We start from the raw sequence: 60,948 nt of genomic DNA on the forward strand, positions 1-60,948 counted from the left end.
CGTGAACTAAGCATAAGATTAAACTAGTGTTGAATATAGCAGCTCATAACCACTTCTCACAATTAGTAGTGTTAGTCAGGAAAAAAGAAGAGAAGGTACAAAGAGAAGAATCAGCTGAAGATACATAATAGGACAACTGGACCATAAGTTAATTGCCTAAGGGTCACCTAGGAACCTTGATTAAAAACATCTTGATGTAACAAATCTACAAGACTTCTTCATCTTTCTCCCCGAGGCTTTTGGGGGCCTTCTGGTTGCCTTGGTCACAGAAGGTTTTTTTTCTTTAATCAAATTCCTCCTCCCCCAACTCCTGGTCTCCTTCTTTTTTAAAAAAAAAAGAAAAAAGAAAGAAAAAAAAAAGGAGCCTTTGCTCAGCAGACCAATTCCAACTTTTATTACTCTTTTCTTTTGCCTCCAGCGGCAGCGCAGAGCTGATGGTTTGATGGCACCTGATTCTGGTGTCATGCAAGGATTACCAGGAGAGCTACCTGAAACAGGAACAAGAAGACAAAGGCCACTGGCTGAGACTTTACTAGGGAATCTGCTTAGAAGACTGTGACTACATATCACGAATATCTGATTAGTATTTGTCTCCCATTCTCAAATGTTCTGCAGGTTGAGTTCTTAGTTCTTAAGTTAAAAATAAGAGGTACGGAGTCTCCTGTGATGGACACATCAGGAGCTCAGTTTACCTTTAGGGTCCAGCTTCTCTTGGCATTTTCAGACTTCTCTTTTTACCGCCCTTTTCTGTATATTATCTTTGTTCTGTCCTCCTCCACAAAATTGAACATTTCTAAAGCATTAGAGCTCGGTCTTCCATTCCTCTTACAACCACACTGGGGCCCACTCTTCTGTGACTCTCATGCTCCAGGAAAGCACTGCACTATCCCTCCCCTTCTACCCTCGAACCCACCCTCGTGGATGAAGCCTATGATCTTGACAGCTGGACCCATGCCTGAAACTCACTATTAGAGCTTTTGCTTTGTTAGCCCAATAATTCTTTACTAGGCAGAAGATGACTTATACCAAATCACCCGGACAGTTTTTTGTGTTGTTTTTATTTAAACCACAGAGAATCCCTTCCCCTGGGAGATGTATCAGAATGGTTTGGGTGAGTACAGTGATTTCTGTCATTTGAAAAAAAAGACCAAGAGGTTCTAATCCCGCTCCCCACCCCCTCCCTTCACTGCAAACCCCCTACTAGAAACACCTAAGACTATATTGAGAGTGACTGTTTTAAATTAAAACTGTGATTATCAAAAGAAGGTTAATTAAGTCGTATATCTCTCACTGATAATGTCTTTCCTTCTTATTACCAGTAAAACTCAGGCAGCTTTCTGAATAGAACAGTTATCTTCTAAAATGCAGATCTGATTAATACTCTATGGCAGCGATTTTCAACCCTTTTCATCTCATGGCACATATAAACTAATTACTAAAATCCTGTGGCACACCAACATATATATTATAATTTTTTCCAATCTGACAAAAAATTAGGTATAATTTTGATTCATTCATACCAGACAGCTATTGTGTTGGCTGTCGTCATTTTTTAATTTGACACTCTAAGGGGAAAGAGATCAGTGCCCCTGACTAAATAGTCAAGTATTACATGTTGTGTGTGTTTTTTTTAATATGTTTTTAGATTTCATAGAGAAGAAGGGAGAAAGTGAGAGTGATACAAACATCAATGATTAGAGAGAATCATTGATTGCCTCCTGCACGCCCCCTACTGGGGATCAAGCCTGCAACCCTGTGCACGTGCCCTGACTGGAATCAAACCATGACCTCCTGATTGGCTCATAGGTCAACGTTCCACCAGTGAGCCACACCGGCCCGGCCAGGAAATGCATGTTCTAAAAATTCTTGTGGCACACTGGTTGAAAATCTCTGTTCTACAGTGATTCTCCTTCATCCTTAGAATGGAGCTTTAACCTCATACTCTCCAGGACCTCTTACTGCTGTGTCTTTACATGTTCCCTAACATCTAAATTTACTCCAAGTTTGGGGACTATGTATTTTTACCCCTCGTTGCTTCAAGCATGATACCCTTCTGCCTTGAGTTGATCTTCATGACTAGCATTCTCTCACTCCTCATCCTTTATGATTCACTCAAGAGCACATTTCTCCAGGAACTTTTGAACCTTCAGCTTCACCTGGGTTAAATGCTCACCTGAGATTAGCACCCCTTGCAAACCTCCCATGTAGCACTTTTCATCACACTGTATTGGAAATGTAGAGTTTGGCCCCATTTTTTTTACGTTTGATTGTGGGTAGCTTTTAAGCCTCACTGTTTCCTCTCAGCTTGTGTTCCACATGTGGACAAGCTGATAAAAAAGCCTGGGTGCCCCTGCTTGGCACTGGCAGGAGATTCAAACCACACAAGCCCCATCCATGTGTGGGAACCCTCACCCTGGCCTCATCCCCTGACCTCAATAAAAACCTGAGCCAGTCTTCTTTCCTTGTCCTCTCAAGCTATTTCAGATCTGCTTGAGAGACCTGCTCTGCTTGCCTCAGAAACCTCTGTTTCATAAGCAGTAAACCTCTTCATACCCTCTAGGTGTGTGTGTGGTGTCATAAGTCTCAGCAACCGAACCCAACTTTGAGTGGAGGGTCCATCTGCCATTGAAGGTGAGCATAACAGTACTGTAATCACTGCTTTTCTTGTCCATATTCTCCACTAAATTATGAATTCTTGGAGGATAAGGACTGTGTGTGGTTTATTTGTGGAACCCCAGTGCCTGGTACAGTATCTGGCACAATAGTGAATATTCACTAATTGTTTGCTTGCTGAATAATGTACCTGTCTTTAGCTGAGGCCCTGCTTCCACTAAATAAAATGTAAATAAATTAGACTTTTAAGGTTTTAAGGGAACTTGGATATTATCAAATATAATCATACATATATAGATAGATGATAGATAGATAGATAGATAGATAGATAGATAGATAGATAGATAGATAGTATCATCGCCTTTTATGGCAAAACAAATCCACAGAAGGGTTTTTGTTGTTGTTGTTGTTGTTGTTGTTGTTGTTGTTGTTGTTGTTGTTTATAGTAAGAAATTCAAGGAGAACTTGCAAAGATACAAAGCTATCCTTTGCGGACCAGGCTAAGAGGCAATGAGATCACAACCCTAGGAGGTATTCAAATAGGCATAACTTGGGGATGTCTATTCCAGTCTCCACAGCTTCAATATGGTATGTTAGGATTACCATTGATTTGGATAGTTTGAAGAACCTGGAAGTAATCATGAACACAGAGCCAGGTAGCAAATTATACACACATTTATTACACATTTCACAATTATTTCAAAAATGCTTTCAGATGGGTTGCTTATATTTCAAAGCAACGAGTATCAAAGTTAAATATCTACCAGTAGCCAACTTTCATAGCTGCCTGTGATACACATGGATCATCATCTGCATCAATTACAAGGATAATAGGTGAAAACCGGTGATTGGGCTTCACAGCATGGCAAAATGAGGCAATCATCTCCCACTCATCACTGATTTGCGGGGACATACCCCCAGTCCTACAACTAACGCTTCCATCATCCTCTGGCATACCTCTGTTGGAAGAATGTATTATATTGTAATATAACTTTCTATGTTCTTTTCCATCTCCTTCCCCTCTCGTGTACCATGAAAGAAGAGATTGCCTCTTGCTCCCTGCTGTGTCTTTAGCTCCTAGAACAGTGCTGGCCACCAGGGCTGCATTGTGATGTCCTTGGGCTCTGAGCACCATAGCCTTTATAGGCACCTTCCTCCATAAAAACATATATATATATATATATAATTTTTTTGTTACTGTTAGTATACAGATAAATATTATAAACTAAAATGCTGTCTTGGACCTAAAAGTGAATTTCTTTCTTGTAGTTGTAAATTCAATTAGAACATTTTTCTAAGCCCCCAAAGCATCATTGACCTTGGTGCCTAATGGATACATTGGCCCTGCTGGTCATATCAAAGGTACCCAGTCACTGTTTGACGAATGGATAATAAATGAGAGACAAAAAGAGAATGCAACTAGCCATTATATTGATTATATGTACATGCACTCATGTATTTTTAGTAGTAAAATACATGATGAGTTCATATACAAATAATCAGTATAATCATCTACTTACACATACAACCTCACATATGAGGTCCTTAGACCCAAAGGAGTGGGACTCTGCTATTTGGAGTATCACCTTAAGTATTTTCTTCCAAGTCTCTCCCTCTCTTTTGCCTAGGACCAATAGGGACCATAATATCATCTTGATTATGTGGCCTGATCAGGATCCACAGGGATTCCTATGTTTGTTCTTCCCCTTTGAGGTGCTCTCAACCCCTTTATCCCTCTTAATCTAACTCCCTCAAGCATGAGGTTGACCAAACGACCCAGGAGTCCCAGACTTGTGCCAATGCAGTGGGCCTGAGGTTCTGTAGCTGGGACAGGGTTCCAAGAAGGTGACCAGACAAACAAGTGAACGATTCTCATTGTCCAGTATGATAATGAGGTCACCAGAATAGTACTGCTGGTACACCGATCTGGATAAATTCTTATTCATATTAGGTAAAGAACAAATTCCAGAGTTGGGCTAACCTTTGGGTTTAAGCAATAAGTGTGCATCCTCTGCATATGCTGACCAAGTATAGTCTTTAGTCTATAGCACCTAAGGATGGCGAGGTGGTGCTGGCATCCTTTACTCCGTATATCCATCCGTACCCATGCTGGCACCCAAGATGGTCACCTATCCCCTTCACAGCTCTGCATCGTGTGGCCCGCAGTCCTCCAGGGTGGCCACATCTATCTCTTCCTGGGACAGTCATTGCTCCCCAATACCAATGAGTCCTTCCCATCCATATGGCAACCACGTGCTCTCTGGGTTGAGCTTATGCCATGCTGGATGGAACATACTTTCCTTGCAGGAATCATTCTTCTTACCTTCCCATGACCTCTTGTGTGTTCTTCTCACTGGCAATTGTGTGTGGAAGGCAGAGTGACTGTCAACATTACCAGATATCACAATCTAGGAATGCAGTAATTTTGACCTAAAGAATTCAAGTGATAACATGGTTGGAAGATGTATTTGTTGTATGTTTATGCTGCAAAGTTGCACACAATAAATTCGATGTGGCCAGAAAATGAATTATTGTTCATATTTTCTGTGTACTCTGAATAAGACTTGCATTTGTGGCTATCATCAGCCAAGCCCAATAACAAACAACCTTTGAGAGAGTCTTTGGAAGCCATTATATGTGGGCAGTGGGATGGGCAGTAGGATGTATGATATAAGTCATGAGTAATGAAGCAACCAGCATCAAATAAATGGTACTGGGGAATTTCAGAGGCAGAATGATTAACATGTTTTAATACTAATGGGATCTGAAAAGCCACAGCATTACAGTACCTTATTCTTATGGTGTGGTGATCACATTTAACAATTAAAACATGAAGAAATGGTGCCTGGGTCTAAGCAGAAAACGACAGTATGTAAACACTGCAAAGAATCCCCTGTGCTCTGATGAGACAATGAACAAATACCTAAGTACCTCTTTTGTACTTTTTACTCCAAAACATCATCAATAAGGTACTATACATGAGTTCAGAAGTTGTAATACTTTTTTTAAAAAAAAAAATAGTGTTTACATAGAGATAAGCCTTGCAAAAAATAAATGTTTGCCTGGGGCTCTGCACACCAGGAAAGGGGTGCAGGGGTGTCCTGATTAAGAAAAACAGTTGAAATGACCCTCCCTCCCTTCCGTATAATATATTCCTGCAAGGATGCCTATCATATGATATTCACCCTGATTTCACACAAAGTTTAAGGAAGAGGACTTCCAGGAGCAGGACTGCCCATGTAATTAACACATCAAAGCTTATACCTCCCCCCAGTGCCCACTCCCACCCCACCCCCCAGACACACATCTATACACACTATTAGTAATAGTCTCTCTTCAAGCCTCAGCAGTTTATCATTGTCATGGGAATTGCTAGAAGTAGTCCCAAATAACAGCAGCTCTGAAGAACTGTAGTGAAATCCAAGCCCTATTTCCTAGTAAAAGTTCTGAAAGTTGTTCTCACAGTAGAGAGAACACTTTCTTTTTCAGGTGTCACTAGAAGAAATTTAGTCACCACCACAGTTGCTACATTTCCCAAGAATCTTTTGAGGGGTGGATCCCTTCATTATCTTACTATTATTGGAAACAAATAGGCACTGAAATGGGAGATAGATAAATTTTGGATGAAGAAGCAATCTTCATCTTCTTTGTAAGTACCGAAACAAGGACCTGATAAAACACCATCATTTCTGACACTTCCAATCTCATCAGATCATTCACAGTGAAAAGAGCATTCTGTCAGCTAAGGCAACATCAGGAACACAAGTTGTTTTAATACTGAGGTACTCTCCGGATGAGAAGCGTCAGAACAAATAAAAGAAACATAGGTTGATGTTTATGAAATTCAATTTGATGATTTTATGGTAAGACAAAAAATGTGATAAGGAAGAGTAATGGGAAATGAGCTCTTATTATTGAGCAAATTCCAGAAGCCCTCTGCAAATGTCTTCAGAGCAGTGAAGATCTGCTATAATGTCTGAGAAGAATTGTAATTATGGCAGTGTTCATGCTACCTCGTATTTCTCATTCTAAAATCCAGTTGATTATTACAAATAAAATGTATATCTTTTATAATCTTTGAGTTTAACTAGGTTAAAGTGCCCTTACAGTATTGAGAAAGGAGGGCTAAGTACTTTTTCCCCATGATTTGTGAATAAGTAAGATTGAGAAGATAAAACATCAGCAGAGAATAATACTGGAACTACAAATAGTGGAGCAGGTTAAATAATTACAACTTAAACAAGAAAAGAGACTTAAAGAAATTGGAAGCTGGAGTTGTTTCTAATATAGGTTTTAAACAGAGAATTAAGGACCTAAATAGAGGAGGATAGTTATTAATTTATTGCTGTAAGAATAAAGAGAAGGTGATATAAGAATAAAGATGTAAGATAATGATGTAAGGACTTTGGGCATGGAGTAGGCTGTATTTTTTTTAAAAAAATGTATTTTTATTGATTTCAAAGAGGAAAATGTAAATATCAATGATGAGAGAGAATCATTGACCAGCTGCCTCCTGCACGCCCCACACTGGGGATGGAGCCCTCAACCCAGACATATGCCCTGACTGGGAATCCAACTGTGACCTCCTGGTTCATAGGTGGATGCTCAACCACTGAGCCATGCTGCCCGGGGTATAGTAGGCTGTATTTATGTGAGGAAGTGAGAGTATGAAAAGTAGTGAGTAAGAACTCCAAACCTAATTCATAATAGGAACATGTAAGGGTAGAAATAATTTAGAGATTATCTAGCCAAAATATTTGTGGTAGTCAGAACAATACCCACCCTCCTTCCCTCAAAAATGTCCACATCCTAATCCCCTGAGCTTTAAGTATGTGACTTTACATGGCACAAGGGACTTTGCAGATGTGGTTAAAAATCTTGAAATGGGATGATTGTCCTAGATGATCCAGGTGGTCCAAAGTAATCACAGGGTTCTTATAAGAGGGAAGCAAGAGAGCCAAAGTAAAAGTGAGATCTGAAGTTGCTATGCTGCTGGCTTTGAATATAGGGAAATGGTTCATGAGTCAAGGGATGTAGGCAATCTCTAGATGCTAGAAAAGGCAAGAAAGCAGACACTCCCTTGGAGCCTCATAAAAAAAAAAAAAAACACAAAAAAAAAAAACCACAGTCCTGCCCATACCTTGATTTTTTAGCCCAGTATAATGCATGAGGTGCTCAGAACTTTAAGCTAATAAATTTGTGTTGTTGTAAACCACTAAATTTGTGGTAGTCTGTTACAGCAGCTCTGGGAAGCTAATACACTGTCATTCTTACAGACAATCTAGAGAGTAAAATAATGTATCCAAGGTAACCGAGGTGGTAGATAACAGGAAGGAGACTACAACCCAGGGACTTGAGGGGCCAATTCATTAGATACCACTTTCTTTCAGATTTTGTTCTAATAGAGAAATAGCATGATTTGTTTGGATAACAAAACTGATAGTAAACTTGTATTAGAGAGCGCATTCTGGGCCTGAGACCTAATTGGGCCTTCTAGCCTTTCTCCACTAAACTGGTCCCAGACAGAGGAGCTGAATAGCTGCAAGTGCATCCCCTCTGCCCATCCTCTTTGAGGATGTAGCTTCCTTAGGGAGGCTCAGCGAAGAGAAAAATGCCAGCAGTCTACAAGCAGGAGCTCCCAAGAGAACAAACAGGTTATAGACCATGTCTGAGCCATGACCTTGATCATACAAACCCACCCACCATGAAAACATGGCTCATCTCAACCAGGAAGAAGGCATGAGGCAGAAGGAGCTTCTTCCCAGTCCTTCACTGAGAAAGTGGGCACGTTGGAGTTGCTCTTTTACAGGCATGAGAGTATGAGGAGAGGAATGGTGCCCTGCACACTACTTCCCCTTCAGTCCAGTCTTCAGGTGGTCGCCTGCTCTTATATAGCTCTGCTGGATGTAAGAGAATATAGATGAAGTAAATGAATCTCATGATGGAGATATATTTGTTTTCTCTAATTTTTTTTTTTTACAGAAAGAATATATGTACTAACAAAAATATAAACTGATGTTTCAGAATCATTTGTGGAGAATTGAAGACTACATGAAGAAAGTGAGTATAAATGCAAGAATGGCCCCTACTAAAAAACGAGTGTTTTTTTACTCTACAGAACATTCCTGTCTCCCCTAACCTGTTGGGGGCTCTTTCTCCAAGGCAGTAACTTCCAGCACCAGCACTTGGCACAATATCTGGCAAAGAGGAGGCTCACTAATATTTATGGCGGAGGATAATTATTTAATTCCTACGAAAATACAACCAGGTAAGTAGTATAATATAATTGCTCATATTTCAAAAAACGAAAAACTGAAGAACAGATAGATCTGGGAACACGCTGAAGGAACCACAACTGAGACTTGAACCCGGGCATCTGTGCACAGAAACCTCAGTTATGGACTGTTCTGTGCTAGTACTTTACACATTGGGCAGCTGGGATCTCTGGCTTGTGAATAGTGGAGGCGCTGAGGAGCTATTCACAGCTAGGAAGCCAACCACAAAGGGAGAAATTCTCCATTCACTCTGCCTCGTTTCCTTTCAAAGAATAACTGTGACAGGCCGGTAGTATGTGTGGAAAATAAATTCCTCCACTATCACGTGGTTTAAAATGGCAGATTTTTTGTTGGTTGTTTTTTTTGTTTTGTTTTTTTGGTTTTTTTTCAAAACAAGTCATTTAAAATACATGCAGTTTAAAATGTCAGTCTGTTGTTGTTTTTCTGGTACTTCAGGCCTGTAAGGTTTGAAAGGATTTCCCCACATAGGCAAGTTCCAGGTATATGCAAACCTCTGAGTCATGTGAGGAAGCAACTGGAAATTTATGTTGAATTGGCAAGACTGGTTATCTGATGCATGAGCAGTATGCCAACCCTGTGCTACAAGAACAGGTTTCTTTCCTCTGTGACTCTTATTTAGATGATTGTTTTCCTAATTTTTTTTTTATCAGAAATATTACCCTTCTGGGCTATAGAAACTCGACTTTAGCTGAAACTCGGAGATTTATCCCACTGAGGGATCGCTGAGACCAAGGTCACGCTGGGGTGAGGCCGCTGGCTTGTGGGGAGGGGCTCTAGCAGGAGCAGGCCTGTGGAGGTCGCCATGCCATCTGTGTGAGGAGGCCACTGAGGACACTATCTTTTCCCCCCCCAGTTATCCCCATTTTGAGAACCCTGGATAGAACTCTCTCCAGTTCTTCAATTACTAGTAAGAACATTTCTGCTTTTCGTAAACCTAAACTCTCATGTACTGTCAGGAGAATTGTGTTTGCATTTTCAAGAGAAATTAAATCTTAAGTCATGAGAATGAGGCTGGGGAGTGGGCAGGAGAGAAATCTGGGGACCTCTCCTTTTTATCTCTGAAATAAACTTAGCTGGGTCGTGTAGAACGCTGTACCTCAGAAAAGTGATATGCCATTACATAACATGGAATCTCGCCAAATAACCTAGCCACATTGCACAAAGTAAGACAGCTAGTAGAAGTGCAACAACGCATTCAGACATTTACTTTGTAAATTTTCTTCAAAAAACAACAACAGAGGATAATGGATTATGGGGGTTGGAATGTTCTAGTCTGTCTTAGCCTTACTCTGTAAAGTTAGCACTCAGTAGCCACAAACTCACACCCAGCTAGCCAGAGTGAATGAGAGTCTAAATTATTTAAACTTTCCTTGAGGAGTCCATACTACTCTATAAAATTTTAATAGAGTGGTGTTCTGGTATGCAGGAAGATTCAGACCTTGGAGTAATTTATACATGTGTATGAAAACATATGTACAGGAATATTCATTGCACTATTGAGTGCAAAAAATAAAAATAAAACTGAAAATAACCCAAATGCCCATGACTATGAAACAGTAAATCTATTGTAGTTTATCCAATGAATGGATTACTACATATCAGTCAAATGAATCATTTACAGTTACAAACATCAATATAAATAAATTTCAGAATCATAAAGATGAATGAAAAAAACTGTCATAAAGTACATATTATAGGATACTATTTGCACAAAGGCCAAAAATAACAAAAAATTAAAGCTTGGCTATAAATGTATGTCAAAAATAAATAAATGCACATATGTCATAAAAAATAATATTCAGGAAGCACAAATATAAAATAGTTCTTGTTTAAGAGCAATATACAAAAAGATGCAGAGATGGAGAGGCATACAGGAGATCTCAACTGCATGGGGAATATATTATTTCTTAAACTGTGTACCTGCAATATCATTCGTTTTCTCTTCCAATGCACCTATATAGTATATGAGAAATATTTCATAACTTAAAAAATTGGTGGAACCAACTAGCTTGATTTGGCAGAAACTACTTACTCACCACCATTCCCTTTGTCTTTCTAAGCATACAGCTTACTTCCATCTTCCAGCCTGCCTTGTGTTGCCCAGTGACACATTTTGGACCAGGGACTGTGTACAGAGCAATATTTGCTACTTCCAGGCCTGTCCCCCAAAGATTGCCATGCACACACCACACGGTTTGCTTCATGCACCTGAGCCCTGATGCAGCAGGCCCAGTGCAGAACTCGGTGGCCTGAGTGGATGACAGAGACACTGCAACAAAACCCTTGCTTCTGTCCTGCACCAAACAGTGTTGGAAGCCACTGAGATTTGGGGATTGCCACAGCAGCTAGCTTACCGTGTGCAATACACTGCTATGAAATGATGACCACTCAGCCTGAAATTAAGAAGTTTAACAAACTTAGAACACAAACTAAAGTCTATTACTGAGAAACTAGACCAATTTCCCTCTGGTGATAAAGAACACCAAGATTCAAACCCATCTAAGAAGCTGGGGCTAGAAGTTTCCTCCTTTGGAGAATAAACAAACAAGATTTGAAATAAGGTCACTCCTACTTTATCAAACAAGTAAGAGCAGTCACAGATCTTAATTCAAGCTTGCTCATTACTTCCAGTTTGGGTTTATTTGTGACTCAGGGAGAGAGCCACCATCTAAGTGTTTGTAATAGAGAAGCCAAGTGTTCAAACAGCAAAGAATGATGGGGCCAAGAGGAACATCCACAGAAAGATTCCAAGGAAAAGATAAGCGAGAAGTATCGCACCCACATAACTACGGCTGCAGAAAGTGCCATTTGGAGGAGAGAAATAGCAATGCTATGAAAGGCACACCGCCCGCCTCTCCGGGTGGTGTGGGAGGAGGAGTCCGGCAGCTGGGCTCTGGAACCCCTCCACGCCCACCGTAGGGCCTGGCCTCCCCGGAGCGGGTCTGAGTGTCCCGACTGGCTGCGCGGCCTGCGGCGGGCTGAGGGGTGGGGCCAAGCGGCGACCTACCGGGGAGGTCGTGGGAGCGGAAGGCCTCGCCGCCTGGCTCTTTCTTCCCTTCCCCCATGTTCAGCTCCCCGCTTGCCCGCACTGGGGCTGGGGGTCCATGGGGCCCTCGGGGCCCGGTCAGAGGGGGCCTGTGTGGGCTGGCCGCTGTGCCCCATGAGGCACGGCCTAGCCGCGCTGCTGGCGGCCTCGGGCATCGACTCCCTGGCCCACAGCGGGAGCCCGGCGCGGGCCGCCACCTGCCCACTGCCCCCCAGACCGGACCCACGCGGCAGCGGAGGCGGCGGAGCGGGGCGCGTGCCCTAGCCTGAGGAGACGGAGGAGGAGGCTATCGCCGGCACCCCCGGGGATGAGACGGAGGACGTGGACTTCCTGTCTGGGCTGGAACTGGTCGATCTGCTGGACCCCCGGCGATTGGACTGGCCCCTGGAGCCCGGGCGAGGACTGCGCCTTCCATCTTGCCTTGGGTCCTCCATTTTTGGACAGAGCCATGTGCTTCTTCCCGGAAGAAGCCTCTGCTAGCCACACCCAGGATTTCTCTGGACTAACCAATAATAATCAAGGGAAGTGCACGCCATCACTATGACCACATCCTGTGTAATGAGACACTGACTCGCACCTGGCCAATCGGTGGGGCCCACAGTCCCCTCTCCTTCCCTTACTCCACCCCCGTATAAAACCCCCTGTCCCATCAGGCCTCGCTCTCTCGGCCACTGGGCTTGCCGTTGTGTCGGTGAGTCTGGTGAACGGGGAGTGCATGCTAGCTTGAATTAAAAAGGACTCTTTGCTTTTGCATCGGACTGGGTGGCTCCCTGGGGGTCTTGGGAATCTTGAAATCTGGGCACAACAGCTACACTTGACGAGTGCTTGCATTGTGCCAGGCATTACTATCATTGGCGTACAGATATTTATTCTTCATACATGGGATAGTGCCGTGGTCACTATTTGACAGATGAAGAAATGGAGGCCCAGAAAGTGAAGTACAGGTTTAAGGCTCTCTCAACATTCTATCTTAGACTATGTTAAGGAGCAAAACTTCCCCCTTAAATATATTTGTTACAAAGAAGTCCCCATTCTCCTTGAATTTTCTCTTTAAAATTCAACAGGGCCAGCAATAAATTACTAACATCACTAACAGAAAACAGAAGTAGCAAACACTGGCATCTAGCTCCACCCTCTAGAAGCCCAATAATGGGGGGCAGAGGGAGAAGATTCCGCAGGGGGGGCTTAGGGCCACTTCTTATCCTCCACCATCCCTTTTACTGCTGCTATTGAAACCCATCAACATGATTTGGAGCATGCATTAGAATCCCTCATTTTAAAACAAGAAAAACTATTAACGAGCATGTCCTGAGTTCCTACTGAGTGTGTAATGTTTCATTAGACATAAAACAAGGCTGGCATTACTTGTGAAACAAGGTCTCCACGTCCAAGTTCCTGCAATGCAGAAGAAAACACCAGCACATCAACTACTCAGTTGGATCAAAGCAAGACAAATCAATATCCTGTTTGTCTGAGCCACAGAACTACTAATTGCCTTTAAGTGGACAGTATATTTCAGTAAATGAGATGAGCTAACTGCCTGCCTTCCCTTTTCAGAAGCCCATCACCAGGCAAGAATGGGGAGGAGCCTCTCCGTTTATGAAGATGGCTTTAGGGAGAGTATAAAATGTCTGTCCTGGAGGTAAAATAAACAGAAATGAGGAAAGGAAACAGACAAAAATACAAATTAAAAAAAAAAAAAAAAAAAAAAAAAACAGGGAAAGATCTAGCAATTCTGGAAATAACAGGAGTTAAAGATCATCAGAAAATGTCTCCATGGGTCCCTAGCTTCCCCAGTAATAAAGCTAACACCAGACAGTGGGTGGTTTTTCATGTACCGCTATAAATGCTTTACATTTATTGTCTCATTAAGCAACTAAGTTAGATGAGTACCATTAATATTTCTATGTTTTAGATGAGGAAGCAGAAGCACAGAGAGTTTGAGTAGTGCTACACAGTCACACAACTTCTAAGAGACATAATCAATATTTTTAAATGGATGAGAAAAGGTAACCCACTGAATGGGAGAGGATATGATATAGCAGATAAGGGGCTAACATCCAAAATATATTTAAAAAAAAAAAACTCATACTACTCACCATCAAGTTTTTTAAAATCTGATTAAAAAATGGACAGAGGATATGAATAGACATTTCTCCAAAGAAGACATCAGATGGCCAACAGATACATGAAAAGATGCTCAACATCATTAATCATCAAAGAAATGCAAATTAAAACCACAATGACATGTTACATCACACCTGTAAAAAAGGCTTTTATCAAAAAGACAACAAAGTACAAGTGTTGGGGAGGATGTGGAGGAAAGGGAACCTCATGCATTGTTGGTGGGATAGGAAATTGGTGCGGCTGCTGTGAAAAATTAAAAGCAGAACTACCGTACAACCCAGCAATTCCACTCCTGAGTGTTTATCTGGAGAAAATGAAAGCACTAATTTGAAAAAATATATATGCAATCACTATGTATTGCAGCATTATTTACAATAGCTAAGATACAGAAGTGACTTAAGTGTTCATGGAATATTACCCAACCATAAAACAGAATGAAATCTTGCCATTTGCAACAGCACTGATGGACTTAGAAAGACAGACAAATACTGTATGATTTCCCTTATATGTGGAATCTAAGGAACAAAACAAACGAACAAATAAAACAAAATAGAAATAGACTGATACAGAGAACAAACTGATGACTGCCTGAGTGGAGGGGAAAGGAATGGGTGAAAAAGGTGAATGGGACTAAGAAATACAAACTTCTAGTTATAAAATAAGTCGTGGGGATGTAATGCACGGCACAGGGAATATAGACAAGAATATTATAATAACTTTTTACAAAGACAGATGGGTACTAGACTTATTGAAGTGACTGATCACTTTGTAAGGTATATGAATGTCGAATTGCTATGCTGTATTCCTGAAACTAATGTAATATTGTATGTTAACTATAATTTTAAAATAACATTTAAAAAACACACATGAGTTCAAACACTGAACCACCTCTAAGCAACCATCCTCTGGTCTGTTCTAGCTCTTTTGCTTAAATTAAGCCTTCACATCTAATGGCCTAATGAATGCTGATGGCAAGGAACCCAGGTAAGCCTTTCCTGGTAATTCTGCAGGTGCTGACCTTGAGCATGTTCTCTGGGGTGAATCCCCCTGAATAGATCTGAAGAGAATTATAGCAACAGTGGAGTGAGCTGGAGAGGCTGCCGGAAATCCTAACAGATGGCAGAATATTCTTCAAACAGTGTTGATGGAGCTCTTGCGATCATACGCAGAGACAACGTATGAATGAGAGAGAAACTGAGGATGTCTGTGTGAGTGTGAGAGACAAGAGAGCGAACAGGGACGAGAAAGGAGAAAGAGCAGTACTGATGAGTTTGTAGTAGCTTCTAGAAGATTATGAAGCATATTGCAAACAGGTATATTATTGTATGAATTTATATGATTTTTACAGAATAATCACATTACAGGAGACCAAAGATAATGGCCACTCTAACTGCTGCAGTCCAGAAATGTAAAGTTACAGTCGGCTAGGCAAGATTTTTAAGTTATCCAGCTGGTTTAATGTCAGGGCCAAGAAGAGAAATCAGGTTTCCTAAGTCAGAGTTTATTTGCTCTTTCCATAACCCTGTGCTACAGTGTCTAATAAACAATTTCAAGTTTTTTTATTATCAACATCTAAATTTAATATGAGCAATAAGGCAGCAAAGGCTTCTATAGCGTCTGCATTACTTTTCCTCCATCTGTGTGAAGTTGCTAATTACCTGCTGTCAGTGAAAACAACCCTTGTAGGCAGCTGAAAAAATGAATTGGAAATTCGGGTTTGAAGTCAAGTAAAAAACACAGGTGTTGCTTTGTTCAGTTAAAGCCTAACAAGAAACTTAGTGGGATGAAAGGGTAGGAGGTGGGAAAAGGAAAAGGAGAGATGACGTCATCCTCATCCTCAGCTGAAATTGTCCGAAAAAGGATAAAAGTTAGAAAACACTTTCTGAGCACTTCCTAAAAGGGAATTTGGAGAGTTTGGATTTGCAGGACTAAATAAGTGTCCACAAAACAATCGACATTTTAGAAAAATAATTTGTGAAAAGATTTTTCATCTTCCTCTTCAAAAAATGCAAATAGAAAGAAACGGGCAAGAAATTATAAAGTTAAAAGATGTTTTTGTTTTGTCTTTTTGGAGTGGAGCGGGGGGGGGGGGGGCAGTCAATTCTATTTAATGTTAAAAGGTTAGTATTTGTGCACTGTAGAACAGTAGACTGTAATAGGCACTTCAGCTGTGCTACTGTCATTAGGACTAAAAACAAATTTTGGGTTGTTTTTCATAATGATAATTTACTTTTCAGAAGTCTTATAAACAGTAGGCAGTGTTCCCAAATTAAAATATATTGTAGACGATTGACTCTTCACTTAACACTTACTTTTCTTATTCCAGTTTGAAATTCTATTTAATACAGGAAAACAGCAGACTTTATTTTGATTACTTCTTTTGCATACTCCAAGGCAAGGAATTCTCAGGCTCTGAAGAATGTATTGCAAAGCCATGGAGAGGAGGATTACTTGAAACTTCAGGAAGCTCTTTGTCCCCCTTCTCATCTCCATCATTTTTAAATCCAGGTACATTTGTAGTAGGAATTTGTTCTGTGAAACCCTGCAGCAATATTTCTCTTCATTTCCATGACAACAGCTCCCTATCAACTTCTGAAGGAACTTGCCTGTATTGTAAACAAACCTCTCTTGGCAATTGGCCTGTTTTCTTTCTCTATCTCATCTTCCATCTGTTCAAAGGCTTTGCTTCAAAAAGAAGTAGGTTGCAGGTGTGTACTTTTTCTTTCCTCACCCCCCTCCCCTTTTGTTTCTGAAAGAGGTCGATCTTGGAGATTAAAATTCTCTCAACTTGTGACTTTAACAACCTCACAGAGCAAGGCTGAGTACCTGTGTGTACCTGTGTTTACCTGTGAACCAATTTTCAGAGCGTATCAACATAGAGCGTGCTGGGTTCCATTTTAGCACAAGTCCCTCGGAAATAGGAAGCTGATTAATACACTTTATGAAACAGAATAAAAGAAAGAAACTATTTAGGGCCAGCCAAAATGAATCAGAAATAAGCTTGTTGTTGTTTTTTTGTTTTGTTTTTTCAGGATCTTTTGTTAAAGACTAAAGTGCCTGTTATAGAAATTGTTTCATGACAGAACTAGAACCTTACCAATAATCAAGGTGAGAAAACTTTATTTTCTTTAGAAAAAAGAAAATGTCTCTTATGTGTTTAACTTGAGGTTTCATGACCTCAAAAAGGCATATAATTTTAATCCTCAGGACTTGAAATGTGGGTCAGTTATTTGTCCAATATAACAAATTTGACATTTTTGTTGTTGTTCATTTACTGACACTCTTAAGTCTTTTTTTAAATTCAATGTCCCAGCTATTGGATCATGTGACTACTAGAGTAAACACAATTGTCTGGCATTATGCCAGATATCAGGGCTGGAAAAAAGAGTCAAGCCAAAGAAAAAAGATACATTTCCTTCACTGAAACACCAAATTTGAAGAGAGATAACTGGATAGAGAGTATCTTGGCTAGAGTTTTAGAGGGGTTTGGGGCATATGAATCATAGTCTCCATTGAAAATGTTACTTTATTTACTTGTTTTGTTTGTTTTTAATTTTCCTTAAGGTTCCTGAGGAGACATCACCTCACTGAGGATATCAGCAGAAGGATATTTGATATCTCTGGAAAACCCCAGATTTGGTAAGTCAAATGGTCTTCTCGCAGATAAAAGTATTTTCATGTCTTTATCTCATTTTGCCATATGATCTAATTTGCACTTATGTTTACTAATCATTCAAAAAATATTTATTACCCTCAGCCAGGCACTGTGCTCACTGCTGGAAATGCAGTGGGATCATTTCTGTCCTCCTGCAGGTTCCTGGGTGGAAGCAGATACAGGCTTTAATCGAGTAATCACACAAACACATGTAAAATTATGATATGAGAACTTTTAATAGAGGAATTTGATATTTAGTTTTTAAGGAGGAGGTGAGGCTCAAGCTAAAATTTGAAGAAGACAGAAGTGAAGAGGACAAACAGTCCAACATATTTTTGTCTGTTCCTGTTATTGTTGTTAGTTAACTAGTTATTAATATTAACAATATAAAGAGAACAAGAGGGAGGGCAGACATTATAAGCATGGTCATCTGGGCAGCTTCACCAGAAGGTGCAGCTTCATGCTCCCCAGGGAACCACCTGTCCATTCCCTGCAGATCCCGGGGGGAAGGGGTCCAACAAAAGGGGAGATGAGCACATGCGCAGTGAAGTCGGGGTGCCATAGGGAAGGTGCTTGGCTGTCAGTCTAGCCTGGGAAAAACATAATTGGCTAGAAGGGTGGGGCCACTGCAAACTCGCAGAAATCTTGGAAGGGTAAAATGCCCAGACAAAGAACTTCCTCTCTCTTGCTTGTTCCCTCTCGCTTTCTCCCTCCGTGGCTTTCACCCATGCATGGGCCTGTTCTCTCCCACAGCCCTGTGGCCTTAAGCAGCTGCACAGCCCATGGCCATGCCCACATGCAATGGACTGCAGCTGGGAGCACAAACTAACCTATCCAGATGCTGGACTGGGCTGTATTATAATATGGAACAGAAATTCTGGACACTGACTTTCATTCTAGCCCTGCTGAAGACACAGTTGGATTTTTTTCCATGGTGAGGCGTACAGAGATGGGACCTTGGAGAGGAAACCGCCTTAATTTTACACCATCAGTAAAGCTTTCCACAAAACCCCGCTCTCCCATGGGGGCCTCAGAAAACCCCTTTCCTTGCAGCACCTCTAGAACTCCACTTCCACAGAGAGCACTCCTGCTTACTGGGATTTTAGTTCCGTAAGAGCAGACTAGACTGTCTAGTTTGCCACATTTTCCTTAGGGCCTAAAACTGTGCCTGGCACAAAATTCAACTCTCAATAAATATTTATTAAATAAATTAACTAAGCTGAGTTGAACTAAATAAAGAGGAAAGGGAAGACACATTCTGACAGGCTTTTGAAAAGATTCTTTTGCTGGAGGAATCATAGGATATGAAAAAGGCCATAAAACTCGGAAAACTGTCTATAGGTTTGGGGGCCTCCTGGGGCATTAAAGAGGTGCTTTGAATCCCTCCATGATGAGGCAGTGGGAACCACTGACTTCTTTCCTTCTTTCTCTCATTACTTTTTAGTGAGCAGCCAAGGTCCTAGGACTTACCTGAACTGTAATGCTTTCAAAGAAACAACTTATGTGTAAACCATACTCCTTTCTCAATGTAGACTTAGGACATCACCTAGGGAAACTGTGACCAGTTATTATTTCCATATTAAAATAAAAGCTGGCCTAGCATACCCACAGGGCAGTGCAGGGACAAACATATAAAGATAAAATCTCTCCTCCTCCTCCTATTCTTCTTGTCCTTCTCTGTTTCCCTCTCTCCTGAGCCCTCTCCCCCTCTCTCCCTCTCTCATTTTTTTCTTCCCTCTCTCCCTCCATCAATGACTATGAAGAGCATTCTTTACTCTGAAAAATCTTAGGTACACATGTATAAATTCTAAGGAGAAGGCAGAGAGCAGAATATGTATTGGCCTTGAGTTGAGCCATTCAACATGCATTGGGTATTCCCTGTGTGCCCAGGCCTCTCCTGGTCCCAACTGTGGGGATGGACTCTCCATCCTGAGAAAGCATCTGCTTAATTGGAGAAACTGAAACAATATCCTCAAAAGAAGTTACCAACAATAAGATTTCCACTCATGTGAATGAATTCTGTGTGGCGTTGTATATGCGTGCCCAGTGCATGAGTTAAATCGAGGAGGCTTCCTGAGATGTTTAAGTTTGATTTTGAAAGAGAAGTACCGTGATCATCAGAGAAGAGCAGAGAGGAAAAATAGAGAAATACTTTTCTTTGAATAATATAAATGTTTTCAACACCTAGGGCCATTTGGGGGGAAAACTATTCACCTCCGAAGCAGAATCCTAAATATTACCATAACTCAGTGGAAATTACAGCAAGCAAGTACATATTCAGCCGAAAGAATGATTCTCTTATTCTCTTTTTTAAAAAAATTATTTTATTTTTAAAATTTATCTTTATTGTTGAAAGTATTGCAGATCCTCCCCCCGCACCCCTCTTGACTTCCTTATTCCTTTGTACGGTCAAACAAGAGCCTGGTACACCAAAAAAATGGAAACACTTTCATTCAAAGTGTTTAGTTCATTCTCTTCTTGGGCTCAATAAGAGAAGACACCTTATTTATGAGCCACATAGCAGCATATCTCTTCAAAACTGAAATTCTCTCAACCTACACTATAAATTATTAATTTCGGTAGGCCTTTATGTCATCCTTCCTCTGCTGTAAGAAAGAATGCAGTGTTGTGGTGAATCATGAACTGTTTCTTCTAGCACACACACCTTAGACATTTAAAACATATCCCATAGGATTAAAAATGTAGATGATGTTCCATGTGTAAGGCATTTCCTACCTGAAGGCACAAAAATAAATTCATACTGGCTGTGAGTTTGTGCTGTGAGTGTTTTCACCTCATTTTGGATCAACACCTGCTAGTCTGGTCTTGTGTCTCTTTCACTCTCTCAGATACTATTTCACTGCTTAGAGGCCTTTGAAAGGCAACAGATAACAAACACTCTTTGGTCCCTTGCATTTCAATAGAATAACCTGAAACTTCTTATCATGAAGGCCCAGCCAGACCATGATATGAGGGAGGGGCTGGGGGGTTCCCAGGTCCTAGTTCCATGTATAAATTGATTTCTTTTAAACAAATAATGGGTTAAGTTGAATTCACACTCATGCCAAAAACAACTTTTTGCAGCAACACCAATGACCTGCCTAGGTCCTCCCATTTTCCTCATTTCAAAACTTAGCCCTCTGTTTACATCACATCTTATGCCTGCACATGAGTGACACAAACAGAAGAGGACTGGCTAGACATCAAGGCATCAAGGGCCCGGTTTCAGTGGGAGACTGCAGTGAAGTTATATAAATGCACATTGACAGAGCTGCTGATGAAGAGGCCTTTAAACAGCCCCTGAAGTGACTAGTCCAATAGCCAACTCAGGCCAGAGAGAACATGAAATGAGCGCACTGTGTGCACTCAAACTGTGTTAAGACATTTGCAAAGCCATTTTAGAATTAAATCACTAGTCCAGTTAAAAGAGCTTTGATTTTTAAATATTAATGAACAAGTGTGTGTATGTATTTAAATGATTCCTAAGAACAGAATATTTACTTAGTATGATTTGCAAGAAACTAGTGCTTAGAAAACTAGCTGCATTGGGAACTGTGACTTACATGCACACAGCAATCATTCACAATGCATCATAGTCCAGGAACTCCAGACACTCATTCTAGGTTGAATGAATGAATGAACAAACATTATCATCCATCCTATTCTAGCGGAATAACTCAGCAGCACAATTCTGAGATTGGCTAGTATGACTAAAGGGACAGATGCTAACCCTGTAGTTTTCTCCCTTCTGAGCACACATGCAACTTGTCATGGTCAATTATATTTCTGGCACAGAGGGCCAATGCCTCTCTGACTGGCCAGTGGAAAGTCAATTAGCTTCTCTTTAATTCTATTTCTATTTTTGTAGATTGAAAATGAGAATACAAACTGACCATCTCCCTCAGAACCAATGTGAAGCCAAAGGGGATGTTGCCAGACAGAACAGTATAAGCCAATAAAATTGGATCATCAGGTAAATCCTTAGAGTCAGAAAGGGAATTGGTGGTTGCCAGGGGCTGGGGCAGGGGGGTGGGGAGAGATGATTGAGGAGTGACTGCCTAATGGGCATAAAGCTCTTTTTGGGGTGATCAAATGTTTTGGAACTACAAAGAAGTAATGGTTGCATAATATGGTAAAGGTACTAAATGCCACTGAATTGCACACATTAAAATGGCTAATTTTATATTGTGAATTTCAACTCAACAAAATAATTGTATTATAACATTTACAGTTCTAAAGCATGTTTTTGCTAAGTCTGTGAAAAGAGTGGTGTGGTGAATGCTGTCTATCTATGTGTTTCTAAAGGATAACAATTGTTCCACAGTTTTTTAATAAACGTCTAGTGAGTTTACAAAGACCAAGAATAGATATCAATGATGAATGTGGTGATATCTTGATAAAGTCACACTGGTCTGAGTCAGAACCTGAAACCAGGACACATTTTGTCACTTGGTAAGACAGAATATTTCCTGCCAAGCAAGAAATTATTTATCTCCTTGAATATTAAAAAAAATAATAATAAAATAAAACAAACACCTCTTCAATAACCATTGTATAAATGCCATTAATGAGCAATATTAATTATGGGTTGTGTTCCATTTACACATATTCTCTGAAAGTAAAATTTCTTTAAAATAAGTTCTGTTGTCACAGTATATTTGAATTTCACAAATCTTGCTCATCAATAAATCAATCAGTATTTAGTGAGTTCTATTATGCATAGTGTGTGTCCAGCACTACTGTCAGACTCTAAAGGTTCAAAGAAAATGACAAAACAGGTTTTCCTCTCCACTATTGTTATTTACAAAGTTGGGTTTTATCAAACAGATAGTATTGAATTAAGCAAACAAAGGCAACATAACCCTGCACTTATGTAACTCTTGGCAAAATACTTTGGCATATAGTACCCTTACAGTCGACCTGGGAAGCAAGCAGAGTAGGGTCATTTATTGCCATACTGTAGGGTGAGAAAGCTGCAAGAGCACATAGTAAGTAGTTCAGCCAGGACTTGAATCCAGGCCTCACACACCTAGGCCAGCACTCATTTCATAATATACAAACTAGGGGTCAGAAGGTCTGAGTTCTAATTGTGGTTCTACCATTAACTTGCAAGGTGGCGTTAAGCAAGGCTCTCAGCCTCTTGGATTTCAATATCCTCCTCTCAAATGAGATAGTTGGGACACATTTTGTTAAATGTGCTCTTTTTGGAGCCTGCATATTCTGTTAGCAAGTACAGAAACTGCACATGCAGTAGCTAACTGTCCTTTTCTATCATGTTTTTAACCCAGGGGCACCTTTTATTCTCTATAATGAAGAGCTAATATGCTAATTAGACCAAACAGCAGAACGACCATCCGGACTACCTTCCGGACAAAGCCAGAGTTGCGAGGGCCGGCCGAGGCAGCCAGAGCTGTGAGGTCCAAGGCCCTTGCATGAATTTTGTGCATTGGGCCTGTAGTCTTAATATAACTTCGTTTTCAGATGCAATAGCCCATATTTTTTAAATGCTCACTATGTCCAGCTTGTGTTTGCAAAGCCACTTCAATCAAAGTAGCCTGACACAGAATTTATTCAAATTCCTTAGCTTCTCAAAGTCACACTGCTCCTATCTGCAGGTAGCATTCTTTCTTGTCTGCTGTATCCTTCACTGTATATAGCACTTTGGTTTGTGCAAAGTGCTTTTCCATCTCTTGTCTCACTTGGCATCACTGGTACCAGGCAAAGGCTCAGGCTAAACCACACTATCTCTCTCTAACTAACACGGCCCTACACCCAGTCCTGTTGTTAGTCTACAAGGATGTGACAGAGATAAGGCAGGATAGGAAACTTGACCCAGTGACAACCAATCAGAAGAGCTTTTGTCTGTGGATCTGACTAGGAGTGATTCATCAGCCACCAATCCCAGAGGCTTTCAATAAAAGAACAAAAGTCCACTATTGCCCCAAAGGCTGTGCTTGAGTTTACTCCCTTGTGGAAAAAAAAAATGTAAGGTTAACTGTCAAGAGCAACTTCAGAATTCCCACAAAACAAAACTCAAGGGAGAAGAGTCCAAAAGGACAAGCTAAGTGTATTCCTTCTATGTCTCTACAGTTTGAGAAAGAGGACAGTCAAGTGGTTGCATAATGCAGGATAAGCTGTTCCTAATGAATACCCCAATAAGCTAGTTTTTCTTAAATATCCACAAAATCATTAAGACTATACTTTCAGGGAACATTTCTATAGTTCGTTAAATATCCACAAAATCATTGTAAAAATATAAATTGTTGAATGGCTTCAATTTCCAATCGCAGATGGAGATTTGCCTGTGTGTCACTTCTTATTACTAGACATGAGCATACAAATTTTTTTAACTTGCCGAGTCCAAAGTTCATTTAAAATATAAAATCAAGCAAGCTCTTCTTTTCCCTTATTTAAATTGTTTTTAATTATTACCATGGAATATGGTTTTATTATACTCATAAGTTTTAGAATCCAGAAAAACTCCATCCATAATTTGTACCAGGGGACACAAAGGGCCCCAAAACTATGGCCAAGTGATGTGGGCAGGTAGGTGTTCCAGAAAGAGGTACATGGTGGGAAGATGACCTTCTCCTTCCAGAGAAAGCCTGACCCACACTTATCTATAAGGGACTTTCAGAGTTAGAAGGGAGTAATACTAAACAAGGGAAGCAAGGAAACAAAGCAAAAAGAAAACCAACTATTAAAAAAAAGTCTTCTACAATATGTTAACACTGTATTCAGAGTCTGCTTTCTCTACTTGTCAGCCTTGTAATTATTTCATTATTTTATCATTAGATGCAAAATGGTGTAGTCAAAAGAGTTATGGAAAGGTGATCAGGAGATAGGAGCTCTCATTATAGTCCAAGTTCTGACATTACTATTTAGATTCCCCTCAACCCAGTTATTTTTCATTTATTATACCATTCATTGTTCAATGATTACTTATTACATGTGTAATATTTTCCAAATGCTGTGCTGGGTGCTGGCTCTGAACGCCTGCCACGTGGAAGACTCCTTTCAACAAAGACGGTACAGGAAATCCCTTCCATATCGATTTCAGTGATTTGTACTCCATGACCCTTGTTACCTTGACCATGTCTGTTTGGATCAGAAATTGGCAGCTGACTGAAGCAAGGCCACGTATGGGCCTTCCTGCAGCTTGTAAAAAAGCTTGAAAGAAATGCCCCAGCCCTGGCTGGTTTGGCTCAGTGGATAGGGCGTTGGTCTGGCAGATTTAAGGGTCCTGGGTTCAATTCAAGTCAAGGGCACATGCCTGGGTTGCAGGCTTGATCCCCAGTAGGTGATCTCATCATTGATATTTCTCTCTCTCTCTCCCTCTCTCTCTTCCTCTCTAAAATCAATAAAAAATATTTTTTAAATGCCCCAAATGCTTCTCTATACTAGATAATAACCAATTGAACCATTAGAAGAATCCCTTAGGGGTTTAAGTGTCAAATATACAGAGAGGAGAGCAGACAGTAGAGTTTAGTAGATATAAGAAAAACAGAGATATAACCATATGTTCAAGCCATGAGGCAATAGAAGCCATACCTAAATATACACAGTGAGTGAAGGAGAGACTGCAGAATCGGTAGCAAAGGAAGTAGGGATCTTTTCCAAGAAGAGAAGATTCTTCAACACAATCAATAAATCTTTAATGTGCACTTCCTTTATGTGAAAATACAATTGAGAGTAAAGCAGAATCCCTGTCCTAATGGAGTCTACTGTGAGAGCCAGATATTAATCAAATAACCACACCAACTGTGATAAGTGCTTGGAAGATAAAATCACAGGGAGCTACAAGATGCAATGGGGAGGGGAAGATGACTTGGTATGTAGGAGGGGTGCTCAGTGAAGACAGCTTGGGGAAAGGAGATCTAAAAAAATGAATAGCAATTAAGTGAGCAAAAGTAATGTGGGAAGAACCATATCATGGAGACATTGGTAGAGTAAGCGTCAGAGAAGAGCAAGGTTAATCTAGAGAGTTAGAGAGAGGCCAGATCCCATCAGGCTTTGTAGGCCCTTTGAATGATTTGGGTCTTAATCCCAAGAGCTGCAGGAAGCCAGCAAAGGATCCCAAAAGGGAGAGACGAGTGGAGATGTACCTTTAAACCAGTGGTCGGCAAACTGCGGCTCGCGAGCCACAAGCGGCTCTTTGGCCCCTTGAGTGTGGCTCTTCCACAAAATACTGACTTCTGCGCATGGGCCACGAAGTTTCAATCGCACTGTATGTGCATGCCTGCATGTGGTATTTTGTGGAGGAGCCACATTCAAGGGTCCAAAGAGCCACGTGTGACTCGCGAGCTGCAGTTTGCCAACCACTGATTTAAATTGACAACTATGGGAATTAATGAGGGCTTAGAGTTGAAGGACCAGTTCAGAAGATCTGCAGGAGTCAGGGGAGAGATGGGAGCAGCCTGGACCAGGGGGGCTGGACAGTATCCTCAACATGCAGGGCTTCAGGTTGGAAAACACATTTAATTTATCTCTGCATCCCTAAGGTATGGCACCATTCTGGCACCTTAGTAAATACTCAGAAAATGGTTGTTGAATGAATGGAGATCGATTCTCCAAAGTCAGTGGTCAGTAATAATTAAACTTTCCTCTTTCACAATAAATCTACCCTAAATGACAGATGTCTAATGGCGGAATTATATGTACTACATGTTACTCAGAAGAGATATTTGAGGGTAACAGAAACTTTAAGCACCCTAAAATGACGCCATTAAATGTACCTATGCCCAAGATGCAGACTAGAATAGGAGTTAAGATCATAGATTCTGGAGTCAAAGTGCCCAAATTCATCTCCCAATTCACCCATTTCTCATTGTGTTAAACAAGATTCTCTTTCTACATTTGTTTATTTATATAAGGGAAATATTAGTAGTATTAACACCCATCTTCAAGAATTATTGTGACTATTAAATATGCTAATCATTTATCATGAGGCTTGACAAATAGGAAGCACTCTATAAACATTTATTATTATTATTATTATTATTATTATTATTATTATTTATTAAACTCACCTGAGCTTCTCAGAAAAAAAAAAGTACCCTTTATTGGAAGATAGGGCCTACAACATGTTAGGAACTCAATAAACTAATGTCTGCTGTTGACTTTGCATCCTAATCCATCATCCTGAATTTGAAGATTCCATTTCAGCATGTTTGTTTCAGAGCCATCTTCCACCTCCCCCCCCCCCCCGCAGCCCCCACTGCGCCCTGCCAGGTCTCCTAACATCTTTTGTATCCTGAAAGAAAACATTCTTCTCACCCTGTAATTATCGGCCTTTCCATCACCTCCCTCTTTTCCTGTTCCAAAAAAATTATTCAGTCTGCTTACTTCCCCCCCACAAATCCTGCCATTTCAAAGTTAATTGCTTCTCTTTCCATTACACACCTGCCTTCCTTTAGTTTGTCTATTAACTTCACTTTCTTGTAAGTAGATTATATCTATTCCACTTGCCCCCTTTCCCTTATTAATGAACTTCCTAGCCCTGGCATCGGTTGAGAGTTATCCTTCCTCCATCCAGGCTTCTTAAACCAGTCTCCAAATTCTTTGCTGCTTAGGTGATCACTTTTGGCATCTTCCTCACTAATTCACCTTTGTTAAGCAACTCTTGTCTCTGAAAACATCCCTTTCTTACAGAATGCAGGAGGCAATTATTGCTCCAAACAATTTTTAACTGATCTTTCTTTTGAATTGGTTTTATTTTCTCCTCCCTTTGAATGGCTAATAATATGCATCTTCTCAGCTAGAATTGCATATTGTCTCTATCTCTGGCAGGTAAAGGGAGAGAGAGAATAGCCACACCTCCAGGCACTCTTCCAAAAGGAATCAAATGAAAGTCCACCCAGCTCTATCCCTCTCGGTACCTCTGAGCATGGGCCAATTTCCTTCAGGAAGATTAAGTCTGCCTTTTCCAGTTTTTATGCTCCACCAGCATTCCTCGCCTTCCATATCTTACTACTGTATAAGTTAGTTGTTCTTCTCCTTATTTGTATTGTTAACACTGATTCTATCTACTTATTCTGGACCTAGTTTCATGGCTCATTGCAAACTATTCATCTCACTACCCACCCTCTTCACATCTCTTGGATTTCTTTACACAATTCTTAAACAAGATCTTTGGGATTTTGTCTGTTCTGAGTGTGTTTTCCTGTGGGAACCCCTTGTTTTGTTTTATTTTTAACTCTTACTGGTACTTCTCTAGGGGAGGTTACTGTGGAGGGCAGTATTGCCAGGGCTCTGTGTTTTGTTTGGCTGCATTTCTGCCTTCACTCCTAAGGGATCAGCTCAGTTAGTCACTCAATTTAGCATCATAGTCAAATTTGTCTCCTTATTCACAGCTGGTTCAGTAGAGAAGAAGGGCTACTGGGTTGAGAATTAAAGAATCTTAGGGCAGAGAGAATCTTAATCTGGTCCAATCTCCTCTCTAACAATGAGGTCTTTTTTACTGCATTCGAATATTTCAAGTGACAAGAAGCTCACTACTCTACAGGTGATTCCTTATACTTTTAGACATTCCTATGTTGAACAAAGTACTTCCTAATCATTAAATGCAATCCACTTTACAGTGATTTTGACACATATATACTACTTTTGCTCTTTGAGGTTCAATACAATACATTTACCCACTGTTTCCCATTAAGTTATTCAAGTAATTAACAATAGGTCTCCTAAATCCTTGACTACTGCTATTTTCCAGGCCAGTTATCCCAAATTTCTTCAACCTAATGGTACCTTCTAAGAGGTTTATATGCATTAATTCATTTAGTCTTTATAATAACTATGAATCAAGTGTCTTGACTTCCATCTTGCTTACACTCTCCTGTAGAGTTCTTACATGCCAATGTCTCTTCTAATCTCTTCTGACCTGAAACCAAGTATAGTGTTCCCCAAGGATTTGACCAGCTCGGAGCACAGTGCAAGGATGACCATTTTGTAATATTAATTAATCTAACATGGCACTAGCTTTTGAACACCCTTATGTTATAGTGACTCATAAAGTGTTTTATTCCTAATTTTGATATGAATTATTCCTGAATCCAATATTCTTACTCTAGAATAGCACAGCTAATTTTTGGAATCTCAGTATAAGGCTTTGCACTTAGGCTTATTAAACTACATTTTGTGAATTTGGGGTCATCTTTTTAACTCCCTCATTTCTTTTTAAATTTCAGCTCTAGTATTCAATATAGTTATTCTGCCTTCACTTTACTTCAGCTATAAGTTTGGTAAGTACTTCTCCTATATTATAATGAAAATCACTAGCAAAATGTCCACAGAGTTGGAGCCAAGAATACAAATGAGAGAGCCCCACTTGCAGTTGATATCAATGAAACAAGCAACTCTCTTTAGGCCCACCACTCATCAGGAGCTACGTGGAACACATGGTACTGCCCACATTTCTTCAATGGTATACAAAGGTACCATCCACAACATGATGATGATAACAGCTAACATGTATTATGAGTCTATTAATGCTAGGAGTTTTTCTAAGAGGTTTATATGCATTAATTCATTTAGTCTTTATAATAACTATGAAGTAAGTCATGTAGTGATTAAGATGATTGGTCAGACAGTGGTAACATGGGGATTTCAACTTAGCTCTCTCTCAAAGACTCCAGAGCCTGTACTCCTGAGCCTTCATTGAGATTGTCAAATGACATTCAGGAATACAAAATTTTTATGCATCTCCTGATCAACCAACTTAGTACTTTCCAAAATAAGAAATGCAGCTGGTGTAGTGTAGATTCTAAGTGAAAGTGCATTTTAGTGATCACAGCTTCTAAGTCCCCACAAACCATGGCCTCAGTAATCCAGAGCTATCATTTTAGCAGGAGTAGAACCCAAGTTCATATTATAACCTCAGGATATATATTTGTTCCACTCTATATGTTCCACAAGACATGTGCAGTCCAGCTATCCTCACCATGATTGACCGTGATTCAGAGATACTCTCAGAAATAATAGATGAATTTGAATATTTAACCTATCACTCTTTTAATCTGCCCATCTTTCTTGAGCTTTAGTTCTTTCTTAACTTTGACAGCTGTGATCATCAGCTGAAAATATACCCAAGTTTTTGTTTTTTAATATTTTTTGAGAAAAAACATAGAAGTTGAATATTTCTAGTCTCCTGCTTTTATCTAAAAAACCTTATAGCATCTGTTTTCTCATAGTGGGCCTTTCTCAATTTTCCTGGGGATTATAGTGAAGAACACCAAGGTCACAGGATATTAACCTTTCTGCTCAAAATATGGCTCAAGGGAAGATTGTGTCAAGATGTGTAGCATGCTAGGATGTTTCGGGAACAGAATATGGTTCTACCCAAATATCTGCTTTCACAAGCCCTGTAAGGAAAAAACAATGGTGTGTGTAGCCCAGCTGCACTGACACAGTTCACACCAAACAGGCTGACTAGAGTGGGCATGGCCAGAGCAATCAAAACCAATGGACAGTGATACGGAGCCCGAGGGAGTCCGGGAAGTTGAGGGTTCATAGTCACTGGCAAAGGAAACAACGGAAACTAAAGAAAGAAGGAAATATGAGAAGATAAGGACCAAAGAAAAGAGAAGAATTGGGGAGAAAGGGATCTCTGTGGGCTGGGGTAATTAGCATGGGTCATGGGTATCTTTTAACGGTCAGCTAGCTTACCTTTCCAGCTTCAGCATCTCACATTTTCCTCCCATGACCCAAGCGAACACCATACCCAAACGTTGCTCCCAGCTGAGCATCCTGGGCAGCAGCACATCATGACATCATGACCCCTTGCCCTTGTGCACAATGAAAGAAGATTAAGCAAGTAGAGTGCTTGGTGCTGTACCTAGAATATAGTATTTGCATGGCCTTTCGTATTAGTTGTTCTTTGTGGTTCAGTGACACTCAACAGAAAGAAAAACTCACTTTTGAGATGCAGACCAGCTTTTAGAGCCTTACAGAAAGTGGCTGGGATGTAAAAATCCAAGACTGACCTTGGAATGACCCTAAGCAGTGGTATGAGTACATAGACAAAGCTGAATTAGACAGGCTGGCTAAAGCTCTCTGACATTATTTCATGCTACGATGTATAGTCCAAAAATACACCTCTATGAACCATTAGCTATAAACATAAGTTCATTTTAAAAACCATACATTTGATCCAGAATAGATGCAAAGACGCCTTCCATTACCATGCTCCCCAACACATTTCCAAAGAAAATTTCCAGAAAAAATTTATAAAAATATACATATTTTTTTTTTTTAAAAAAAAAAAAGCAAACTCTTTTGAAAAAGAACTGGAGTGGTGGGACTTCAGCACTACAGGTTGTACCTTGGACTTAACCTCTTGGATATGGGTCAATGAGAGAATATGTAGCTCATGGCTTACAGAAAAGTATGAGCAGAGCGTTGTTCACACACTGCTACTAAAACAACAGAAGTCGTTTTTGTCTCTAGATGTTTCAGAACAAGTTGAATCCAAAGGAAATGAAAAAGGGGAATGTTTTTCTTGGCTACTTTTCTCGTGGCTCTCAGCATCCTGGCTTGGTGGGGGTAGCATCACGTGATGATCTTTTTGAGATGGAGAACATGGGAATAGCCCTTTCTCAGATTGTGCTTGCAATCTATAAATTCCAGCCAAGCCAGAATCCATTCTCCCTCTCCAAAACTGTTGCCAGGCATTAACACCAAAAGAATTATACTGCATAGACTTTTTAAAGAAATCAATTACAAACCTTTTTCATTAGCCAAAAAAGTTCAACCACTAGAAATATTTTTTGTGAAACATATATTAAGACCCAAAGTTGCTTTGCGTGGTGGTTACAGGTCAAGCTTCTTTATGCACCAAGGTAGAATATGATGAATGAAACACAAGTTTTCACAATACACCACATTTTTTCTCATGCTTCCTCTGTGAGGGATTGTGAATGCTAAAGATCAGCGATGGGGACCAGCAGCCAAAACAGAATTCAGGGCCATTCTTAATGACAGCATTGTGGAGTTACTAAGGGAACCGCAAGATGAAGCTTTCAGCTTTTTTTCAGGGGCTAGGAGAAAATATTTAGAAGTAGATTGTGCTTGGCAAAAGTTTTGTTAGCTTCAAAATCAAGAGTGCCATGATGCAATTAGGCTGCAGGGAAGAAATTGCATCTGAGATCCCTAAAGGGTGAAGCTGAATTTTCAAATCCACTTATCAGAAAGGGAAACTGCTTTAGAGACATCCAGTTTGTGAAGAATTGTACTATGTACAAGCTTATCCCACATTCTTTAACTTTTCAAGTTCCTGACAACTACTGGTACCTAGAAAATTTGGCCAAGCTGGTAAAAAATGACTAGCCATAACAGGTTTCCATATATGAGGATTCCAGTTCATATGCAATATTGGACCAATGTTAGTAGAACGGTTCCTAGATCTTCTGTGTGAAATCACTTTATGTCTCAAGAGAAGGAAAAACAGTCAGAGATGACATGCTTTGATTAGGAATGAAGAACTCACACCTCAGTTCTCTCCATATGCTATGGAGTTTCTATACAAAAACATAATACCCAAACTTTCCCTGAGATTCTTTACAAGAAAAACTAATAAGCACCTAACACTGAATATGTCTGAAGCTAATTTCATCACATTTCCTGCCTATCCTGCTCTGCTTCTTTTGTCCTCAGTAGAGATCCACTCAGTTTATCCAAGCCAGACAACTCTTTCTTCCTGAACTCAACATACCCAGTTCTCACCAAGTCCGCGAGCTCTCATCATTTGAGGCAAACTGGCCAGGGCAGAAAAGTCCTTACTTTATGTGAAAGGGGGACTTAAAGGACTTTGGAGACAGTTAAACTAGATTGGAGTTTTCAACATACTTTTTTACCAGTCCCTCAATGGGGAAAAAAAATAGGGAAAGAAACAATCCAGTCTTTAAAATGTGCTTAATACCTGGGTTTAGTAGTCAGCAACTGTTGATTGTAGAGGATTCAATTGAAATGGAGAAGAGGAAATGGGAAGAAATTCGGGTATAATGACAATAATAGTCAGAGTGCCTAATTTGGATATCAGATCTCAGAAAAATGCTCTGACCTTCAGGGATATAGGTATTAGGCTGATGGCCTTATGTGATAAGCAGAACCTCCGGTTGTGACAGAAGCCTGACCAAGCGCCCCACTAGAATCATGGAATCTATCAAGCATCAGACTCAAGTTAGTTCTCAGGCCCAGAGCAGTGTGAATAAAAGAAAGTCTGGGTGCATCTCAGGAATAGCCCTCATTTTACCACTGTGCACTTATACTGTGTCCTTTATCTCGGTAGAAAGGAAATCCTGGGACTTCTGGATACTCAGACCTACAATCTCAGAATGAAACTTGTCATGGGTTCACTTGGCAGTCTTTCTTTTGACCAGGTGTCAATTCTCTGATCCCCTTGCAGTGGGTACAATGGGACTCAAACAAATCCTGTAATTATTCCCCGTGTTTCTCGGTATGAAGATGAAATCGACATCCTCAATACCTGCCAGAATCCCCATAATGGCCTTTAGCCCTTGAAGTCATGGTTTAGTGGAATCCATTGGTTCAACTCCTCTCTCCCCTGTGGGGAAACTGGAGAGACTGGTACAATTAGAAAGCCTCTAAAGGTTGCTTCTTATCAAGTTATCCCTGAATTGCCCAGTCTGGCTGGCCTAGAGGTGATATAGGCAGACACTAGGCAAAAGGGGAGTGCTGTGGAATAGAAGTCTTTGTCAGGGGTAACCTGAATAATCTTAAGTGGACATTTTATTCTCTACTTTGCCTAGAAGAGCAAGTTCAAGGGAGTGAACTCCTTTAATTCCTGAAAATGGCCACTGATCCGTCTCCATGATCAAGAACTTGGAAAGAAGAATAATGGGAGTTGGTGATGAGAAACTTTGAGAAAGGGATATGTGAATGCACATCTCAGAAGGGGTCCAGGCCTGAAAATTTGGTACATCGTGACAAGAGTCTACTCTCAACGCAGAAGGAGGTCTAGCTAATATAGAATAGCCAGGTATTAATGTACTGATCCCCTTTTCCCTTACAGTGGAGATGGTGAGACTCTGACCCCTCCTGTGGTCTTTTCCCCAGTTTCTCCATGTGGACAGGACAGTCCAGTTAGTAGTTATTAATCATATTCCTTTCCCAGGCAGCCTAGTGCTTTCTTAACAGAGTCATAAAGATGGAGGCCATACAGGGCTCTACCACATATAACCCCATCACCAAGGCTGCCTAAGATACTTCTACAACCAAGTGCCCATTTTGACACCAATAAAGTGATTCCTCTGCCATAGTTCAAGGAAACCAGTCAGAAATCAGCCAGTGGAAGGTCCATTTCTCTGAACCCCTAAATTGCAACAATTTGTCCTTGTTGAAATAGAGACTAATTTTCCTTGTTAGGATATTGGAAAACCTTTTCTTTCTCTTTACTCCATCCTAGTGGATCTAGAGAATGTAATCAGTGGCTAACTTTAACTGTTAGTCTGTATGATGAAAAAAATAATAAAATTCCATAATAGAACTAGAGGCAGGATGAATATGATCTTTGCTTCAATGAGCTTCTGATGACATTAGAGAGATAAAACTAACACATGAAAAAAGAACATTAGAATAAATATGTATAAAGATGCAGGAAGGACTCTGGTAAATAATTGCTTCCAAAAGGAGAGCTTACTGAGGACCTGAGAACTCTAGGAAGGAATGACAGGCAGGTGCACCAACATGGCTCAATGAGTTGGATAGAATGGGCAAAATGAATGGGCAAGCATGCCATGATGGGGGAAGCTGCAAAAAGGTATGAACAGAAAGAAGTGAGGAGAACGTCTCAGCAAGTGTGCATAGAACCAAACGTTGAGATGTCAATTTTCTATCTGGAGACTCAACTCTAAGACCCTTTCTTTGTGCAGGAAGTATACCAGTATTTCCAAAATTACCATGTCTGAAACATCCTTTTCATATACTTCAAAAAAGCACCATTTTCTGCATTTTAATACCATATAATCTATTTTCAAGTCCTCTAGATTCCTAAGGAAAATGCCTTGTCACTCTTAGCAGCTAATACTCTTCCATGAAGAGGAGGCTTTATTTAAACCCGTAAAATATGCAAAAGAACAAACAACAGTGTTTCTTGCATTTCCTTTCATCCAAAGTTCTTCAAGCACTTTGAAAAATGTCAATTGTATCTCTTAATAGCTGTAATATAAAATTTGACTCTACCATCATGTTTTGTTTTGTTTTACCAGTGAGAATAAAGTAGAGAGCAATATAACCATTGACCCAAGTAAATGAGGTCTCAGGATTCAGGCCAAGAGCCAGTACATCATTCATAAACCAGGACATGCAAAGAAAAATAAGCTAAGGATATCGGCCTTGCAGATCAAAAGAAGCAGATTCTAGTATCCTGAGAATATAAAAGATTCATTTAATATTTTTGTCATCTGTGAAATAGGGATAATATATTTGAATGACTGTGGGATATGTGTTCCTCACTTAGACACCTTGAGGAAGGGCAGAAAAGGAATCTTTCCTGTATTTCTAAATTATTTTTCTTTTGCCAATAAGACAATTTTGGCATGGTATATTTTTCCCAAATAAAAATGAGCTGCCTGAACTACAAATACAAATTGTCTCTTTTGTTATGTCTAGTTATAATTTTTTAAAATATATTTTTATTGATTTCAAAGAGGTAGGGAGAGGGAGAGAGAGATAGAAATATCAACGATGAGAGAATCATTGATAGGCTGCCTCCTGCACGCCCCACACTGAGGATCGAGCCTGCAACCCAGGCACATGCCCTAACAAGGAATTGAACCGTGACCTCCTGGTCCAAAGGTGGATGCTCAACCACTGATCCATGTGGGCTGGGCTGTCTATCTATAATTCTAAGTCAGCTCTCACCCTCTAATTTCCAGGAGTATTGATAGGGGACTTACAGCCCCAGCTTTTCCATGGAAAGGCTTCCCTGAGCATTGGAATCCAGCTTTGTTTACTGAGCTTCCTTTAATTTCCTGAACAGCATTTTACACTTGGCAGTAGGCAGTAGGGTAGATAGACTTTAAGCTATAGCAGCATTTCCTCCCAGCAATTACAGTGTTAAATTATGAGAAAACAAGGTTTTTTTAAATAAAGAGCTCTGCAAAAGTGACCACTTAATTAAGGGCCGTCAAATCCCTTGATGCCTTGGCTAATTAACCGGCCCCCTTTTGTGACCTAAAATAAGCCATCTAATCCAAAACATGAGATTTCTTCCTAGGCCAATGAAGACACAATTTGTCACTCGGGTCATTTAGTGCCACATCTTGCCATAAGTCTCCCTGATGTAGTACAAAGTCATGGATATGACATCTAGGGTTTCTGGGTAGCCAATTTTAATGAGGAATAAATAATTTTTCCTGGTCAGCTAATACGTGTTGGTGCAGAAAGGTAATCCAAATGTCACTGCTTCATCTCTTTAATGCAGAAAAAGAATAATGGGCAACATCTGCTTTGAATATGTTTTTTTGTGGGGGAAGGCTTGAGGTCTCTAATGACAGAGTGATCTGTGAGAGTTGAGCACTCAGAGGCCTATATACCTCTGATAGTCACAGCGTTATGGCGGGGGGGGGGGGGGGGGACCCAACAGGAAGCTCTGGGTATAAAAGCCTGTGCCATCGTTACTGGACGCATGTGTACACACTTCTCCAAATGGTAGGAAAGCATCCAGAGCAGGAAGCAACACACAACAAATGTGTTTATTGCTGCTCTTTAACAACTAGTCAGAGTCAGAGGAGTTTTCAGGGACAGGTTCGTTCCTTCCTTTAACTGTGACCACAGAGCTGGTTGGAGCCCGGGCTGGATGGTCATAAATGGACACATTGATAATCTAGCCTCCGTAAACTGCCCCAAACTGCCTCTCATCCAAATAGCCTTTGGGCTGCACTCATCAGCTGTGATGCCCAGGGGATGGAGTCAGAGCCTGATGCTCCCCCAACCCCTCCCCCCCCACCCCCAGCCACTTCTGGTGGGGATCAGCCTGTTCTCATTTATCAGAAGGCTGAAGGCTTGTTTTGATTTCTTGGATTTTTGCTTTGCCGAGATGTCTGGATATTTATTTTTCCTCCTTTTGGGAGCATACGCTCAGACTTCTCTAAATTCAGAAACAGAAAAATAAACTCAGCTGAAAAATGAAGAAACATAACATGACATTCTCTGGGCTCTTGGCATCTGCTTTTTCCTGTTGTGTTTTCAAGTTGGTCCTTTCTCTGTACAAATTTGTGACGGACCAATGCTTAAGTAAACAAATGAAAATAGGGCCTTCTTTTAAATCCTAACTCACCTACTGATATATACGGTAGATTAATATGCAAAGGATATGAATCCAAGAATTTAGGTTTGGGTAAAAATAGAGAAGCAATGTTGTTTAAACTGATAGGACGTTATCAAGAAAAAAATAAAAAGAGCTTTATTCTCTCATCTTTACTTTGGATTCCATTGTTAATTATGAACCTGTATTAGTTAGGGTTATCTAGATGAGGTCACAGTACAAACATTTAAGAAAAAACAACTCTAAACCTCAGTGGCTTAGAACAGTTTACTTATTTTTCTTTTGTGGGCTTTTTGTATTATTTATTATTATTATTATTATTATTATTATTATTATTATTATATCACGATTGTGGTTCTGATGGCTGTCCTGGGTGACTTCCCAGGATACCGAGCTAACTTTCTTACGCCTGTACACGAAGGAAGTCCCTGCAACACTAGCATCAGTAGGGTGGGGTAGCACTAGATCCCAATGCCACTGGGTCCATACTGAATCTTTTCTTGGGAAGTGATAGTCAAATGAAGAACTCTCCTTTTAAAGCCACCAATTAAAAGTCTTTCATAAAAACTTAATTTCAAAAGTAAATGGGGAAGGGGTGGCAGAGGGGGTTACTAATTCCCTCATAAAAATACTGTTTATTCTCTGAATATCTGAATTTATCATGAGATCTTTTATTTTATGCTGTCTATGTACTATAAAATACTGACCACTCCTTTGGGAGTTGGGGGGTCAGAGCCTGATGTCCCCCCACCCCCTGGATCCTGCTGGGTTTTTATATTTTCTCTGACAGGGTGTTTTTCATATATATATACACACACAAATACACAAACATATGCATATGTATAATTGTACATTATATATTTATTGGTGTATTTTATATGTTGTATATAATTATATATACTTACATATGTAAGTATATATTTATTAGTGTAGTTCATTATATATAATGTTATATATAATTATCCTAGCTTCCCAATGTTTCTCTTAACTTTTATGTGTTCCTAATTAGCAAACAAAAAAATCAAATTTTACTTAAACAGTCTCAAATCCCATAAGTAAATGTAAATATTTCTTGTGGGGGGGGGAAAGTATCTGATAAAGTAAAATGAACAGCATGGAAGAAATGCAAATAGGATACCACTATAGCCCATCTTGAGTTGGGCTGCATGTCTTTGAGAAGACCATGGAGAATGCCAAAACTCTGTTTTAGAGACATCTTTTACATTTTGAAAGTCTGTGCTTGGCTGTTCTGTGAAGGGTCTGTGAACAAGCATAGGGATTTTTTTTTCCTCTTTACCATCATCTGGGCACTGTGCCAGCTTCCTTAAAGTTAATCCACAGATGTTTCTGGGATTTTTGTTTTATGTTCTTTTTGGTTGGCTTTTGTTTTTTCTCCTTGTGAATGGTAATATGCTATAATGAACAGAAGATGAGCTCTGGGTAAAGCAGGTGAGATTTCAAAACTCTGCTCCACCTCTAAGGTGTTCACAGTTACTCAACCACTCAGATAGATTCTTCACCCACAACATAGGAGTAGCCATTGTGATTCAAAGGGATATCCACAGATCTTATAAGTCTTAAACTGAAGTCTTGCCCTGGCCAGGTGGCTCAGTTCATTGGAACTTCATCCTGTACACCTAAAGGTTGTAGGTTAGATCCCCAGTTGGTTGGGCTATGTATGGGAGGCAACCAATCGATGTTTCTCTCTCACATCAATGTTTCTGTCTGGCTCTCACTCCTGCCCTCTCTCTAGAGAAAATCAATAAAAACATATCATTGGGTGAGAATTTAAAAAAAAAAAAAAAAGCTGAAATCGTACTATTTAATTTTGAGAACATCCTCATATGCTTTTGGAGCTCAAGCCCAGGCATTTTTACACCAACTGATGCTATGCTCTCTACACAACAATTTGAAGAATAAATTTTTGGGAGCCTAGCTATGGTAACCATAGGCATATTGGAATCAACTACAAGATTCTGGACAAATTGTGGGAGACTTACTTGAGAGACACTAAGGACAATGAAGGAGGCATGGAGTCTGACATGTTTCTCTCCGTGTTTATTTCCTTTTAATTAGCAACCAACTTCCTTTTTAAAGAGGGACATGATTGACTGATTTCCAGGTAGAGATAGAATCATCCAATCTACCAGATCCTAGTCTATTCCAACTAACTTGGCCTTACACTATTAATACTGACATCTTTACACCTAAAGAGGATCCAACCTGAAAGAAGACCCCAACATGAGTGTTAGTGGAACTTTTATGCCTAAAGCTACTTCTCTAGAAAGTCTCCAGAATGAAGTGAGCTATCCTATCACAGAATGCTACTCAAAGCTGCAGTGGGTGGATGGAGGAACCATGAATAAATACAAGATGGAGCACTCTTCAGTTTATTGGAGAGCTAATATAAAAGTAAATGGCCACAGGGAAGGACTAAGATAAAATTACTATGCACAATTGCCTTGTTAATGCAAGGTCCTTTTCACTGGGACTACACTTCTTCTTCAGTCAATGGTTTTGAGTATAAGTCTGAAAATTAAGATCTTGACTTATTAGAGATAATTGCTCTCAGCCTCCTGGTCTCCCATACTTCTTTTTTTTTTTTTTTTTTTTTTTTTTGCATGAATTAAATAATGCTCTTATTGCCTGCCCATCTATCTTGCTCCTAGAAAAACATAGCTCTCTGCCTCTTGGTGCCACTTTGACCTTGATACTCATTTTGAAAATTGTATTTACTTTGAGACAGGGTAGATGGTGAAATAGCTGCAATCTATAAAAGCTACAGGAACTATCGACAAGAAAGTAAGACCACCCCCCATGAGATTTATGGCTTAAAACCAACAGAGACCAGCTCTATCTAACATGGCAATTAATTTTACCTTACAGTAACCCCTAGCCTCATGATATGCTCATTGTAATACATTAGCATGCTAAACAACACACCTCCTCGACACCATGATCTGTAATAGAAAGCTCATATAAGCTTACAAAATGGCCTTCCAAGCTCTTCCAAGAAATCTCCACCCCTTTCCTAGAACAAATCTGAATATTCTCCCCCTTATTGAATACCCTACCTCCTGATTAAATGAACCTCAATAAAGAAAGCAAATTTTGTAGCCCTCTTTCTTGCTGCTTCACTAATTAACTCACTTTCATTTTAAATTCTACGCTGGCTCAAGTTGGAATTTTTTCCTGCATAAAGTTAAGAACCCATAGTGAATAGTGAACCTGCAGATCCCTGGATCCCTGGAACTCAACTTTACTGATAACAGTTAAGAACAGCCATTTGGCTTTTATTATATTGGGATCCTTTTATCCCCATTGCTCTCAGAAAGTCCTTTTCTACAACAGCATCTCCTGCCATCAGACTTGGCTCATAGAGGACAGTCATTCTTGACCTTTTCGACAATACAGGTGTCCCTCTTTCCAGCATCCTCTGGGTCTTCCCATGGAACATAATGAGATGGTGGGCTTTCTGTTCTTATATAGTATATTTACTCTTTCATGTCCATCTCTCAACCATTGGCTGCCATGATGGCAGTTCTGGCATTTCTACTTGACTTAGTTTGTGCCATTGCTTTTTCAGGGCTTTCAAGAGCCATTCTTCTAGTGATTTAGTACCGACTCTCAGAGACTTTGCTAGGATATTTAATCCATTTGATGAAAAAGTACTCCTTCATCTTCCTTATCTATCTTTATGTCCACCTTCACCTCTTTGATCCATGTCCCTTAGAATCTAGGCCCACTTGGCTTCTGATTAGCTGGCCCAACTCCTTTCCTGTTATTGTTCCAGGATGGGCTACAGGTTGCATGCTCTCTTGAAGAATAGTAGCCTCTGCATTTTTTTTCAAACAATGAGGGGAGTGTTAGCCTTTAACAGGGAGGAGTGAACCAGTTCTTCAATCCCAGAAAGCTCAGGGGAATCTTAGGATCAAGGTTCTTTGAGTGCATTCACCCAGATTTCCCTATCCCAGGACTTCCTTTCTTCCCACGCAGAGCACTGACCTTGGCATAGCAGACTTAGCCCAGGTGAGAACTCAACTTCTCTAGAGCTGTACTACTCTTCTAATTAAGTCTTAGGCTTTAGTTTGTTGTTGTTTTTATATTTTGTTTGTTTGTTTTTTATACCTTGGGTTACAAAAGATAAGAGTCTCTTTATAATCTACCAAGGAGGCCCTCTGGCTTGTAGGCTCCACCTTAAATGCATGGTTTATCACCCTGAGCTGTTGATTGTCTTTCTTCAGTTTATCAACAGCAACTGTCAAGAGCCGTCTGATTCTATCATCTAATTATTTCTTTCTCCCAAACATCATATGCTTTCAAGAGCTATAACCCCCACCAATTAATTTCATATTCCCTTCCTTTGCTCTCCTGAGTTCATAAAAAAGGGAGAGTTTTAAAAAATGATACTACCACCACATGCCAATGTATATCATTGCTCTTAAATGCTCTAAATAAATGATGAGGTTCTCATTGCCAGTCAACACCCAACAATGACTCCATTTCTAAAATCTCACTTTAGAATTTGCTCCTAAGATTATTTTAAGTCTTGTTTTTCTGGAAGTAGACATTGATGCAGAGATTTCATGCAGGGGGGTTATTGGAAGCCCTTGGGAATAACACTGTAAGGGACAGAGGGATGTAGCTTTGGGAAGAAGGGAAAGTTAAACTAGGATGGTTTCAGCAAAGACCTCAGTCAATTCTGTGAGTAGCCTGGGGACTGGGCATTTCAAAAACAATCCTCCTTAGTTGGAGACTTCATTACTGTATAATACTGGGTAGAACAGCTGGGCAGATCAACAAGGAAATAGAAGATGTGAAAACACTATAAAACAACTAGACCTAACAGACATCATTTGAGCTATAAAACCTCTATAGAATGTCTCCTCAAGTGCCCATGGAACATTTCCCAGGATAAACCATGATGGGCTATAAAGCAAGCCTCAATACATTTAAAAGGATAGAAATAATGCAAAATATGTTCTTTAATCATAAAGAAATGAAATTAGAGATCAGTAACAAAAAGAAGTTATGAAAACACACAAAATGTGGAACTTAAACAACACATTTCTAAATAAACAATGTGTCAAAGAAGAAAACAAAAGGAAAATTAGAAAATACACTTGAAATTAATTAAAATGAAGACACAGCATACCAAAAACTTATGAGATGCCACTAACTCAGTGGCTAGAGGGAAATTTATACCCATAAATGCTTAGGTTAAAAAAGAAGCAAAACCTTAAATAAATTACCCAAACTTACATTTTAAGACACTGCAAAAAGAAGAGCAAACTGAAGTTAAAGCAAGCAAAGGAAGGAAACCATAAAGATTATAGTGGAAATTAATGAAACAAGGAATAAAGTACAATAGAAAAAAATCAGTGAAATTAAAACCTGTTTCTTTGAAAAGATCAATACAATTAAACCTTTAACTAATGCCGGGAGCCGGTCCATCCTTGCTGTTTCAAGGGACCTGGCATATATGGCATACTGTTCTTAATATGTTTGCTCACCTTCTTGGCACTATGTGTTTTAACCAAGGTCACCTCTCTGAGAAAGGTTGTTTCCCCAGGTAGGGATTTTCCCCTGAAGTTAGGGAGGGAATAAAACCCCTTAACTAAGTGCCAGGCGGGTAATTAATCACTTTAACTATTAACAATCATGCTTAAGCTACATAATCTTTACTCCCTGGAATGGAGGTAAGAAACGCCCTAACCTTTGGAATAGAGATTGATAGGATTGGAATCAACTGGTATAAATACAGATGTAACAAGACAACAGGACACAGAACCTACACAGAACCTAGAGACAGAAGAACTTCGCTGGAGAGAACATGGCAAAAGATCCTGGACCGAAACTAGAGACAGAACCTAGAGACAGAACCTAGCGAGAGAACATGGCAAAAGATCCTGGACAGAAACTGGCCACAGAACCTAGAGACAGAACCTAGCGAGAGAACATGGCAAAAGATCCTGGACAGAAACTGGCCACAGAACCTAGAGACAGAACCTGGCTATAGAACCTGGATAGAACATGGCAAGAGAACCTGACTAGAACCTGGTGACTGAACCTGGCTGGAGAACCTGGACAGAACCTGGCTGGAGAACCTAGCGAGGGAACATGGACACAGAACCTGGCTGGAGAACCTGGCTGGAGAACCTGGCAAGAGAACATGGGCACAGAACCTGGCTGGAGATCCTAACCAGAACTTCGCTGGAGATCCTGACCAGAACTTGGCTAGAGATCCTGGCTAGGCTGCTGATCAACTAAACACTGTCTCCATGTCATTCCTTCTTCGCCGACTCCGTCCACACCTTTGGGGACCCCTGGACTTGCTGGGGTTGGACCCCAGCAAACTAAATTGATCAAGATTAAAAAAAAGAGTACACTCAAATCACTAGAATCAGAAATGAAAAAAAGGATGCTGGTATTGATCTTACAGAAATGAAAAGGATTACAGAGGAATATTATGAACACCAAATATGAAAAATTTGATGATGTGGACCAGAAAGACATCAACTACCAAAACTGACTCAAGAAGAAATAGCCCTAACTGGTCTGGCGCAGTGATAGAACATCAGCCTGTGGACTTAAGGGTCCCCTTGGATAGAGCATTGGCCTGCGGACTGGAGGGTCCTGGGTTCTATTCCGGTGAAAGGTACATGCCTGAGTTGCAGGTTTGATCCCCTATAGGGGGTGTGTAGGAGGCAACCAATGAATGATTCTCTCTCATCATTGGTGTTTCTATCTCTCTCTTCCTCTCCCTTCCTCTCTGAAATGAATAAAAACATATTTCTTTTAAAAAAAAAAAAAAAAAGGAAGAAGATACAGACAATCTGGATAGGTCTACAACAAGCAGAGAGATTGGTTCATTAATTAGAAAACTACCCACAAAGAAGAGTCCAGGAACAGATGATGTCATTGGTTAATTCTACCATACATTTAAAGAAAAATTAATATCAATTATTTTCAAATTCTTCCAAAAAAAATTAAAGAGGAGGAAATACTTTCCAACTCATCTTATGAGGCTAGTATAACCCTGATGCAAAATCTGAAGATATTATAGACATATATCTTTTATAAATATGGACACAGAAGTCCTTAGCAAAATACTAGCAAGTCAAATTCAGCAACATATAAAAAATTTATATTCTGTAACCAGGTGGGACTTATACCAGGAATGCAAGATTAGTTCAACATCTGAAATCAATTAATGTAATACATCATATTAATAGAATGAAAAACAAAAATGACATAACAATTTCATAAAAGAAAAGCATTTAACAAAATACAACACCTTTTCAAGACAGAAACATTCAACAAACTAGAAATAGAATGGAACTGCCTGAATCTGATAAAGGTTATATACAAAAAAAACAGAGTTAACGCCATACTTAATGGTGAAAGACTGGATGCTTTCCCCTAAATCATGAAGAAGATAAGGATGTGCACTCTTGCTACTTTTATTCAACTTTTTACTTGTGCTTCCAGCCAGGGCAATTTAGCAAGGGAAAAAAATAAAAATATCTCCCTAACCGGTTTGGCTCAGTGGATAGAGCATCGGCCTGCGGACTCAAGGGTCCCAGGTTTGATTCCAGTCAAGGGCATGTACCTTGGTTGCAGGCAGATCCCCAGTGGGGAGTGTGCAGAAGGCAGCTGATCAATGTTTCTCTCTCATCAATGTTTCTAACTCTCTATACCTCTCCCTTCCTCTTTGTAAAAAAAATTAATAAAATATATTAAAAAAATAAAAATATCAATTTTGGAAAAGAAGAAGTAAAGCTATCTGTTTGTAGATGTCATGGTCTTGCACATAGAACATTCTAAAAAATTCAGTAAAAAAAAGTAGTAGAACTTACAACTGAGTTCAATAAATTTGCAGGAGACAATTGTATTTTTATATACTAGCAATAAACAATCCAAAAATGAAATGAAAAAGCCAATTCCATTTGCAATAATATAAAAAAAGAATAAAATACTTAGGAATAGAAGTTCAAAACTTATACTCTGAAAATAATAAAACATTGCTGAAAAAAATAAAAAATATTTAAATAAATGGAAAAACATCTCGTGTTCATGGATGGAAAGCATAATACAGTTAAGATGGCAGAACTTCCCAAGTTTATCTGCAGATTCAATGTAGTCTCTGTCAGAAATCCAGCTGGATTTTTTGTAGAAATTGAAAAGCTAAATTGTTTATGTAATTGCAAGGGATGCAGAATAGCTAAAACAGTTTTAAAATACAAGAATAAAGTGGGAGGACACACACTTGTTAAAATGCAGTCAAAATGTACTGCAAAGCAACAATAATCAAAATAGTGTGATATTGGCACAGGGACAGACTTACATCCATGGAATGGAACTGAGAGTCCAGGTCAATTGAATGGTGCCAAGACCAGGTAAGAAAATGGAAAAGAACACATCTGCACTCTGTGATGTAAAATAGGCCAGGGAAAGCCTGACAATAGGAAACAATAGGATGTTTCATAGTTGTGACCAGCTCTGGGCTCAACTTCATCTGTTTGGAATTCCAACAGGACATTCCAAGATGACAGAGTCCCAGCTGTGACTAGAATTGGGATACTCTTTCTACATGGCCAGCACCCATGTCTTAGCACCAGCAAGAAATAACTAGTTATTTTTGTTTTGCAGCAGCCAAGAATAAATACTTCCATCTTGTTTTCTGGGTGTGAAAAAAATTAATTCTCCCCACTTTGGCATTCGTATATGTGACATGTAGACTCCCTGAAGAAAGGAGTAGAAGATAGAAGATTATATCTATATATATCTATATATCTATATCTATATCTATATCTATATCTATATCTATATCTACATCTACATCTACATCTACATCTACATCAACATCTATATCTATATCTATATCTATATACCTTATCTTCCTAGAGTTCAAGAAAGAACCAAGCTCATTATTTCCCCAAGAAAGTTCAGTAAGTCCTGATCAACAATAAGGACACATTCTCCCTTTCGGCATTGTGGCCTTGTCTCCATTCTGGCCTCAGGAAAACTTTATCTTTCTAGAAACAGAGGACAGAGTAGTCACTTCTACAGTCTTGCAGCCCTTCAGCTGAGGCTCTATATCAAAAAAGTCACTTGTTTTTATCAGAAAAAGAGCTTCCTTCTGCTGATAACTGATTATTTAGCACTATATTTATACCCAATATAGTTTTTAACACATGATATTTAAGAAAAAGGATAAAATAAGAATCAAATATGCAGAGAGGCAGAAAAGTATTTTTTACTTAAAACTTGCAATATTCATACCACTCTCCCTAGGAGAGTTTAATACTAAGTGCCACTTAGTTATTTTCCAAGGTAGAAAATTGCAGCAGTCTGAGGAGGAAAAAGAGAACAAATTACATTTATATAGCAACCCCCCTTCCCAAACTTCTGCTTGTCTCCCTTCTAAAAGTGTGTCTTTGCCTGAAAGTTAATAGCAGAAATGCATTTGTGACTAAAAGGTCCTCTTATAGATCTCAATAAGTATTCTGCACATTCTTTACATTTTAAATAATAGAATTTTAAATACATCAGGTTCAGGGGGAGACTGAAGAAAGAGCTGCCCTTTTGTTATGTGGAATGAATAAAAATGGAAAATGTGGGAAAACAAAGAGATTTTCCATGTCAATTTTGGCCTCACTTCTCCAAGGGCCAGTCAATTCCAGTCTTATGGCCAATGCCTGGACCACGTGCAGTGGGTGGAAGTCATCAGAGAAAGAAGAAAAATGAATCCAGAACTTCTGCAATTTTAAATGCCCTCAAATCAATAGGCAAGCTTTGTATTAATGGAAGTTGTTAAAGCTCTGCCAGTTAGTATATAAGAAAACTCACAGAGACTATGTGAAATTCTTAATTTGGATACTATTGGTAACTAACAAAATAATCAGGCTTCTGTAAAATGACATTAATGATCCATGTGTAAAGATGTAAAGAGATCACAGGAGTGCCCAGCGGGTGTGACTCAGTGGTTGAACTTCTACCTATGATCCGGGAGGTCAAGGTTTGATTCCCTGTCAGGGCATATGCCCCGGTTGCAGGCTTGATCAGGAGGGGGTGTGCAGGAGGCAGCTGATCAATGATTCTCTCTCATCAATGATATTTCTATTTTTCTCTTCCTCTCTGAACTCAATAAAATATATATATATATATATATATATATTTTTTTTTTTTTTAAAGAGGTCACAGGAGCAAAATAATAGGCAGACTGAGAGAATTCTATTTACCCTGAAGAATATTCATTCAGCAACTATCTCCCTCCCTTTATGCCAAAACAGGGTGTGAAAGACACTAGTATAGCAGGTTCATTCATAAGCTCCCAAATATATCGCCTGGTGCGCCCACTTGTCTTTCCAGAAATTGGTTCCTTGCTCATTACCCCAAAGCCCAGCTACACTGGGCCATCAGCCCAGGTGAGTGGGTTGCCACCAACGCCAGGGAGCCAAATGCATATTGTATGAGGCCTCTGCAGACTCTCTGCACACCCAGTGACCCAAGCCTTTGAGGACTGAGTGAGAAGCAGAAAAGTAGATCTATGTTGGATCATAAAACGCCATAGGTACCTGGAGACAAGATGCAGGGAATAAAGAAGAATGCTTCAGTTTATTTAAGGCAACATCACCATAGTCCCTCAGATACAAGATTGTGGATGGGGATAGGTGGGGAGGGTAATAGAATCTACCTCTCAAAGCTGTTCTGAGAATTAAACAAGATATTATTTTGTGAATAGCATAGCACATTGCATAAACTTTAGTAGTTGTGCAAATCTTGCTATTATCATAATGACATGGGGGACATTATTTTTATTTTTCTTAAACATGGTTTTATTGATTTCAGAGAGAGGAAGGGAGAAGGAGAGAGAGATAGAAACATCCATGTGAGAGAGAAACATCGATCGGCCCTCCGGTATGCCCCTACTGAGGATTGAGCCCACAACCCCAGGCATGTGCCCTGACCTGAATTGAACAGGTGCATGGGATGCTGCTTGACCAACTGAGTCACACCAGCCGGGAAATTTTAAAAAACTCTCCTAATCTTTCCTGCTATAACTCCTTCCTCCCAGAGCAATTCTGGTTTTGAGTAGTTTTAATGTCCACAGTGTACAGCCGAAGTCTCCTTTCTGTGCACTCCTGCTTCAACCATCCACTCAAGGCTTCTGGCCTGAAACTCTCAGTTCAGATTTGAAAAAAAGAATAACCCCTTCTCAGAGGAAATAAGACAAAGTATGTTCAGGAACTACTTAGAGGACGAAGAGCATGCTTGTTGAATTAAGAGACGTGGATATTCTCTTGGAGAAGTGGCAAAGAAAACTGGGGAGGGAGGGATGAGACAGGGGATAGCAGGACTGTCAGTCGGAGAGAACGCATGGTATGAATCGGTATCAGTACTCATTCAGCAAGGAGACACCTTCCAGAATACCGGCGTTTGACATGGGTTTCACTCCGCAGACTGCCTCTCTGTGTGGCCCAGGACTCTACCTCTGTATGGGGGCTCTTGAAATCCTACCCATGGGGAAAGTCACTACTAAGAGCTCAGAGCAATCTGGGCTCAATGCTTTAAACTGCCATGCACTGTATTTGGGCCTTAACTCCAGATACTCGGCTTGACCAAGTTGCAAGATCAAAGTCTCACCAATGACTTGGAATTGGACCCTGAAGTGGACACATTGGGTACTGTTTTTATCATGTGGATAAACTGTATAGCTGCAATGCAAGAGAAGATGAAAATATGGAAGGGCAAAAATTTTAAGAAGTGCCAGTAACATCTCATGTACTTGGCATATTTAATCTTCATAAAGCACTCACATTGGTATTGTTTTCGACATTTTTAAAAATTATTTATTTTCTTTATTGATTAAGGTATTACATATATGTCCTTATCCCCCATTGCCCCCCACCCCCCTGCTCATGCCCTCACAGCCCCCCCTAGTGTCTGTGTCCATTGGTTATGCTTATATGCATGCATACATGTCCTTTGGTTGATCTCTCCCCCATCCCCCATCCTCCTCTGCCTTCCCTCTGAGGTTTGACGGTCTGATTGGTCTGTGTTTTCTACATTTTACAGGCAAGAAAGAGGCTCAGTGAGAGGCATAGCCCAGCTTCAAATGGGGAGCTCCAACTCCTATCCGATGCTTTTTATCACACCATTTGCTTCCCCATGGCATTACTGCAGAAGGTGGGTATTCTCTTTCTAGCATTTTTATGAACTATTTCCCACTTAACAAGTTTGGAGAGTGGCATAAATCACCTCAAAGTTACTTCCCTGTTCTGTCATTTATTAAAAGGATGGGCCTTCCTTCAATGATAAGGCCTAAGGATAACAGGATTCTATTAACGTTTGTCTCACTTCAGGGTGGAGACAAAGCTGGGATCCATGGGGGGCGGGTGGTGGGCTGAGAAATCAGGCAAGTGTGAATTCTAATCCTGGTGCTGACATTGACTTCCTCCTAATCCTCACACTCACTTTGTTTCTATCGCAACAAGGTTAATGGGACTCATCAATCTCGCAGGAGGGTGTTCATGGCTGCTCAGCATTTGCAAGGAGCTGAAGCCTCATTTCTGTGGGCTTGTCATGGTTTTACATGGGGGCATCCTAAGAAACAAAAATCATGACTGCTCAAAGGCAAGTTGTTGAAAACTGCATTTAAAAAAAGATCATATGGGAACCTGCTTGATTATCTCTACTTATAAAACCCATTTTGAAAAGCAGTTCATTACTTATTCAGGGGAAAAATCATGTAGCTAAAGTCAAACCTAGGAGAAGGCACATGGTAGAGAGGTTATAAAATAATCCCAGACACTTTGGAGTTTAACAACCACCAAAAAAAAAAAAAAGCAATGCAATGTAATTATTTTCCTATTTTTTTAGTATTATCTTTACCTATAGAATGATAGACAGAGTTGAAACACAGGATAGTCTTTTGCATCCTCATTTAAATGATCAATTTTTTACTCTGAAGAAACATTCTGGAAGAAATAGAATCATCCAGAACTTGTAAATGTGCTCAGCGTTTGAATGGGTGAAAATAGCCAAGCACAGTGGGAAATCTCTAGTTTCTATACCTGTCTGAGGTTAAATAATTTGCCACGTGAGCTTCATGTTGCCATGTCTTTTTATAGATAGAGAGATAGATAAATAAATACATAGATGATAGATAGATAGATAGATAGATAGATAGATAGATAGATAACAGATAATTAGATAGGTATGTATATATGCATGGGCATATATATATATATATGTGTGTTTATTCATGTATTGTTATTGAATGTACAGCTTTTAGCTTCAAAAAGTTTTTCCTAACCTGCTGTGATGGGGTCCCCACCTGCCATGGAGAGTGGGAGGAAAGAGAGTGGGTCAGCCAGCTGTGCTCCTGCATCTGTATTTCTTCCATCCTGCACGTTATGAAAAGAGAAAATGTCTGGTGTTTCTCTGCATACCTTCTTATTATCACCAGAGACTGATCAAGTCTGCTCTCCCTCTGAAGAGCAGCGAGACTCCCCCTTTTTTTATGTAGGTCTCCCACATATTTCTTTTTCAATCCTTAACTGAATTTCCAACTGCCTTTCTTAGACTGATAAATCGGGGACTTCTTTTTCCCATTCTGGACTCCATTCTGGCATCACAGTAGCTATACAAACCAGAGAGTTAAGCAAACAAAAGAATTTTTCATTTTCTCTTTCATTCAATAAGGCTCCATTTTCTGTCCCCCTGCAACCTTTTGACCTGCGTCCTAATGGCAGTGGTCACTCAAGGGCAGGAGTTCAGCTGTAGGTTAAGTCTGTGTGTGTTTATGTTGAGGAGGGGGCCTGTTTGCACTCATTTCCTGTTGTCTGTGCCCGCACCATGCAATTGCTCTCCCAGATCCCTGGGATCCCACCTGCTGAGTGAGCTCCCTCCCCCCTGAAAGATAAGTTAAAAAAAAAAGAGGAAGGTTGTTTTTCCATTCTTCCCTCCAGTCACCAAACCCTTTGTCTTTGCTGCAAATTAGCCCAGTTTTACCTTGAGAAGTGGAGGGAATATGTGCTCTAATATTGGTTATAACAATTTCCCAGTTTGCATTCCCTAACACCTATGAGTCCATAAATCCTGAAAGCTGCATTAAAATGTACTTTTGGTTGCTGTTTTAAAATGTTTGAAACTAAAGGGAAACCATGTATGAATACCTGAAAGACCATGGAGACAGACTATATGGGAAAAGTTCTAATTTAAATAAGAAAGTCTTACAATTTCTCCCATAGGATCTTTTTTCTTTTCTACATGTCTCCTCTCACCACCTCACCTGCTACTGCTCTACTCTGCCACCTTACAATGTTTTTTCCAGGAGGGAAACACTCTAACTCCGACTAGTATTTGTGTTAAATAGCTGACTGGTTGTATGCAAACATTCATTCATCCAGCCCATTCATTATCTATTCAACCATTCATTCATCTCTTCCTCTTCCAGGCAGGCCCAAACTCTAGAGGTTGCACAAATGTGAACTATGAGTAGCTCAGTATGGCTTCAGTATAGGATGGGACAAAGGAGAGGTAAAAACTGGACTGCAAAAGAACATAGTGCCCATCAGCCACTCCTAATACAGAACTTTGGGAAACATACCATGTCTTACATCTCCTATCGCCACAAACCTTCTCTGTATAACCCACGGGATCAGGCATTGTGTACACAGCATGGCAGGGCCCTCCGGGACCCTGTTCTGTCACATTCAACTGTCCCCTGAAAGATACCACAGAAAGGATATTTAATTTGGTACCTCTCCAAAACCACTGATTTACTCTCCCTGCTGGTTCTCTCTTTCCCCTTCATGTCTGTATGACAGACTCTAAGACCAACAATGGGCATGTAATTAACTACTTGACCTCTGTTCGGCTATGTGGACAGACGATATGTAAAGCTTCCTGCCTTCTTTTCCCTTTTTGCCAGGATTCCATGTTATGTGTGTCCCCTCTGTTGCTCAATCTCTTGTTTCCTCTTCCCCCATATGGTGTGACAGATCACTACAACAGACCATTATGGATGGGCTCCCATGAGGGAAGACTGCCCTACTGAGGCAGATTAATGATCTGCCTGGAGTAGTGCCACATTCTGTTTTCTAGGGGCCAAACCCGGATGCTACTGAGGAAGATATTAAAGAACCCATAGGCACTTAATTGTGCAATGGTATACTTCCCAGTGCCAGCTGGTGTTCAAATTAGGAGATGAAATAAGAGGATTTATAATCCTTGAAATTTCCTCTGAGCCTGTGTTGTCACAGAGGCAGTCCTTACTCACCATATGGTCCATCCTTTTTGCAAGGTTCCAAGAAACTCACCAGGGCATTGAGTCCCAGGGGTTAATTTCATTTTGTCTGTTTACTTCCTATTATGGCAAGAAATAAGAGGCAATGCAATACTCCTATTCCGTTTCTTATTTTTTTTTTCTTTGAATCTATGTCCTTTTCCAAATTAAGTGGTTCTCTCCTTAAAATATATGATTCTTCTTTACAAAATGGTTTAGCATTTCTTACTATAAATCCTCCTTCATTCAGCTGTTCCTTATTCTTTATCTGAACTGTCATCATACTCTCCTCGCCTAGGATTTCTATCATTGTCCAAATTCTAGTTTACTATAAACATTTCCAGAATTTTCATGGTGACTGAGGGTTTTTCTCATCTCTAATTCGAGGATCTTTGCCAAAATATAAATATCTGGGACATTGTTCTCTATATATGGTTTTGCCCCAATATTAACAGGAAAACAAACTTATTATGTACCCCTCTCCCAGGGCTCTTCCATATCTGTGTACAAAACTCAGGAGACAAAAATTCTCATTCAAGATGTAAATGGTGATTGATCAAAACAGAACAAAGAGAGAACACAAGGGCATGGACAACAGTGTGGTGACTGCAGGGGGGGTGGAGGTATAAGAGGGCATAGAGAGGATAAATGGTGATGGAAAAAATAAAATAAAATTTAAAAATTTTTAAAGATGTAAATGGTAAACCTCAATTATTTAGGAGTTATTATAAAAATCAGTGAATTGAATTTTAGATAATTTCTGAAAAGAGATCATGAAAAGAAAGATAATGACCAATCTGGAAAAGAGTAAGAAGCCTTCTATTGAATTCCATGGGTGGGTGTGGTCCAAAGGTAGAGCTTGCATTGCCAAAACTCTTGGTAATCAAAGAGTTTTGAAGAAGCTAGAAAAAGATGGGAAGTCCAAGGTCAAAGTCATGGACAATAATCTGAATAATGCACAAAACTGAAAGTGAAAGAGGAAACTGAAAAAACAACACTATCATTAATGCAGTTTAAATAACTGTTTATTTAATTAGTTGAAAACTAAGTTTGTCATAAAAAGGACTATAGTCAGCCCACATAAGAAGAGCAAGCAAAAACAAAAGTTTATGTTTTCAGAAATTTGAAGAGGAAATCCAATCAGGATAAATAGTTAGAAATATAATTAACTAGTTATGCCCATTAACCATACCCTAATGGTCAGGTGTTAGAGGAAGGAAGGATGAATATACATATGTCACTGTTAAAAGAATAGAGACTAAAGCCAGACTGATTGAATTCAAATCCTAGATCTGCCATTAACTAGCTGGGCAACTTGGACAGATTGCTTAACCTTCCCATGCCTCAGTTTCCCTATCTATAAAAGAGTGATAATAGTATTTACCCCAAAAACTGATTATGAAAACTAAAGGAATATATACATATGCATGTTTTAAAACAGTTTTTGACACATAGTAAGCACCACACGAGGACTTATTGTTGTTGTGTTACTCTTGGACAAAAATAAGAAACAAGAAGGAACTATTTATGTGTTGACTTTTGTAAAGTCAGCTTCCTTAGAAATAGCAATAGAACTCAAGACATCTTTCACTGCATTTGCGGGATGGAAAAAATGAGGGAAAGAGCCAAAGGGAGAAGGAGAAGAACAGGGATGCCTTAGAAATAATTTCTGCACAGTTCACATTTTTTTCAGGGTTGGGTCCTGCCAGACCCTTTATCTTCACATTTTCTGCACTTCAACTCCTGTAATGGGAACTGAAAATGGAACTCACACCTACCACCCTTCTGGAAATGACATTGGATATTTGCTGGTTGTAATCAACAGTTTTTTTAAACCAGATGAAGTTCCAGTTTTTTACTCTTTATTTGAATGTACCCCCAATCTCCCTAAGAGACAGCTGAGATTTTGAGAAGTAGAGATGGGTAGAAAATGTTATCAATGTGAAGGGAACAGCCTGAGCAAAGGCAGCAAAACCTGGAAACATGAGGGTAAACCAGAGCATATATGGACTAGAATACACGTACATCTAAGTAATGTAAAGGAGAAAGGGTAGAAGGGATGGATGCCAAGGCAAGAACATAGTGCTTCACCTGGGAGACAACACTGGAGGGCATGGGGGGCATGTTCAAGAGATTGTTGGATAGTATTCATAGTGTAGAAGCAAAAGATCTAGGAGTCAGAAGACCTGTTCAATAACAAGATAACCTTGCTCATGTCACTTAATTTCTCAAATCCTCCGTTTCTTTATCGTTTCAATGTTTTTAAATGTATAGAACTTCTGCTATGTGCCAAACACCGTGCAAGGCCCTCTAACGGATTAAAAATTGAATGACGGCATCTGTGCAATTAAAAAGTCAGATCAAGCAACCTGTTTTCCATGTCCCAAGTCTAACATGTCATGATAACTGTAATCAGGATCCAGCCAGTTGGACTCCCAATCCTGTTAATGAAGGGTAGCCAAAATAGTCAACAAATGTTGTTGTATGTAGTCTGTAGACATTGAACTCTGAAAAATTTTGTTAAGACCTACTATCTTACTGGCCTGGCAATCTTTTTACTTTCTCCAGGTGAATAAGCAGGTGAAGAAAACTTGATGCAAGAGTTATTGATTCCTTATGCCGCCTAAGAAATTAATGACATGAGAATGAAAAAAACAAAATGGAAGTGCAATATATAATGATAATCAGGAGGTACTTTATCTTGTCCAATTTTAATCAACTTTTGAAATACATAAGTAGAGTTTTAACTGGTTGGTTGATTAATTATTTGTCAGTTTGTGTGTTTTCAAGTGATTTGTGATTTTTTAAAAAATGTTTTTCTCCTTTCCTTTTAAGAATCCCTGGCAAGTTGACATACATATGGTGAACACATGGCCTTCTCCTAATTGATTTAATTCAAAAGAGGACCCAGGGGAAAGCTCTAAGCACTATCTGTTTGAGAGCTTTGGGGAATGTTTATTTCAGAGTGAAGAGTGTAAGTGCAATCCCATCAGAGCCGTGCAGTTGAAACAGGTTGGGCAGTACCCGCACATGGCCGGAAGCATCACTGGTATAAATCATTAGGATAATTTTAACTCAAGGTTTCTGATTTGGCAGAATAATATAAAATACAGTTTAAAATAAAAGTAGTCGTTATTGATTGTGATGTTTATTTCAAGTGATGTTTATTTTAAAAATTGTACGAAATTTCCTCCACTTGTAAAACTGTCACTTCTCAGGTGAAACTGCATTCATTGCCTAATTAACCAGCACTACCCAGTTAGAGATCAACTTGATTACATTCCACAATGAGCTTGTGTTTGCCTAATGCATCCTCCACCTGATAGAAATAATGCTGTAGCTAACCTACTGCGGAAGAGATGGTGCAATCGACTGCATTCCTTCCCTGCAGCCTGCTGTAAATAAAGCCATGTGCCTATCGTCTGTTTGCTAAATGGCTCCTAGATGATAGTAATCCAGCTGCAACAAAACTAAAACCAACTTGCGTTCACTCTCTTATTGTCCTCCCTGGTTTGGCTCTAAAAATAAGGTCAAAATACCTGGCATTAGCTGATGATGGCCTTATTGGTTTGGAGCTTATTTAAATTCTAAATATTGGATTACTGGACTCAATTTTTAAAATGTGACATCTGCCCATAGCCCTATCAATGTCTTTGTGTCAATTATGCCCTATAATCAAAGCCTATTTTATCATGTGACAAAAATAAAGGACATATCAGATATATCAGTCCTTCTGAGTCAGGCATGGTATTTATATTAAATATATATTTTATATATTTTATACAGTAAGTGTATATGTATACATACACATCTTTATATTATACATATATGTGTGTGTATATATATAATATATATAGGTGTGTCTTTTATTTTTTTGCCTCTTTAGCCTTTCACCTGACACATAATATGTTTCTAATAGATGTTTGTTGAATGAATGAATGGTACTTTCCATGGTTTACATAAATAACTATCCATAAGATAATTTTAGAGTGGTAGTGGCACTAGTACTGATAGTAATGCTACTAATAATAATATAGCTACTATTAATTGAACTCATACAAAGTCCAAGCACTAATGAAAAGGTACTTTGAACTAAATATTGTCTCATTTAATTCTGGTGATTCCTAGAAGAGAGATCTTGTTATTCCCCAGGTTATAGATCAGGGAGTTGGGGTGTGAGGAGGTCACATAATGCACTTAAGAACAAATAGGTAATAATAATACAGAATCTAAATAATCTTGTAACCACCAAACTATTTCAACTCAGGGAGCACACTGTCATTTCCATGAGATTGAAGGCTACTTTAGTTTCAGCAGTCTGATTTCACTTACATCTTCCCTCCTCTCATGAGAGTTAATCTATATATATAAAATCCCAAGCAACTGAATGACTGAAAAACTGGTCGACTGGTCACTCTGACGTGCACTGACCACCAGGGGACAGACACTCAATGCACAGGATTAGGCTCCCTCCTGTCTGGATCAGGCCTAAACTAGCTATCCGACATCCCCCGAGGGGTCCTGGATTGCAAAAGGGTGCAGGCCAGGTGGAGGGACCCCACCGAAGCACAAATCCATGCAAGGGGCCTCTAGTATGCATATAAGATCTTTGGTTAATCTCTTCCCACCCTCCCCACTCCCCTCTTCCCTCTGAGACTCATCAGTCTGTTTCATGTGTCCATGCCTGTGGTTTCCGCTCCTGCATTAAGCGTCTGCCCCCTGGTGGTCAGTGTGCATATAGCTACCAGTCAGACGGTCAAATGGTCAGCTGGTCTGCCAGTCACTTAGGCTTATATATATATATATAGATTGCTTTGGACAGTTGTCAATGACTCCATATCCATAGACTATAAAATTTCTGCATTCCCATACCTAAAATGGTTCTTTAACTTAATAGGAATGCTGTAGACTCACAATAGAGGTCTCTCTGGATACCTGGATGTCATCTTTATTTGTGAATAAAAGAAGAATTGGGGCCCATCATTTTTTTTTTTTAATCCTCACCTGAGGATATTTTTCCATTGATCTTTTAGAGAGAGTGGACAAGAAAAGGAAAGACAGAGAGAAACATCGATGTGAGAGAAACACATGAATTGGTTGCCTCCTGCATGGGCCCTGACCAGGGCCCAGGCTGAGGAGGAGCCTGCAACCAAGGTACATGCCCTTAAGTGGAATGGAACCCAGGACCCTTTCATCCGCAGGCCACCGCTCTATCCACTGAGCCAAACCGGTTAGGGACATCACTTGTTTTTAAGTCTTTTCAAGAAGCCCCTCCAAAGTCCTTTCAGTTTTCTCCCATGAACATGTCTTTAATACATAGGCAAAATGATCACCCATTGACGTTTTCTGGACAGCATATTTTTAAATATTCTTTTTCATAGACTACATCAGCACATTCAAGTTGGTCAGACAGTGTGTTCCAATTTGAGGTTTGAAAGTATGGCATAGGACACATACATAATAAGTTAGCATCATAAATTGAATATGGCTCTCTCTCTATCCTGGTATTGCACAATATTTTGAAGGGACTAGGACAAGATTGATCAGACTACAAGGGAATTCACACCATAGATGCTAGTGAGTCTGTTTAATACTCCCCTCGCTAAGAAAAGGCAATTCAAGTAAATATTTGCATGGTGAACAATTTACATTCTTCCTTTCCCATAAATGTCTACCTTTCATCAAAGATCCACTCATCACCTGCACAAACTGCAGGTGTTGAAGCCAGGTCCGTGACCCTGAAGACCATTTTTGCCATTTCTGAATGACCTGTGCATCCAAAAATGTGCCCTACGTCTACAAGCAGTTGAGCTTCTGAAATTCTCTCTAAGAACACAAAGCATATGCCATGCAGCTGGCTCACATATCACCCGTGGTGTCAGACAACTGCTCTCTGAAGGGCTCTGGGTTTCTGATCAGGAGACACCTGTCATGCTGGTCACGCTGTGGGGAAAGCGTGGAGCTGGGATACTAATAACCAGGTTCTGGGTCTGACTTGGTCACCAGAAATGTGTGGCCATGGATTAGTTCCCTTGTGTCTAGGCCTCTACTTCCTCACTTGACAGGTGATTACAGAAGCTTTAAGGCCCTTAGTTCAAAACACCTGTGATTGTATGATTTTACAATCTAACAGGATAATAGGAACTTGCTCAATATACTCTAAGAGTTTTTTTGGAATTCTATTGGTTATTAGATACCTTAGAGCAGAGGTTTCCAACATGGGGCACACACCCCACAGGGGGCAATCTGATTTTTAAGGGGGCAATTGAGAATGAGTTGTTAACAGTGAATTTTTTGCATTTCTTACGGTTCTAGGGGCCTCATATACAGTATAGAAATATATGTTGTGACATATTTATGCATTTCAGTTCTCTATTATATGTTTTGAAACTTTATTTGCTATTTTTTCCTATCACTTCATATTATTATTTTTTTTAACAATTTCTTAGTGATTTCTTCCTCAGTACTTCAATTGTCCTTTCATTCTTTTATTTTTCTCTTTCATGGATGCCATGTTCTTTGGAAGCTTGTTTAGACCAAGTTAATGGCCTTTTCGGCTTCCTCCATGTGAATAGTAGTTCACTTTTTTAATAATAAGAATTATATGTCATGGGGGGGGGGGTGGGCATCAGGATTTTAGAGATGCTTAGGTGGGGCATGGCCAAAAAACGGTTGGGAACCACTGCCTTAGAGAATTTTACTTGCAAAAAATTACTTTAAAATTGAGTTTAAACTCACCCTCCAACAAAGCTATGGTACACTATGAACATGATATACCTTTTTCCAAGCACAAGCCCCACTGGCCAATGTACAAAGACTTGACATTCAAGCATATGCATCACTTTTGCAAATTTGGTTCAGCAGATTCATAATAAACTAGTTTAAAAATAAGATTAGATAACCTTATTTTTATTGATTTTTAGAGAAAAAGGAAGAGAGAGGGAGAAAGAAACATTGATTTGAGAGCAAAATATTGATTGGCTGCCTCCTGCATGCACCCTGGCCCTTGGTGATGGAGCCCAAAACCCGTGCATGTGCCCTGATGGGAATTGAACTGTCAACCTTTCAGTTCACGGGATGACACCGAACCAACTGAGCCACACTGGCCAGGACTAGATGAACTTATTTTATGGTAACAAAGAACTGGAGAAAAATAGAAAATGACTTTTCTGTCTCCTTGACACATTTTGTCTGAGTGGGCGGGATTCATGACCCAACCAGGACAAGTGGCAAGAAGCAGAGCTACCCAGGAGCCTCAGAGAGTTTCCTGCAGCCTTTCAGAACTCTCTTGGGTCAAGGAGATTTACCACCTTAGCCAAAATTGACCCCTCCAGGGTCAACTTGACCCCTTTCTAAGAAGCAGCTCTGGTTTAAAAGCTAAACAGAAGTATGCCACCTCCTGAAGTACTGGGCCTTTATGTACCATGGCATCCCTAAAGCATAGAAAAAATAACAAGAATTAATATTTTTATGACCATTTACTCTCAACAAAGCAATTTCGCCTTCCCAATTCAAACGTTGCCAAATGAAACTCAGAAGACATCTCCCGTGGCACAGGTGTTCGTTTTGCTTTAGTATTATAATTTTCTCAGCACAGGAAATATTAAAGGCACACAACAGAGCGCAAAATCCAATGTTATCCAAAATCACAGTGCTTGACATGCTGGAAGCTTTTAAAATGTTTTCCAATTTCAGCTACAATGAGGAGCTACACAACCTGCACCTGTAAATCCAAAGCATGAAATGGAAACAGGCGGCCATTCATCTGCATTCCACGGGGAGCTGTAAAACTGTCCGGGGACATGTTGAAGAGGAGGCTGCGGGTGTTTCATAGTAGAAAGTGATTTCTAACATGGAAAAATACAGGTGGCAAGAGACACAGGTGGCTATTGAGGAATAGCCAGGTTTAACCCCTCAAAAGGAGATCCTTATGGATAGAAGCTTTTAAACATTTAGCTTTCATTAGGACTCACAGGCCCTCAGTAGGCCCCTCCTGGCTACTCAAGTCTTTTACTCAGAATGGACCCTGTAGGCAACCCCGCCTTACTCTGGTACCTTTCTCCATAGCCCTTCCTAAGTTTCCTCTTGTCAATCATCAACTCCAGAGTCTCCACAGTCTACCTTCTCCCCTCTCTCCTAGTTGTTTTAGGAGCATCCTGGTGTAGTCTGTTTTGTCAATAATTATTAATACCACTGCCTTTCACTCTCAAAACCATCCTGTTTTGGAGGATAAAGTATATGGTTGCCCTCTATCTTGCCTTCCTCCCTTCTTCTTTCTGTAATGTCTGTAATTTCTGTTTCTGCACCATCAAAATACCATGTCCATATAAATGCCTGCCAAATACTCCTCTAGTCCTGAGCTCCCTTCCAAGCTTCAGGCAGACAGTTCCATTTTAGTGTTATCCATGTCTATTTGAGAGTCTTTCTAGAATTGTAGACTCAACAAATAATAAATTAAGTCATCTGCCCCTCTTTCTCAGACAGACAAGTTATTCTCTGGGCATTGTAATTTCTGTTTAAAAAAAAATCCAATAAAGCTCAATTCTGTAAAGTCAACTTGTCAATGGAATCATATACCATTTCCTGTAAGTTCTTCTGGGTTAGGATGTTCCAAACCCATGTTTTACTTTTCCT

At 39.8% G+C, this 60,948-nt stretch overlaps 1 long non-coding RNA gene across 1 annotated transcript; it reads left to right on the forward strand.

The window, feature by feature from the left end:
- Window positions 1–16,913: 16,913 nt before the first annotated feature.
- On the forward strand, window positions 16,914–55,991 carry LOC118651533. The gene is made up of 6 exons (XR_004966290.1): window positions 16,914–17,190; window positions 17,647–17,721; window positions 21,606–21,710; window positions 49,101–49,211; window positions 54,883–55,005; window positions 55,150–55,991. It is a non-coding gene; the product is annotated as an uncharacterized LOC118651533 (long non-coding RNA).
- The last annotated feature ends 4,957 nt before the right edge of the window (window positions 55,992–60,948 follow it).

This window comes from Myotis myotis, unplaced genomic scaffold (assembly GCF_014108235.1).
Source record: "Myotis myotis isolate mMyoMyo1 unplaced genomic scaffold, mMyoMyo1.p scaffold_m19_p_3, whole genome shotgun sequence".
Taxonomy (NCBI): domain Eukaryota; kingdom Metazoa; phylum Chordata; class Mammalia; order Chiroptera; family Vespertilionidae; genus Myotis; species Myotis myotis.